Source organism: Rousettus aegyptiacus, unplaced genomic scaffold (genome assembly GCF_014176215.1).
Source record: "Rousettus aegyptiacus isolate mRouAeg1 unplaced genomic scaffold, mRouAeg1.p scaffold_m13_p_18, whole genome shotgun sequence".
NCBI lineage: Eukaryota > Metazoa > Chordata > Mammalia > Chiroptera > Pteropodidae > Rousettus > Rousettus aegyptiacus.
Genome location: NW_023416293.1, coordinates 20,726,571 through 20,798,659, shown reverse-complemented (window position 1 = coordinate 20,798,659; position 72,089 = coordinate 20,726,571). Strand labels below are relative to the sequence as shown.

General features: G+C 39.1%; 1 protein-coding gene and 1 pseudogene across 3 annotated transcripts; both read left to right on the top strand.

Moving 5' to 3' along the window:
- Positions 1-9,577: 9,577 nt before the first annotated feature.
- LOC118613401 lies at positions 9,578-9,696 on the top strand (annotated as a pseudogene).
- A 17,315-nt stretch (positions 9,697-27,011) lies between these two features.
- EXO1 (exonuclease 1) lies at positions 27,012-63,518 on the top strand. Of its 3 annotated transcripts, XM_016166733.2 has the most exons (15): positions 27,012-27,198; positions 27,597-28,054; positions 28,794-28,967; positions 31,267-31,386; positions 34,487-34,610; positions 35,588-35,725; positions 36,623-36,835; positions 38,850-39,037; positions 39,734-39,830; positions 41,720-41,945; positions 45,138-45,381; positions 49,245-49,803; positions 52,342-52,443; positions 56,221-56,414; positions 58,232-63,518. In XM_016166733.2, the coding sequence occupies exons 3-15, from the start codon at positions 28,807-28,809 to the stop codon at positions 58,371-58,373; spliced, it is 2,508 nt and encodes an 835-aa protein (XP_016022219.2). In that variant the 5' UTR covers positions 27,012-27,198; positions 27,597-28,054; positions 28,794-28,806; the 3' UTR covers positions 58,374-63,518. The 3 variants fall into 3 exon arrangements, with proteins under 3 accessions (XP_016022219.2, XP_016022220.2, XP_036091521.1); XM_016166734.2 differs by lacking the exon at positions 52,342-52,443; XM_036235628.1 differs by lacking the exons at positions 27,012-27,198; positions 27,597-28,054 and adding an exon at positions 28,076-28,276.
- The last annotated feature ends 8,571 nt before the right edge of the window (positions 63,519-72,089 follow it).

Here is a 72,089-nt window from a genome sequence, read left to right as displayed (position 1 = left end):
TGTGCTTTGTTTACTTTGTTCTTTATGTTTAGCCAAACTAAATTATAAACATTTTTGAGAGTGGGGAAATTTTATACTTTAAAAAAATCTGATTGAAATGAATTCTTGGATTCATTTATTGTGGAAGATACAATGTTTGCCATAAAATTTTGGCTATATTTATTCCATAATACTCGAAATCCCATCTGCTATTTAATTCATCCCAGTTTTGAGACCAAGCCCACCAGCTTTATGTGTGTGGCCAGGATATTTTGGGCAATATCGTACCAGAGTTTAGAATAATATCATTAGATTTATTCCGGTCTAGCAGATTTTACTCCTGCCAAGCTGGGAGCACGTCATAATAATCACCAACGTGATAATAATCACGAATGACGACTTTTACATGAGACAAGAAAAAATCTAAAATATATAGGGCAAAGCACATCCTATCAATACCAGGAAATTATCAAAAAAAGAGAGTTACACACCTTAGCCAGAGTATCTGATACAAAGGGAGAATACTGTTCCCCAGGGCACTTCTCTACTTCCTTCAGCTCTCTGCTCTAAGCATCCCCAGTTGAAACGGCACCTTCCCCCCGCCTTACCACCTCCACCCCTTGGCTCCCTAGTCTCCTTTCCTGCCCTTGATAGTACTTAGCACCAGGTGACAATATTCATTTGCCTGTTTTTTATTATTATCTGTTACTCCTCCAGAGGAGGTAAGCTCTCTACAGGTAGAAACTCTGGTTACATTACTTGCTATGTCCCCGAATTCTAGAACAGTTCCCGACCCAGGGTGAGTGCTCTATAAGAATTTGTTGAATGGCAGCCGTATGTATATACGCGATGTAGTGGGAAAAGCATTGAAGTTGGAATTAAAAGTTCACTGTTAAAAGCCCAGCCTTTGCCAACTCACAGGATGTGTGACATCAGATAAAATGCTTAATCTTTCTGACCCTCGATTTTCTTATCTAGAAAGATAAGAGTGTTATTTGTCCTACTTCCTTTCAGTGTCTTAAAAACTATTGAGTGATGTGCTGATATGATGTGGAGTTTTATTGTGCACAGCATAGAGTAGCTGCCCGGCACGAGATGACCTGTCTCCTGACTTTTGTCTTATAACCATCACATTCCAGTTGAAGAAACTGAAAAAGAAATCATTCATTCCTCACTAACTGGCCCATTTACACTCCATTGTGAGTCAGTAAAGGCACTGGAAACTATAACTTGCTGAATGTGTGCAACATGAGAAGATCTTTGAAGTCCAGTTGGAAGAATATTAAAAATATAAAATGGATAACATCAACTTCAATGGCATTAACTCTAATGCTACAGAATTTAATTCAGTTTGACCTGATCGACTTAGAGGGATTATGATGAAAATCCCCCTGATGTTATGCTGCTACTTACAAATCATGGCTACTGTTTTTCCATAGTCTGTCTGCTTAGTAGCTCATTTCCTCAATTTTTATATTTTGGTTATTTGCACACTATACCTAGTACCTAGCAAGAACTTGATAATATTTTTTTTTTGATTACTATAACTAATTCTATTCCAACACGCCAGATGCTCTTCTTAGGAGTACTCATTAGCAAAGCTGAATCGGGAATCATTTCCAGCATTACAAGTAAATTTTATATAAGTCATATTAAAAAATGCAGACATTTTATTTTGGATAACATTAATGCACTTACATTCTTCTTGTCTCTGAGCTTTCACTTTACAAAATTATAAAACTGAAAATTTTCCTGAATTTCTGTAAATCATGTCATTAAAAATAAAAAGATAAACTAACATGAGTCTTTTAAAAATTATTTTCATACGGTAGACATCTCAATTGGTTTTTACTTAGGTGAGATATAGACTAGTGATTTCCAAAAGCTGCACTAGAATCAGCTGAGAAGTTTGTTTTGTGTTGTGTTGTGGTGTGTGTGTGTGTGTGTGTGTGTGTGTGTGTGTGTGTGTTTAATACAATATAGATTTCTGGGCTCAATCCCCTAAAAATGCTGACTCACTGTGTCTGGTATGCATCAAAGCATCTTTATAATTTTAAAGATACCAAAGTGATTGTTATGTACAGACACATTTAGGTTGCTAAGACTAACTCAGGTCCCTAAATAAGACTTGTGATCAATTTCTAAATAAGTCACGACATACAGATATCTTTAAAAACAAGAACCACATTATTTATTTATTACCCACTCTGTTTAATACAGCACCTTGCTCACTCTAAGAGCTTAATCAATGTTTATTGACTGACTACAGTCAGAAATACCTGTTCCGCCATATCTTGTCCAATTCAGTTTTATTCTGTGTAAGACTAAGAAAAATATCTCTATAATAGTTTTATACTTTTGTTTGAGAAATAAGGTTGTAAAGAAATATTCATTCTATACAACTTTTTAGGGTTACCCCTAAAGCCTTAAGAGCTTATTAGCTTACTAGAGTGATGCCATAGAGACCAGGTCAGATCTGCGGGAGGTAATTACAAGCCTACACTGAGGGATGAGAAGGAGGGTGGCATGGATGGCAAGGCAGGGCCAATGCTTCTGCAATGCAGCCTTGTGGCTAGTACATTTGGTTACTGGGCCTAACTAACGGACCTGAACTAGAATGTTCTACTGAACTCTGGGGGATTTGAGTGTGAAGTCATCACAGGCAAGCAAAGCTAAGATTATATAACTCTTTACCTTGGGATGAGATACTAACTCTCGCTCAGAACTGGGAGTGTTCTTCAGTGACATGTTTGAAAGAGTCAACAAAAATGGCCCATGTTTTCATCTTAGGAATTCAAGTTATCCATATGGATCACAGAAAATTGAGGTGCAAAGGTGAGTTTCATTATTGTGCTTCCAGATTTCTTGCAGAATGATTCAACTGAGTCTGTAAAGGTATATCTGAAGTCTTAGTCATTTATTGACAAAGCCTCTACTTTCAACCAGAAACTATGCTAAATGTGGAAGAAATGATTATAAACATTAAAGATAAGCTCTTTCATAGCTAATTAACCACAGAAGAAACAGATGCATAAATAATTATAATACATCAAGTGATAAGGAGAATCAAAAGGTATTACATTATCACCAAGCACAGTGCACTCAACTGTACGGCAGCTAGGGGCTGGGGAGGATACTGAGCAAGGCAAAGGGAAGAAAGGGTAGAGAAGAGTACCCTCTTCAGATTGTTATGTCTTGAGACCACATTGGGAGACGCCCAGGACTGTATGTATTTTAAAATAAAGGTCAGGAGCTGAGGACGTATACTTAGGGAGTTGAGGCTATGTGAATCAATAATACTTCGTAGGAAAAAAATAATTGAATGTAATGAGAAAAGAGGGAAAAGTGCAGGGGGAAGCAGTGACCGTTAAGGGGTCTCCCCCACTCAAAGAGCAGGTGACACAAGAAGAGGCCATGAAAGAGCCTGGGGACGAGGGGGGCTGGGAGGGGCGTGTGCATCAGGAAAAGGACCTGGAGAGACAACAGCCAACGGAGGTGAGGAAGAAGAGTTTTAAGAAGACTTGTCAAAACTGTACCTTTTCAAAGGTCAAACCATGTAAGAGTAATAAAGTATGCTGTTAAGTTCTGAGAACTAGGAAGGATTCAGTGACCCTAAAAAGTGGAATAATGCGTGAGAAGCAAGCTGCGGTGATTAAGTGATGAGCAGGGTGGCGAGGAAGCAGAGACAGCAGCCGTCATTCACCTCACTGAAGGAATCGTCGAACAGCGATTCCCAGAAACTCGGGGCACGGTGGGGAGGCTAACCATAGATAAAGCACCGGGAGAGGAAGCGCCAGACGGTACAGAGAACACGAAGGCAGACGGACCTGGTTTCAAACCCTCACTGGCTCTTTTTCTAGCTGTGCGACTGAGCAAATTACTCAACTTTGGCCAGGCGAGGTTTTCTCATGTATATGAGAACAGATTCTTTCTTACACGCTTGTAAGACTGAATGAGCTGAAAAGCACAGCGTGCCTGGCACAGCACTAACCAGCTGCGGATGTTTCTTTCTTCTTCTGCCCTAAGCAAAAATCAAAACGAATTAAATAAGAGCATATATTTACTAACCTTGAAATATATATGAAATAAATGTGTACGTGACAATGGGAATTTACATAAGTACCCGCCCCGAACTAATAAATTGCCTGAAATCAATAATTTTAGATTTGAAAATGTAATAATGAAAAACATAAATAAGTTTTAAACAGGCATACCTCTTTTTATTATGCTTTGCTCGATTGTGATTCACAGATGTTGCATTTTTTTACAAATTGAAGGCATGAACCTCCACCAGCAAAAAGATTACGACTCACCTGATTGCAGTACTCGCTGTATGGTGGTGGTTGGGAACAGAACCCACAATATTTCCGAGGTATGCCTGTATCCAGAAGACTACACGAAATAATAGAAACATGTATTTGTAAATTTGATGAGCAAATAAAATAACAGTTGTAACTTCTATATGGCATGTTAGTACCCAGACAAAGCCTGTGAAAGATAACTTGTTAGTGCTTATTATCCTGGCAAGGAAGCAGATTGGATGTGATATGACGGCCACAATCATATCCAATAGAACAGGTCATTCATCAGGCTCCACTTTAACTGGGATGGAGCATTCCTTGCTGCTATATCCCAGTCTCTGCTCAACAAATAACTAATGTCCAAGGAGAGGTGGTGTGGAAGTACTCCTGCGTGGACTGTGGATTCAATCACAGGATCTGTCAGATGAGTTTCAAGCCTAAGGCTCCACAGCATGGGAGACTTTTGTATCTCAGTCAGTCTCCATGCCCAAAAAGGAAGGATGTTGACAGACACCTCATGGACAATTGAGATTGTTGTTCTCATCAGCAAAATCACTTGTTGAAATGATTATTCAGATTCCCTGTTAAAATGCGACCAAGACAAGAGGTCCTCATTCCAGTCACATGTGAATGGTGTCTGCGGTGAGCACAATTTGCATCAATCACATCAGTTCTATTTATGAAGCTGTGCAGTATTATTCCAGACTATTAGTCTTCTAGTATCTAACCAATCACATCATTTTGGAATCCAGATGTGCAACCCTACTTACAGGTTGAGAAATCAATCTTCTATTTAGTGGCTTGATGGCTACTCTCCTAGATCGCTCAGTGAAAACATCATTTTGAATTCCTAAATGTTGAAATTGAGATGTGCCCTTGACTAGGGCTTTCGTCCCCCACACTTTCATGAAGATTAGTTTGTCAGATTACCTGATACTTCAAAAGGCTGAAAAGAAAGGATAAGGCACAATAAAGTTCAATAAGAGAGGACAGTGAGAGATGAGTGTGGGGTGTGTGTGTGTGTGTGTGTGTGTGTGTGTGTGTTAAGAACTGGACAAAATAGAAGGAGCCAAGTAAAAAATAACAAGCTCTCAGGAGTGAGGGTAAGGAAGAACAAGTCTAGATGCTCAGGTTACTTGCAATTAGCCAGCCTATTGTAGTATTTTCAGAGAGAACATGAAAATCTATGGATGATTTTGATTTGGCTTTGAAATACATATTATGATATTTTTGCAGCAGATATATCATCTGAAACATGTTATAGGTTAAAACTGAAGAGATTTGTCATCCAACAAATATTTAATAGCTGGATAGCTGGGGGGAAATGGCTAGCAGCATGCTGGATAGCAGTGGAAATTTTAATTAGGATTCAAAATATCTCTGGGACGATGCATGACAAATATTGCATCCTCGAGCACTAACTAATTCATCCGTGTTAATGTGGCTCGTCTCTGTCTACGTACAGCCGACGTGCTCGTTTTCGGTATTAGATGCTGCACGTTTTATGCGTGTGTTCTTGTGCCTTCTCCTTCTGTTAGTCCAGAGGTTCTTTAAAGAAAGAAATTGTGTCTGGTGTTTCCTCTCATCCTTCTTTAGATGTTTAGTTTACATATTATTATATTGTAAATGCTCCCAAATGTTAATTTATCTATTTAAGGGGCGCCTATTTTTATGTTTTTTCTTAGAAACACCACTTTTTAGTGAATGTATAACTAGCTAAGGGATGGAAGTAGACATCAATTTGCTCAAAAAATACTGTGTAAAAAACTGAAGATACTGAGGAAAAATGAGAAATGATCTCTGCCCCTGAGATACTCGTTGCCTAAGAAATTAAACACAGACGGAATCAGATACAGGCACCAAAGTGCTAAGATGGCGGTCAGCGCAGGCACCACATGGACGCAGGAAACCTTCCAGTTCTGATAAATGAGCACCATTTCTTACCAGTTTCAGGCATCATCTTTGTACAGCCCAGCAAGGGAGAAATATTTTCAGTATGTTTAAGCTAACAGAAAACTGTTCTTCAATTTTTACAGGAAAGGCAGAACATATGAGAAGCAAGAAGACAAAAAATACATACAAGATTTAGAAATACAGGTGGATAGAGATGAAAGGAACTAAGAGAAAAGATCTGTATTTATACAATCAGTTCCCACTTTTTGATTGCTAACTGATAAATAACTGCATGTGGCGTGTAAGTCAAAGTAAGCTTTAAAATCTATAGCTATATACCATGTGTGCTATTTCTATTATGGCAACAAGTTTGAAGCAGTATCTAATTTTAAAAGTAGTGTCATATCTACTTTTACCCTTTTTTTTCCCTATAAAAAAGTTCATAGACTGGAAGAAAGCACAAGTAGCTAAATAAAATTTTTTAATGAATAGAAATAAGCTAAAAGTCTCTAACATTTCCTTAAAATATCTTATGCTGCAAGAACAAACTAAATGAGTTAATGTGTTGCTCATGCATACACATATAAATAAATTTATTTGTGGTGTAGTGACTCAGAGGTGGTATTTGGCAAGCAAATTCAACTTCTGCATTTCTGTTCACTAACTGGAAATGTTATTTTTTCTGCCATTCTGACGATAATTCATGGATAAAACGTGATTAACATATTAAACAAAATTAAACAAAACAAAACATTAAACAAAAGATTTTTTTATTAGAACAGTCTTATAGTTTGCCATGCATAGGGAAAATTATGTGCTAAAACAATAAAGAGACTTCATTATTTTACTATTTATGTATTTCTAAAGATAATAGCAAATGGTAAGAAATATTGCATGCAGTTGTTTGAAAAACTGGATTAGAAGTCAGGCCAATAGAAAAAAATATGCTTCAAATTCACCTGTTCCATGTGACAATCATGCGATGACCATAAAATAGTCCAATAAATAGAATCCCTCTTCTTCTCATTAAATTGCTAGGCAAATTCAGTCCAGACTCAGAATATATTTTAGATATGGGGTTCCAGGACTGACTTTGGTTCTTCTACAGGTTCTTTTAGAGGAGACTGACCATCTGAAGCTACTCTAGTCTGAAGATCACACTAGCCTCCCACATTTGTCCTGAGTGGCACTAAATCCTCAAAGAACCTTCCTGAACTCTCACTATTCACAATTCACAGAGCCAAGTCAGACTTATCTTTGTGGCGAAGACAGATTCTGGAATTAGCCTCCCTGGGTTCAAATACTGGCACCATACAACATGGTTGGGGCAAGTTCTCTGTGTACAAGTCCATTCATCTACGAAATAAAAATTATAACAGTTCCTACTTTATAAAGTGATTGTAAAGATTAAATTAAATAGGGCATGTAAAATTACTTGGCAAAATATATACTATACACATATATTCGTTTAATGAATACTGTGTGGCTATATATAGATATATATATAAATACATATATATTTATGTGTGCATTTATATTTTTCAGCTTCTTTTCATCTAGGCATACGCTCCACTTTGTTTTTATCTTGTAAATATCATATACGAAATCTTTTCTGACATTTCCCCCACCCTTGTTCTCCGTTCTATGCTGCCCTTGCCAATGAACAAAAGTAACCTAGCCAGAAGGAGAGAGAGAACAAAACAAACCCCACATCCTAGAAATTGTCAATATTTTATCCATGTCAATTTGTCTGACATTTTCTCCATTGCTTTCAATAACAACAACAAAAAAATTTAAAGCTTGGGCCACTGGTAACATGCTTTTTCCATGACCATTTAGAATTCTGAGACTTCTGCTCATCTGGTAGTAGCGGCCTCGGACGTGTTTTTAGAAAATGGAAACAAGCTGACATAGCTTTCCACTTGGAGAGAAAATCCTCTCTCCCATGAATACTGATTTAGTTCAAAGATAAATCTAACTCTAACCTAAAATGGTATAAGATGGAAAGTTCCTCAGAAGAGTGTGTAAACGCAGGATTGGGAGAAGGAAGGGGAATAGTCATACCGGAAAGTTTTTGTTGTATACATTCCAACACCTACGAAGGAAATAATCCCCACTTCTGTGTCAGAGATGAAAAAAATGAGAACAATCATGACTAAGCCGTATGGGAAAGGTAGAGAAGGCCTCCTGATGTTGTGTTCAGTTTACCTTATCTTCGCTGTAGCCATTTCATGGATCATCAAAGGCCACAGGAGGACCGAAAGATCCCTAGAAGGGCAGGACCTGCAATGCGGTGTTTTGAGTAGGATGTTGGCCTGCTGGCCACTTTTCCTACAGGCCTCAAGAATGAGATGGATAGAACTGTTAGCTCCAAAGCTAAGATAGCCCCTTCGGGGCAGTTGGGGGATAAAAGCCCTTCATCCTGCCAGTATCATGTACTGCATCGGGAAGCCACTCTCATAGATGGAAGAGGATCTAGCACACTTCAAAAACAGAGAGGCTGGGGTTTTCCATGAGGGATGGTTTTGGATGCTGCACACACAGTGTTTCTCAAATTGTCTTCCTGCTGATCCCCAAGGAGTTTCGTTCCCTGGTTTCTCCTTAGGGTTGCTGGGTAACAGAGGCTGCACAGATTCCAAAAATACATGTTTTGTCTTCATCACTGTTCCTGGTGCAGAACTCCTAAAAACCTTGAAATTTTCTAATTGATGAGTACTATAAAGGAGTCTTTTGTCATGTCAGTGAGATGACTTTGGGAAAGCCCCTAGGTCATATAAAGATAGGGCTAGTCACCAGAGAAATCAACCATGTAATTAGAGGGCAAGAATTTTCAGTCCCATCTCTGACCTCTGGGGAGAAAATAGGGGCTACAGATTTAGATTGACCACTAGTGGCCAGTGATTTAATCAATATGTCTATGTAATGGAACCTCCATGAACACCCTAAAGGCTGGTTTCAGAGAGCATCAGCTGGTGAACACATGGAAATTTAAGGAGAGTGACACACACTTTGCCCTGTGCATCTCTTCCATGTGGCTGTTTCTAAATTATATCTTTTTATCATAAACTGGTCATTAATAAATGCAATGTTTCTGAGTCCTATGAGCCACTCTAGCAAATTAATGGAACCCAAAGAGGGCATCACAGGAACCTCTGATTTATAGTCAGTTGGTCAGAAGCACAGAGAACAACCTGGACTTGTGATTGACATCTTCAGGGGGGCAGTCTTGTGGGACCGTGCCCTAAAACTATGGGATATGACGGTATCTCCAGGTAGACAGTGTCAAAATTGAGTAGAAAACTCACATGTTGGTGTGGGAATCAGAATCAGAATCATGCAAGTCAAGGGAAAGAGCTGCTGACCTAAAAATGACATAGAAAACTAGAATCATAAGACCAAAAAATAACTATAGCCATGCCATCCTGAACATGCCCGATCTTGTCTGATCTCGGAAGCAAAGTAGGGTCGGGCCTGGTTTGTACTTGGATGGGAGACCACCTAGGAAGACCGGGTGCTGTAGGTGTTAAAAATAAATAAATAATTAAATAAGTAAACAAGGCTTTATATATATATATAAAAAATAGTGGCCAAATGACTAGATTCTAACGAGATACTCTCTCTAACAAGAACCTGACCCTTTCAGAGTCAACAGACCAAAACTACAAATTACACGGCCAAAGAGAGCTCAGAGGAGAGAACTTGGATCTCCAGCTGCACCCAGAACCAAAGTCCTCCCTCCCCCACCTCACCACCGACTCACAGAAGCAAAGGACCAGACATGACCAGAACTTGATTTTAAGCAATCACGTTTAGGTTCTTCTTGCTTGACACCCTGCAAAATAAACAGCTTTAATTTCTCCATCGCAAACCTCGATGTTTAGTGTTTGGCTTTGCTGCACATTGACTTGGTAACAAACACTTACCACCTTTTTCCCTGCAATTATTTATGACTTCAATATGAAAATTTGGATTGGCTAATTCTGCTTTAAAAAATGCCATCAGAAGGAACCAGATAATGGAGAAGCAATGTCACAACATGAGAGAAAGCAGCCACACATTTGCATGTCCCTTTCTCCTCCTTCCTGAGGCTGGCAGAGAATCAGTGCTGCCAGGGATGGGACGTGAGGGGCTGGAACTAGGGTGCAATCTGCCCGAGGAAACAGAAGTCAGAAAAGCTTAGAAGGGCAATTCCAAGCCACTGTCCCTTAAAGAAAGTGAGAACTCAACTCAAGGGCGACAAATACCAGAGAAGGACTTGAAGCTCAAGTGGACCTAGAACTCAAAGGTAAGGCGAGCGAGTAGGAACAAGGTAGGATCAAATGAGGCGGGTACCGGACAATTGCCAGGATGTAGCCAAGCTCCCTTTCCAAGCGAACGAACCACCTGAGACTTCCATGCCCAAGGAAGCTTCAAGAATAGCTCAGCCACTGAGCATAAAGCCAACAGACTCCCAGGAATCAAAGGCAGTTCAAATTAAATATCGAATACAAAAGACCTGTTACTATGATATCCAGGGTTTGCTTCAAAATAATGGTAGGAGGATCCACAGTGTATAGATGAAACAAAACTGGCTCTTTAAGTCCAAATCGTACAATATAAAAAGCTCTTTATTCATCTAGGATACTTTATTCCAAATGAAGACAACAGTGGCTAAAAGTTAAACATGATATTCATGGGACTTACTTGCTAACGTTGCTGATGAGGAAGGAAACTTCTCATCCTGTAATTCAAAATTTCCTCTCAATTTACATCTAAATAAGACAGGGGAGCATTGAAGAAAGAGAGGTCCAGTAGAGGAGTCGCCTTTATACAGAGTTTGAGAGTAAGATCAAATGATGTTGTTTCTTTCTCAACATCAAAATTCGTAAATAAAGGATGATTCTATCCTTAGAGCCTAAGATCTTATTTTTACAGCTATTGTTACCAACGTTTATTCCTATCATCTTATAGCGGCCCTGTGGAAGAGGCACAGAGTGCTTCTGTGCTCATTGGATTGATAATGACTCAATGAGGTAGAAGAACTTGTCCAAACATTGACAGCCTTAATAAGTAAATTACTTATTAGTATTCAGAAGCCTTAAACATATAAACAAACAAACAAACAAAACAGTCAGGTCTTCTAACTTCAAACGTGGGTCCTTTTCATTAAGCCAGGTTTGTAACCCCACATCACGGTTTCTTCTCATTGTCAGCTTGGTGCCCACCCTGGTGCTTTGCCCTGTTCAGTATTTCCAGCCTTGACCTAATACATGATTGAAATATAGTTTTGCAATATTCTGGTATGTCAAAATATCATATTATTTGTAGAGAAGCAAATATTTTCTGGTATTTTTCTTGATGATTATTATAGTTCTATTTTCATAATTATTAGTTCAGTATTTCAAAAATCTAAACTCTGACATATATATATTGTGAAATACATTCAGAACATTATATACTAAATTGATGTTTTATATTAAATAGAGGCAACTTGACTAGAAAGCATTGTGAGATCACCCTCCTTCTAAAATCTCTTCAGTTTCTTTTGGTTGTATTAATTCCAATTTTTTAAATTACTAGTAAGGCTGAGCATTTTTCTTCTTATAGCTTTTTATTTCCCCCAGAACCAGTTTAGGTCCAATCAATTTCCAGAAGTCTCTTAAGAATTTGAATGGGGCTAAGGATAGGGCAAGGAAGAAAAGATGAAGCTTCTAGATTAGTGGTTCTTTCTCTTTTTTCCCCAAGACGACCAATTCATTTTCTTAAAAACAGACCATTCTCCCATAGGATAGCTTATTTTAATCTCTTCTCCACTTTACCCTTTCTGAGAGATTTCGCCTGGGAGAGCACAGAAACAGTCCTTGGCTCAGCTCTCTCTCAGGTTTGTTATTTTCTCAGGATAAAATGTAGGAAATGATGGCACTACACAATGCATCTTTATAAACATTGCTAGTAACACCAGCATACGTGCCAGTATTTCAGGATCATGAAAAATAAATATGGCCATATCGCCATTTGTTCCAACGTTGACGTTACTACCCCAGAGTACTTGAACTTACCAATCCAGCATGTATGGCTGCTCTCACGGCCTTCCCTCGCGCCAGGCCACTCAGCAATGCTAGCAAATCCAAACATCAGTTGCCTGAATCACAGCTCCCAGTCTTTGGCAGCCCTCAGCTGATTCCAACTGCCACCAAGTGGACGTGGCTTTACTTTGTCCTGCTCTGGGTGAAACTGAGATTCTGGTATAATTATCCTCTTTCTCAATTCTAGCTACCATAGGTTAAAGGGAGGTAAATAAAATGCATTTTTTTTCCCAGAACAATCCAAATTTCCATCGATAAGGGACTGAATAATTAAATTATAGTACATTCATAGAATGTAACTGTAAGTCATTAAAAGAGTGAGTTACATTTACACATACCGACATCAAGGTCATGATGGATTATTAAAGTGAGAAAGGTGAGTCTGAACATCTAAGCCTCTTCATGTATCTAAAACTCCATTACCAGCATCTGTCTGTCTTTCTTCAGTCTATCTAGTTTGTTGTCTCTATGTCTACATAAAAAGAGGTCTGGAGAACATTTTGGACTGCCTAGAAGAAATGATTAAATGCACATAGAATTTACTTAGCACACAAATGGACAGATTTAGTATCCAATTTTTTTAAGTGTAAAAATAAATTTGAGACAAAATGTGAATCGAATCCAAAATAATTTTTTTTGGCAGGGAGGGCGTAGGCTGCCTGCCAATGCAGCAATGCCAAACCTAAAGGAGCCAGCTCAGCCAGGAAATGCATCTAAACGAACGAAGCAAACTACACGCTCTGGCCTGTAAGGTGACTCTTCTCAGAGTGACGAAAAACTCTGAGAAGTGATGAAAAACGCTCCCCATCCTGACACTAGCAAAGGGCTGTCATCTTCTTCTCACACTCGGTCTACTACTGCGTCATCTTCAGTTAAATCCAGGGGCACCCTAATGCCCCCCTTCTCTCCCTGCCTTCTATTAAGTGTCAGTGGATTCTTTCCTCCTAGGATTTGGAAAAATAAAAAGCAGATCAGGATGACCATTGTCCATTAGTCACAGCTTTTGCTGGCAGAAAAGGAGACAAAAGTCTCTTTTCATTAGCTGCTACTACAGCAGGTTTAAAGGACATGCGACGTAATTTGACCATGTCGGTCACAATTTTAGGGAGAATTTAGCCTAAAGTTTAATGTAGGTGCGTAATCTAAAAGATTTTTTAAATGTTACTGTTACTGTTTTTTATATGTATTTGGTTATTAACTAGGGGTTCTAGCTATCTTAATGACTGCCAAGAGCTCACATTCTCTCTCTCTCTCTCTGTCTCTCTCTCTGTCTCTGTCTCTCTGTCTCTGTCTCCGTCTCTGTCTGTCTGTCTGTCTGTCTGTCTGTCTCTCTTTCTCTCTCTCTCTTTCTCTCTCTCTCTCTCTATCTCTGTCTCTTTCTCTCTCTCTCTCACTTATTCTCCCTGATTAGTTTAAAATATATCATCTTTACTCTCTGTTAAAGATGTTCATTATAAATTAGGTGACTTTAATTTTTTTACTATATTCTTACTTTGTTCCTTAAAAATGAAAACAAGCAAAGTTTTAAATAGTGTTCTTCTTACATGATATGTCTTTATACCTGGAAAACCTAAGAGAATTAACTCAAAAGCCATTATAAACAAGAAGAAAATTCAGTAAGTTAGCTAAGTAAAAATAAATGCCAAAAAAAAAGAATAGCTTTCCTATATACAAACAATAATTAAATACTAGACATAATGAAAGAAAAGACAGAAGATAGACAGATGATAGATAAGAAATTAAAATATTTCCTGCTTAGGAATAGATTTAACAACAAACATGCAAGGCCTGTATTAAACAATTTTAACCTTATATTATAATTTTTAATTTAAAGTTAAACTGAGAGATATATAACACTTAAATAGAACAGCATTGGTTACAGTTCAGAAGTCTAAGTATTACAATGAAGAAAATCCCCCCTGAACTAATATATAAAATTTAAATGATGAATAAAAATAATAAAATTTTAAAACAAACTGCTAACATTCATAGGGGAAAATAAAGACCTTTAAGTTTCAGGGAAAAAAAATTCTGGAAAAGAGGAGACTAGTCCTTCCAGATTTTCCAGCTTTATTGGAGTGTAATTGATGTGTTAAAGGTTATGCACATTTGATTTATACATCTTGGTGAGTCTGGACATGTGTATGCACCTGAGATATCGTCACCGCAACCAAGTTACTAGACCTGTTCATCACCTCAAAAAATTTCCTTGTGTTCTTCTGTGGGTTTTGGCTTTTCGAGATTTTTATTTTTTAATATAAGAACAGTTAACATGAAATCAATGTTCTTAACGTATTTTTAAAGTGCACAATGTCATCTTGCTAACCACAGGTATTATGTTGTAGGCAGATCCCTAGCCCTTGTTCATCTTGTATAACAGAAACTCTGTATCCGCTGACAAATCGTTCTCCATTCCTCCCCCTTCCCCTGCCAGGCCCTGGCAATCACAATTCTACTTTCTGTCTTTATAAATTTGACTGCTCTGGGCACCTCATATGTAAGTGGAATCATGCAGCATTTGTCCTTCTGTGACTGGTTTATTACACTTAGCGTAATGTCCCCCCAATTCATCCGTGTCATTGCAAATGACAGGATTTCCTTCCTTTTTAAGGCTTAACAGTATTTCGCTGTCTGTATATACCACATTTTCATTATCCATTATCTGTTGATGGACATTTGGATTGTTTCCCTGTCTTGGCTATAGCGAATAATGCTACAATAGACACAGGAATGCAGGTATCGCTTTTAGATCCTTCAATTCTTTTGGGTAAATAGCCAGAAGTGGAATTGCTGGATCATAGATATTTCTATTTTTAATTTTTTGAGGACCCTCCATGCTGTTTCCACAGCAGCTGCACCAATTTACATTCCCACCAGCAGTGGATAAAGGTTCCAATTTTTCCACATTCTTAACAACATAAGTCCCAAACTGGCATATACACCTTTGTAATAATAATAGTGCCTTGCTTTTTATAGTGTTTTTCATAGGTTATCATTTGATCTTGATTTTTCTTTCTGGGTGTAAATATAAGCAGTTATTTGTATGTCATGAACTGTTTTTAGCTGCCCTTTTGTGTTTTTGTGAACTAGAATTTCAGTCTTGCAAGTTCGCCCTTTCCCCCTTTCTTCCTCCTTCGCTTCCTCCCTCCCTCCCTTTGTGGATTTGTCTGCTTTTGTGTGACAAACATGATTTTAAGAACACTAATGGGATTCAGAGAGGAAGCACAGTTTAATGACTATTTTTAGGCCAACGTGGTCCTGTCTTACAGATCACCTCATTTGGACCAAAACAACTGTTCTTGTTTTTTGGGTTGTTTGTTTAAGAACTGTTTTCCATTCAATTATCTCTATAGGCCTACAGAATATAAGAGCCCTTTCAGAGCAAAAAAAGGGAAACAGAAAAAAAAAGCCATTATTCCTCTTATACCCACCTCTTACTGACTGATGCTTAATGTAGATTTTGAGTAGAAGCAGGACCATTTCAATTTTATTTTAAAACTAAAACTTTATCCTAAGTCAGTTAAAAAAAACATTTTAACTGCTTTACTTGTATCCATTTCTTTCTCTTTTTTTTCCCACTAAAAACAGCTCTGAATCCTTATTATATAACTTGTTATCTTTAAAAATAGCTTTTTCATTTTGTCTGGACTCTTCTATATAATTTTCAGTCATTTAATTTCATGGAAATTCCTTATTTTCTGTAAGGCTTAGCCAGTTTCCTCCCTTTCAGAGAGAAATGAATGAGTTTTAGAAAGGGACTTCAGTTTCTTTCAAGCAAGTGTTGGCCTCTAGCGGGTCAAGAGTGACAACACACTTTTTGAACAACTGGCTGACTTTCTGGGAAGAACGTATTTTGGAAAAGTAGTATATAGATTGCTAATACGGAATAAAACCAAGAAAAACGCAATTTATTTTGTAATATATCCAAATGCATTGGATGAAATTACATAATATTATAGTGGAATTGACTACCCAATAAATTTAAAACTTAGAAATGTATAAAACATCATAAACAAAATTAGAAGTAAATAAACTGGAGAAAACACTTCTAACAAACATACCATACAAATAGAGCAAAATTTACAAGAAACTTGGAAATCTACAAGGGAAAAAACAGGAAACACAAAGAAAAAATAGGTAAATGCTATGAGTAGGCATATACACAATAAAACCTTTAAAAACGATACTCAAAGTCATTACCAATTAGAGAAATGCAAATTAAAACTATAATAACTTATCAAACTCACATGTTAGTGTGACAAAGAAACGTAGAAAATGTAAGGATTTAGAAACTCTTATACACTGCTGTGGGAATTTATGTTGGAACAGCTCTCCGAAGAGCAATTGTAGGTTAGTCAAATTAGGTACTACCCAGAAATTCCACGTGTGTGTGTGTGTGTGTCTGTGTTCCAAAAACATCCTCACAAGCTTGAAAGGCTGTGCAGGAGGATACTTACTGTAACACTGTTTACAATGGGACAGGAGAGAGGGTGCATCCGGGTGACACTCGAGGAGCGCCTGGGGAAAATGGGAAAGCACCCATGGGTGTGTGTGGGGGGGGGGGCACTTCCTAGCAGTTAGAAGTAAAGGACCAGATACATACATAGCAGCATAGGAGGATTTTTTAAGTTGTGTTAAGTAAAACTAAGAGGCAGAATTAAATGTAATACACACTACCATTTGGTTTGTGTAAATGTAAAGTACATGCTTGCAATAATACGTGTATTACAGCAGCTTGCATAAATGAAAGGACATTTGTCGAACACTCGAGGAATCTTGCCTGTGTGTGTGTGTGGGGGGGGGAGTCAGTACAACGGGAATCAGGAATCAGGGAGCGATGTTGAGAGCATCCCTGAGAAGAGGAGTATCATTACCTCAACCCTCTACAGCTGAGGCCCATCGTCAAACAGAGACAAAACGGAGAAAGGAAAACTTTAACGACCTAGTTAAAAAAAAAGAAATGAACAAAGAGCATGATGAGTGAACATGCAAAACAAATGCAAGTATGGAAAAAATATATGAGAAACTGTGTTCATTTCTTAGTATCCAAAGAAATAAAATGTAAAAAAAGAGTGTGATAACATCTTTCACTACCATCCAGCCAAAAAAGTTTTAATAAGAGAGCCTATGTTACTGAGGGAATAAATACTAAAAGAGGCACTTGTAAGGAGCTGGTAGTTTAAACTGCTAATCGTTTCCTGAAGGGCAATCTAGCAGTATATATGAAGAACATTCAAAATAAGAATAATCAAGTCCCTTAATTCTGCCATTTCTCTTCAAGGAATTTATCCTAAGTAGATCATTGGATGAGATAATAAAGATATAAATATAGCCACCATTTACAATAAAAAACAAAAAGCAAATTAAATCTCCTACAATAGATGAAGAGTTAAATCATTATGATACATTCATAATTAAGGAATATCAAATATGATGTGTTCACTTCTCCCCAGAGGACATACAAATGGCCAATGAATATATGAAAAGATGCTCAACATTGCTAGCTATTAGGGAAATGCAAATTAAAACCACAATAAGATACCATCTCACACCTGTTAGAATAGCTATCATCAACAGGACAAGTAATAAATATTGGAGAGGATGTGGAGAAATAGGAACCCTCATACACTGCTGGTGGGACTGCAAATTGGTACAGCCATTATGAAAAACAGTATGAAGGTTCCTCAAAAAACTGAGAATTGATCTACCATATGATCCAGCAATCCCTCTACTGGGTATTTACCCCAAAGACTTGAAAACTCATATCTGAAAAGATATTTTCATACCAATGTTCATAGCAGCACTATTCACAGTGGCCAGGACATGGAAGCAACTGAAGTACCCTATGCAAGATGATTGGCTAAAGAAGCTGTGGTACATATATACAATGGAATACTACTCAGTCAGACAGAAAAAGTTGAAAGTCACATGATATCACTTATATGTGAGATATAAACCTAAAAGCAACAGATGAGCAGGACAAAACAGAGACTCATGGATATGGACTACAGACTAGTGGGTACCAGAGGACTATGGAGTAGTGGTTACTAGTGGAGTGGAGGAGGAGAGGGGAGGTGGACGGGGTAAAAGGGATCAAATATGGGGGGTAGGGGGAGGGTGAAATGGGTAAAGGGGATGAAATATATGGTGGCTGAAGGAAACTGGACTTCGGGTCGTGAACACACAATAGAATATACAGATGTCAAATGATAATGCGCACCTGAAAATTATATGATTGTATTAAGCAATGTTACCCCAATAAACTTAATTTAAAAAAAACCGATGTGTTCAAAAACTATTATTGCCCAGGAAAATGCTCATGAAATAATGATACCTGAGAAAAATACAGTGCTGGAAAATACATAAAATGTTAAGAGTAGTTATCTTTGAATTGTAGTATTACAGTATTACTGGGGATTTTTGTTTTCTTCTCCATACACTTCTGTATTTTCCTAAAGTCTATAAAAATATATCTTTCTACTGCAGTGAGAAAACATGCATTGAGTTAGGAAGCACGGGGCAGCTGGACTTGCGATGAACAGGTAATTTGAGGACAAAAGATGTGGCATTTGCTCTAAGCAGAAATACGACCTAAGGATACCAAAGTAATTGCCAGGAGCGTTTTTTGTAAGTTCTGTTCTTTAGAAGCCTGACCTTTACGGAATACATAGTGAAAAAAAGTGGGCAGGACTTATGGTCCACCAGGGCTCCCACTGCTACATCAGGCTGTCTACAGGAGCTGTGGTTTCAGAGTGAAACGGAAGCAGGAGATGGTCGTGGTCCACTCAGTCAATGTCCACAGGTCACTGTGGCCTGGGAAATTTTGATGGAAAAAGCCAGTGCCCTTTCAAACATGAAGGGTTTTATCACCACCATTTCCAGGCAAAAGGGATTTCTAGGTAGTTGTCATCATTTCTAAGAAGCTGTATAGTAGCATTTCACCAATGTCAGTTAGAGACATACCTATAAATCCAAAATTTCAGAAAAGGTAATTATCACTTAAAAAGCTATTGAAGACAGGTTTATAAAGAGAAAATGATGTGGAGACGAAGGTAATTATCTGGGTTATGTAAATCCAGAAATGCTTTTGCCAAAAATTATTTACAGATTTATACACTGTCTGTCTTACAGAAATTTTGATACAGAAAACCTAAGTCTAGGCCTAATGGAGACAGATTCGCAGTGGAATGTGACAGATTCACTAATTACTAAGATACTTCTTGAGTCTCAATAGCTGATTGTGTTGAAATACCTCAGCCTAGAGACAAGTTGTAGGTAGGAATCCTAAACAACCCTGCGAGTCGATGAACTTAAATTTTAATTCTGGAAAGGTAATTGGGATTCTCAGCAGCGGTGCTGGGCATGGGTCCTGTCCAGAAGGACACTAGACATCAGGAAGGTACAGTTAGGTAATGAGCACTTCACACATGAAGAGAGTGATTACAGAAAACGGGCAGGAGAGAGGAAGTGTGGAGGCACCAGTGTAGGAACAAGTCAGCTACTTTGTTGTTATAAAAAAAAAATCACCAAAAATCGATAGAATAGAAATGAAAAATATATGTCACTTATTACAAACAGACCTGAAGGTTTACGGAAGGCTGCATGTTTTCTAAAGTCATCACGTTTTGTTATTTCTGAAAACAAATCAAGCACAGCCGTGGTGAGCTAATCATGAACTGGTGAGGACTTTTTGAAAGCTAAGTGAAACGAGTATTTGGAAAACAAGTTTCTATGAATATGAGGAGATAATTCGTAATGAAATAGAGAAAAAGAACAAAAGAAAGTTGTTCAAAATTTAGAGGAGAAGACAGTGCCACTTCAGAGCTGCAAGGCCCTGTTCGAAATTGCACGGAAATGAGCAACGTGGGAGCCTTGGATGGATGGCTGACCCTGGACATGCACGCGGAGCTCCAGGCTCAGAACCAAGACCAGGTCCTAATGGTGTGTAGCTTCTCCAGACAGGACCCCCACTTCACTCATTCATTCATTCATTCGTTCCACACATATCTAGTAAATACTTTCCATATACCAGGTTCTTTGAGAGATTTAATATCATAGCTTCTCAGTGCTCTGATGTTGTAATTTGCCACAGTGTAAGAAAGGTTTTTTTTAAAGAATGTGAAAATAGTTTTTTAACCCCCTTTCTATACTGAACGCCCCACCTTCCTGCCAAGGAGATTTAATTAGTTTGTAGCACTACGCCCCCTTTTTTTGGTAACTTTTTATTTCATAGCAAGCTGCTTAGTGTTTTGGTTTATCTCCCCACTGATATCTAGGGACTATAGGGACACAGACAATATTCATCCCGGGTTTGCTTCCCTTAGGAGAATCTCTTACATACGGTCAGCACTCTGTAACTATTTGGTAATATGCAGCTATCTACAAGTCTATGACTCATTGAGCCTCAGTTTACTGATTAGAGAAAGGGGTAGGGCAGTTAAGCAAGAGTAATGCATGAGTGATTGACACATCAGGTACTCGCGGCGACACGGGCCTCCTGAGCCGTCAGTCCTCCCTCTTCTGGTAACAGGACTTCAATTCCCTTGTGCTGGAGGATGAAATCAAGAGGACATGACTGCCAGTTGCACTGGAAACTGGGCCATGGCAATCGAAGGCTCCTCACCCCCTCGCCTGTCCTTGGAATACATGCTCCACCTACGATTCCTGTCTAACGGGACTTGAGGGAGTAATAAGTCGGTGAGACTATCTGGACTGCATACACGACTGAACCCAGTTAAGACATCCGCATAAACTTTCAAGATCCTGGCGGACAGGTGCAGGGATCTACTCAACTTTGGCCCCAAGGCAAGCCGCATGTATCAGCTCCCTTGCTTATTAAACCCGCCACCCACCAATCTGAGGTGGCCAGCCTCTTTCTTCAGCCTCTTCTCGCCTTCCATGCTCGGACGGGGGCCAGTTTTGAGTTGTACCAGGGGAACTCCCGAGGTCGTGAACCAGCGCCTTTGGGAAAGCACCCTTTCGCCACCCTCAGGTATGTGATATCGGAGATGCTGCATCTACCAGTCCCCTCCCCCAACCCTGCTTTCTAGGCTTGGGCATAACCAAAGCCAGATCAAATAGAGCCAATGAACTGTCTCATGCGGCGACTGTGAAGGCCAAATGAGAAATGCGCGTGAAAGCTCTTGATCTCTATACACAAACCATGGACCACTATGCACAATTAAATATTGTGGGCTTTTTCCACTTGACTGATATTGAGACACTATATACACTTTATATACATTATTTCATTTTAATCTTCACATTCTTATGGAGTAGTTAGACTTATTATTCATCCCAGTTTTCAGATAAGGAAACTAAAAAATAAAGAGACTAAAAAAGTTTTCCAGAGTCAGCTAATTGACATCTACTAAACTGTGTAGTCCAGATCTGAATGCAAGTAATACATATGCAGAGCTTGAGCTATCCATCAAGTGGAGCAGTATGCCGGGGATAATGTGAGACATATACAGAGATACAGATACGCGCATAGATATACAAAATAACGATGCAAAATCGGTCACAGATGTTTGAGAAGAATATTTATTAGATTTTAAATGGTGAGATTAAAGCATGCATTTACCCTCTGCTTCTGAAAATAGAACTGCTGGCTGAGTAAGTTCCCTGGAGGCTGAAAGACCAATAAGTGGACAGGAATTCATTACTCTTTCATTCTGAGAGCAGCTGCTCCATGCAGAATCTGGGTCTCACCACATAAGGGCCCCTCTTCTAATCGATGTGATTCCTTTGCTCAAGCTGAGCCTCTCCATCTTGTATTTCTCCTCACTAAGCAGTCTGCTGCTGGATTTTCTCACGCCGTTGATGCATTGATGTCTGTTTCATCATTTCAGGTTATATTTCACTGAGTTTGTCAATAGAAGTGTCCGTTCTGGCTATCTTGGTGAATGAATGTCCTCCATCAGCTAATATCCTATTGCAAGTCACATTTTCCCACTAAAGTCAAAAAGGCGATATCCATTTTGCACCTATGGTGTGACTGATCCCAAGTTCACTAGAAAAGTGGATAGTGTTCTCTGAATTTTTTGTATTTTTAATTTTTTTCAAAGCAAAACAAAAACAAAAAGTCGAGGCATTGACATGAGGGAATAACATTGGGCCACTAAAGAAATTCTAGTAACAAAGAATTGCTGGAAGGGCGATCGCTGCTCCAAAAGGAGGAGGGGCTTCCTGGGTCTGAGCTGCTGGGCCTAGGAAGTGTGGTTTATGAAAGGTCCCATGCAAGAATGAAGAGAGCCTGGCTGTGGTCGGAGAGGCCCCTGTCCCAGCCATTCACCTAGCACTCACCTGGGAATGGAGCTTTGAGGTTCAGGGTCAGAAAAAGACATCTGAAGACCTAGAAATTCTTGTCGAAATTGTGCCCACTGTCTTCTTGTTTCCACAGACCCTCGCTGCCTGCTCCCAGCTGGAGCTGTGTGCAGCCCCTCTTCCCCTGGACCTCCACTGTTCGCCAGGTCACACCAGTTCTCCTGTGTCATCATAAAGAATACAGGACTCTCGAGTGAGGCAGACCTAGTTTTGAATCACGTTTGATTCACATCACATAGTATCTTTAGGATATGATACTTCTCTGTGCTTCAGTCTTCTGTAAATGGAATAATAATAGTTACCTGCCATTATCTGCTATTAAATGAGAATACTTAAAAACACAGTAGATTCTAAACGAAAGATGTTCCTTTCCTTTCTTCCTCCCAAATCATGTCAAAAAAGAAACAAATAATTCTGAAGGGGATCAGTAAATTGATAACTTTGAAAACATTAATGTGATTTCTCTCTATGAATAAGTGCACATAGTGGCCATTGAAAGTGATGGTCAAAAGCATAGACCCTAGAGCCAAGCGACCTTTGGTTAAGATTCCTTTGTAGTGAAGTTGTCTTATTTGTAAAATGAGGATAATAAATTTACGAACCTCTTAGTACTGCCATGGGTGTTAAACAAGTTAAGCAAGTAAAACAAACCTGAAACATACTGACTGCTTCTTAAGTGCTGTAATTCAGGACTCATAGTAAAATGTTTTACATAGACAGAGAATGAATGTTAGTCAATCTCCTAAAAGAGTTTTGTCAAATATCTACACCAATTTCTCTAAAATGTATATTTCGGAGCCAGCTATATGATTTTTTAGAACTATCATTTTGTGTAAATGAATTAGTTTTTTTCCGAAGGAAAAAAGAGAGGCTTGTTTAAAATAATATTTCCTCTATAATAAGAAATTAGAATAAACATTTATTCTTTCTGCAACTTATTTTCTAACTTGTTCAAATAATACACATATTGATAACTTTTTTGTTTGATTTGATTGTGAAACAGATTTGCAAATAGCTATATTATTCGAAGCTCACTGAGAGATAACCTATCAGCAAAGGCCTGAGAGAAATAAAGAAGTGAGTTGTGGATAGCTAGTGGAAACATATTTAGGAAGAAGGAACAGCATATGCAAAGTCCTCAGGGTAGGAATGTACCTGGAATACTCGAGATACGGCCAGGAATATAGTGTGGCTAACGTGGAGTGAAGAAGAGCAAGAGAAGGAGCATTTTGAAGTAACGTGCACAAGGAGTCACAAGGATGTTCACGGAAGCATTATTAGCAATAGTCAAAACCTGGAAACAACAGGGTATCTAGCAATAGCAGAATGCATAACTGTAATGCAATTTTACATAGACACAAAAAAGAAGAAAGACTACAGTTTCTCCCAATAACATGGGTGAATCTTACAAACACAACATTAGGGAAAAAAGGTCAAGTGCTAAATAATAAAAATTGCATGATTCTATTTATATAAACTTTACAAACAAGCCAAAACTAATAAAGTTTTGCAGTTGGAAGACAGATTATAGTATCTTTGATAAAGAAAGAGAGATTTTTTTATTCAAAAGGCAGTACAAAGGGTTTTCTGGGAGAGCTGAGAGGGGATAGTATGGTGTGTTCATTTTGTGATAATTCACTTAGCATTTGTGCACCTTTCTATACACATAGGTTATACATCAATTTTTGAAAAGAAAATATATACAATAGTGAATGGAAGAATTTGAGCTAGCAAGTATAGACAATTCTTTCGAAAAATTTTACCGTAAGGGGAACTGAGAAATAGGACAATATCCAAGGGTTATTTTAAAGATGGGAGAAATGACTGTTTTGGAAACTTCATTTATTCATATTTGCCATGAATTAAAAACACCTGTCCTATTATTTACTTAATAGGTTTTCTTTAAATTGACTAATTTTTAACTTATTTAAAAAGCAAATTTCATATTAACACTACAGGTATTACTTGCCATAATAGAAGTAACTGTAAAAATATTTTGAAAACAAGTTATTCGATTAAAATAATTAAAAAATGTAAAAACAATTAGATGTCAATAAAAATCAATCTAAATGAACTTCAAAAGTGAACATCTAAAAATAAGTTCCTCTATTAGAAAACTGGAGTCATGAATGATCAGCCGGGGAAAAGGAGCATTCTGCTCTATGTCTATATAACGATCACCACCACTGCTCACTTTTCCAGTATCGTCTCCACTTTTATGCTTTAAGCATCTGTTTTTAACATTATTCATATTGAGTACAAGAGAGGAACAAAGTGAGAACACAGCCCTCACAACGCTATGACAAAAGGATACTAACTGGCCCAGCATTTGAGTTCATTTCCAGTTGTGTGTCTTCCTGGCTTGGGGGGAAATTGGTCTCTGAGAAAAGGCTTTCCCATTGTGCCAACTGAAAAGAACCACCCAACCCACCCCTCATCTCTTCTTGAAAAGCGCTGGTGTGCGTACAGGTATGAGGGAAGGGGCTGCTCACCTGTGGCTATAGCAATGCTTCTGGAAATCAGGCAAAGGTAGGAGGGCATCCCAGAGGCACCCCCTAAGGATCACTGAGTCTAGGATCCCACATCATCTCCCTGTTCCACATTGTAGAAAACACTGCTCCATAACAATGGAGGCAGCATATTACAAATTAAAAATCAGAGTGTGTGGTCTTTCAATAAGACAGAATATTTAAAAATCAGAGCTGCCCAAAAAATCCAGAATGCATGTTGCTAGATCCAGGACATTCATAAGTCCACAAAATCAGACATTTTTGAATACTAGTAGTAGACGCCAGGAATATAAAAATTAGTAGACATAATCCTTGTCCTCAGGATAAAATTTCCAGATTAAAAAAAAAATTCAGATAAACAGATTTTCTTTAGTCCCAAATATCACATTAGACATACTTACACACAAAAATCTATCTGTTTATCTGAAATTCAAATTTAACTGGGCCTGTATTATTTGCTAAATTTAGGGGACAAAGTCAATTTAAATAGTATGATAAGTGTCAGAGCAAAGGTCATCAAAGGGTGTTTGGGAGTATGTCAGGGAAGGCTTCTGGGACCTATTAACACTGGAATTGAGTCTTAAGCTGAGGTTGTATGGGTCGTACCACTCGTTTCAGATTTTAACGATACGATCATGATTTGTGATTTAACTTTCGATGAATACTTGTTTTGTCTGCAGAGCTAGATCAAAACTTGCTTGGAGACAAGAACCGTTTCTTTGTGTTCCCCACACCACCCAGTACCTACAGGTACTACAGTAAAGGTATATAGTAAATTACCGCATGAACTGATTCAAATGGCTTTATCCTCCCAAAGAGTAAAACCTTTTTGTTCCGTGAAATTCCTTTTAACTGTTTTCTTTTTAGGTTCAATCTTCAAACACTGTAGTGGAGAATCCAGTTTGGAATCTTGACAGTCAGATGGTAGTGCAGCCCTCTTATGTTAGTTTAATGACGACTCAAGTATGGCTGGAATGGGCACCTTCTTAATGTCTGAGTTTCTTCCTAAGACCCCAAAGCTGGACACTAGGTAAAGTGGCGAGGACAGATTTTAATCAGTAATTCTATTACAAAAGAACGAGTCCAGCACAAGCCGAACTCAACTCGATTTGCACAGATGACTGTGATTTACAGAGAAAATGAAGGAATGGAAGCGGGTGTGAATGGAGCTCAGTAGAGTCAGCGTAGTGAAAAGTTACCGAAACTGGGAAGTAAGACTTAGTGAAATTCTCCTGCTACTGCTAAGCGGTGCTTATGGGACTTAGGCTCCTACCCTCCAAAAGAAGCTGGGAGACGGGCGCTAACTTCAGGTGTTGGCTGGGAATTCTTTTGATAACCTTTTCTCAGGTAGGCACTTAAAGGGGGGCTAGACTGGCCCCATGGGGGTGTGGCCTGGAACTGTGTTAGCGTCCATTCAAGTCTTTATAGGCCAAGGTTCAAGCTCAGTTGAGAAGAGGGCTCGGAGGAGCCTGGCTAGAGATCGGTCAAGGAGAGAATCTTTGTCACTTCCCAGATTATTTACTAATCGCCCCCCCTTTCCTTTCCTAAAGTCTACCGGAAGGGTCCAAAGATTACTGTAACTCAAGCTGCATCTCTCGTTTTCCTGCAGTCCTTTTTAAGGTTTTAAAAACTTCAACACATTAATCCGGCGGCTTCCTTTGAACTTCAGCAGCTCGGGACTGAGGCTGCAGTCAGGAGGGAACTACAACTCCCAGCAGCCCCGGCGAGAGCGAAACCGCTCAACTTCCCGGCTGCCGTTCCCAGTGGGCCATCAGCTCCAGCTCCCCGCGCCCCTCCCAAAGGCCACAGGAGGTTGCGGCGGGCAGCCGCGCTCGGACTCGCAAGGCGGCTGGCCGCAGTCGCATGCACCGAGGACGGTGCTCGGAGAGGCCGCCGGAAGCGGAACCGGCGTCGCGGAGCGGCGCTCTGACGTCACTTCCGGTGGGCGGCCCGCGGGCCGTCCCGCGCAAATTGAAAGGTCTGTACTTTCGAGCGCTCTGAGTTCCGCTGCTCCCGCCTCCCACGTTGTGGCCGAAGTGAGCCGGGGGCGTTGGAGACGGGTTTCGGAGCCCCCACCAGGCCGCCATCCCGAAAAGTGAGCGGAGCGGGCTGCGCGAAGACCGGGTGAGTCCCTGCCGTCCCCGCAGGTCGGTCTGCGCGTCCCCCGGTTCCGGGCGCGGGACTCCGGGTCTCTCAGGAAGGGACGGAGAGGGTCTGACGTGGTCCTCCACACCCTGCAGCAGAGCCCGGAGGAGCGCGGCGGGGGCGCCGCCCGAGTGGAGTCCATGATGTGGGAGTGTGTTCGGTCCCGAGGAAACGTGCTCGGCCAGGCTAGGGCTGCGGTTCGCGCACCGCGAGAGCGTCCGTGCTCCTTGCGGACGTTTCCTGGCCGGACCTGGCACCTGGTCGTCGGACCCCTGTTATCTCTCTGCAGAAGCTATCAGTACAGTTTCTGCATTCACCCTCCAAGCTTTTAAATGTTGACAAGTAAATTTCTCTTCTTTTCTTTTTTTTAAACGCAGGCCAAAGGAAACGTGTCTTCTGGAATGGGCTTGCGGACCGCTCCTCGCTCCCGCGCATCCGCGTGAGATGGAGGAATAGGGAGGGTGGCGAAGCTGTCGCCTCAGGCGGTCCCCTTGAGCTGCTGCGTGCCACGTGGCACTCGGGCATTCTTACTATGCTCACGAGGAAATATTTATTCGAGGATATTTACCTAGCTTAGATGAAACATGTTTCATGAAATGTGTGCTATGTCACTTTTCCTCAGTGCGTAAAAAAAACTCTTTAAGAGACTAATTGTTCTTCCCATACCGTGGCTCGGGGACCACCTCCATCCCAAAGTACCTGCCGTGTTTAAAATTGAGAATCCGTCGCCAAGCTCTACAACTAGTACATCGCAGTAAGTGGAGGTGGCATTGAACCAGCGAACTGCTCATATTCGACGGCTGCTGGACTGGAGCGTCAGAGCTCGCTCAGCGAGGTGAGGCTGACCTCTGCTCCTGGCTTCCTTTCTTCCCTTCCTCCCAAACTTAATGTTTGGTGGGAGAGATTTGTTATGAAATGCCAGGCAACTAGTGCCCACTGCTGTCTTTCATTTTTCCTTGTGAGTAGTTGCAGGGCGTGGTTGCTCGGGGAAGGACTGTGGCAGCTCCACGATTTCCGTGTAGAAAGGACTTGGGGGTCGCAACCTGGACGGAAGTGGGTGAGAGGTTAAAACATTCGTTCTGAAGCATTTATTCTCTTTTTCAGTTGAAATGCCTACCTTCCTGCAAAGTTTTGAAGTTTCCGCTCCTATGCCGATGTGCATGTTGGTTCTCATGATGCCTGTGTAGAGGGAATGCGATGCCATAGCATGCACAATTTGTAGGGAAGAGAGACTCATAATTTTTTTAGCACCTCTGTGTTCCTAGTACTATATTGAGGTTTTGAAGCACACGTAATTCCAAGTGGGAGAGTACTTGGGAAAGAATAAACATTAAAGAAAATAAGTGACATTAGAGATAGTGTTAGGGATTATTATAAAAATTCTAGACTATGGAATTATTTGACAGAGAGGGGCCCAGTTAAAATATTGAAGAGCGTTGATTCTAAAATATCTCAGCAGTACCAGGTGCTATATCAGTTTCCAAGCTTTTTTAAAAATTATTTTTCTAAAACTTTTGGGTAAATATATTTTGCTTCAAATACTGTGATTTTTCCTTTCTCCTCGTATCATGTAGTTAACGTGGCACGATGGGGATACAAGGGTTACTGCAGTTCATCAGAGAAGCTTCCGAACCCGTCCACGTGAGGAAGTATAAGGGGCAGGTAGTAGCCGTGGACACGTACTGCTGGCTTCACAAAGGAGCTGTTGCTTGTGCCGAAAAATTAGCCAAAGGTGAACCTACCGATAAGTAAGTTTGGACCTTGTATTCTTTGCCAGTTAAGAGTGAGACTTGTAATACCTTATTTTCAGAAAAGGGTCATTTTCATTCAATACAAGGTTTGTCAAGAAGTGAGAATGTGTTTTAGAACATCGCCAGACCAGGAATGACTTTTTAGTGTGATATAGGCCTAGATTTTATTTGGAATAAGCCAAATATCAGCATACTGGTGGACAAAGACTTATAGGTCTGTGACCAGCAGGTATATCTGCCCCTCCTTTATTCTATGTCTAAGATAAACTTTTTAATGGTATTGTGGAAATCCATGATTTTAGACTCCCACTTTCTGGGCTACAGACAACACACTGCTAAGCCCTGTTAGCAAAGCAAAGGGACAAAGTATTCTGACTCCCTTTTACTTCAATGTGGGCCAAAAACGGTGGTCCATGTTGACATCCAGTCATAACCCTGTGCCCTCATTTGAGGCAGGACTGATGTCCTCTTTATTTTTCAAGTAGAAACATTAGAGAAATTAGTACAGTCTATAGACAGATCTGCCACAGGGATTTGGACACTACGTATTTTATTTTTTTGCTATATATTACTTAAACACAATAGACAAATGGTAAAATGTGTAAATCCTGTTTATTTCCTAGAAGAAAGGGGGGAAAGTCCTTATCGGATGATGAATGTTTGGGGCTTTCAGGCCTATCAAATTAATCTGACCAGAGTGGCCTGTGACAGTACATGTGGGATCTGAAGGATCCTGGGCATTTCTGCCACTCCAACTGCTGTGATCATTTTTTGAAAGCATTTTCTTTTCTAAATTTGAGCAGTTGCAGTAGACTTGAAAACTACGTTTTTCATTGCTATCTTCAGTGTTTCTTTGAATATTTTTTCATTGGAGGGGAACTTTATCTCTAGTTTCTTGTAGTTCTTGAGGATTCTAAGATTTTTTGACTTTGGAAGAGTTATCCAAAATACAAGGAGTATCCTTCATCATTAGAGATGTCAGAGGCTCTGTAGGACCTGCCCTGTAGCTGGCATTCAGCAACTTTATTGAACTAAAAAGATTCAGTACTTTCAACAAAGTATTGTGTATTTTATTATTTTTTTTTCCATGGCAGCTAATAGGTCACGTTTGATAGAGTTTATTTTCCTTTTCTTATCTACCTTTGTATGGGAATATTGACCAGAAAAGATAAAAAAAATTGGAAGCCTTTGACAAACCTTTTTGGCCATTATAAAGAATAAGGTAGCTGAGCTGGAAAGGTGTCTGAAATATATGGAATGAAGGCAGCGGGTATCTGATGTTTTTATTTTGTCTAGTTTATTAAAAAAACATTTTCTTTAAAATCCAGTACAATTTTATATTTGCTTTCTCCTGTTTTTACACTATATTTAATCATTGGTCACAATGACTGTTCTATAAACCAGTAGGCCCATTGTCACTGGTTTACAATAAAAAAATAAGGGCAGTGTAGTGAATCTTTCATTAAGATGAATATACTTGATTTTAAGGATTACCTTTTAAGATCATGCCTATCTGTTCCTATTTTGAGTTAAAATACCTTTTTTAAATGAAATGGTGGGAGTTGTAGCTCTGTTTGTTATTTGATTTGCCAAAATAAACTAAATGCAGTATGCGATCCTCGTTTGGCTCCTGCATGGGGACGAGGGGGATAGTCGCGGCGGTGCTATGCTGGAGCCGATACATACGTGTTTACTATGCACTGTCTCCTAGTTCAGCGTTCAGGGAGCCCACGTCGGTGGTGTATCCATCACTGCAGAATATTCACGTCAGGGAAGTTGACAGCTGCTAAGGTCAGGTCCCCTCCCCCCAGAAGTGGTTGTTGAACATTTACCAGGACACCACTGATCATAAGAAACGTTAGGACAATTGAGCAAATTTTAATGTAGGCTATATATTAGATGACATTTTATTGCTGTAAAATGTCTTAAGTGTGATAATGGTATTATTGGAAGAATCAGGTATGTGTTATACTATTCTTCATCTATGCAATAGATTTGAAATTTTTCCAAGCAAAAAAATGGGGGGAAAAGGCAAGGTTTGGAACCATAAAGCCTTTTAATTTACAGATGAAGAAAGCAAGGCTTGGAGGGTCATATAACTCACTGAATGTCATATAGTCCATTAGGGTCCAAGGCAGAGTTTGAACCCAAGTCCCAATTAGTTTCCATTTCCTATAATAACATTTACTTAAAAAACAACCTCTTTTCATAATCGGTCTCACCTGTTTTTAAAAAGAGCAAAAGTATTATCTTACAAGATGCAAAATAGTTAAATATGTTTTCTTTATTGTCATAGGTATGTAGGATTTTGTATGAAATTTGTAAATATGTTACTGTCTCACGGGATCAAGCCTATTCTTGTATTTGATGGATGCACTTTACCTTCTAAAAAGGAAGTGGAGAAGTCTAGAAGAGAGTAAGTTACCTCTATTTAATCTCTGACTTAATTGTTTTAATCTCTGACTTAATTGATTTTGTGGTCTGTATAATACCAAATATTTTCATTTTAGTTTCTTGAGGTTGTTTATATCCTCGTACGTGAATAAATTTCCTTACATGTTCCATGCATGCAAGAAAGGAATATACGTTGTCCAGTTATTGAGTGGAAGATTTCGCCTGTCAAGCTTATTGATTGTTGTGTTCAAATTTCCCACATCTGGCCAAGGCTCCATAGTGTAGCGATTAGCACATCTGCTTTACATGCAGAAGGTCCCAGGTTTGCGCCCCAGTGGAGCCACGGTCCATGGTCTATGGCCATGCCACGCTGCTGATCTCAGAAGCTGAGCAGGGTCGGGCCTAGTTAGTACTTGGGTAACCACCTGGGAAGACCAGGTGCTGTAGACGTAAATAATAAAAATTAAAAAAAATTCCATATCTTTACTGGTTTTTTATTTTCATTTTTTTATGTGTGTCTTCTTAATCTATCCATTACCGAGGAAAGTATGTTAAAATTTCACTGATAGTGGTTTTATTAATTACCTTACAGTTATGTTCATTTTTTTGCTTCATTTTGAAGCTATTTTATTGGTCGCATTCAGGTTTAGAATCTTAGATTTTTGTAGTGAAATGAAACAATATGTAGTGACTCTGTTTATGCCTTTTTGTTCTGAAAACGTCCATCTGATATTAGTATATTCATAACTCTCTTGTGTTTATTCCTAACATCTTTCTTTTTACCTTCAGCGTTACTCTCATTGGTTTTTATGTTTGTCTCTTATAAAGAACACATCACTGTATTTGTTTTTATCCATTCTGTCAATCTTAGCTATTTTAATAATCTTTTTAATAAAAAACGTTATTCATTTTACAATGATAATTATTAATATATTTTGACTTATTATGTCTCTTGATATTTTATATTTATTTCACCTTTTTTGAGGAGGGTAACTCCTACCTTGCTTCACTTCTCGATTTATTGTTTTTTTCCACCCTTATTATATTGTTTCTTGTATCTAGTTGAAAAGTGATGCATTCTGTTTCTGTTCTTTCAATAGTTACATTAGAAATTTCATCATTCATGTTTAACTTAATAGAATCTAGTCATTTTACAGCAATGGACTTTAGAAAGACGTTCTGTATTTAATGAAACCACTATTGCACCACACTGAACCCTTCTTTTTTCCTTCTATATTAGCATTTAGGTTCAGGAGTCATGTTATTGCATAGGAAAGACCACTGCGAAAGGCAGTGTGAATTACACCCGAAGAGAAGTAAGCCTCGCTGTGGGAGCATGTTGTCAGGTGCTGCTGGCCAGCCTCAGTTAGAGAGGGTTCTTCAGGCCTAGGTTTTTCGGTCTAGCTGTACTTACAGGGTCTGATTCTTCAAGTCAAAGCTTCAGAAAGTTTATTAAAAGATTAACAGAGGGTGGTGAACACACAGTACAATGTACATATTTCTCATTATTAAATCGTATACTTGAAACCTATATAATTTTATTAACCAGTTCACCACAATAAATTTAACTTAAAAAAAAAAGGATTAACTGGGTCCGAGCCCAGTATGAATAAAATAGTTTACTAATTATACTTTTGGTGAAATGTTTTTTAGTTCCGGTTTAGTTCTGAAAGGATTGGTGGCAACCCTAAACTGGTGTGGCTAAGGGACTGATTCCAACCACATCCCACCTGGGCATCCCTCATCATGTTCTTAATTCTAGTCACAGACAGTTACAGATTTTCTCTTGCTGATCTCAAGAATGGCTCAAAAGGGTTTGCACCGTCTGAATCCAGCCTGCGTGCTCTTTTTGTCTTCCCTGGGGGGCGCCTTTACAATCCTTTTCTATGAAGTCTCTGTGGAGCCCCGTCTAAAAGTGGAACTAGGGAATTTGTGTGCATATATACATGCATTTACTTAAAAAACCTCATGAGTTTAGACCGATAACTTCCAATTTAAATTCAGGTACAGGATCTTTACTTAATTTCTATATTTCTTCTGTATCTCCCTCCTTCCTTCCAGAGATTCCTTGTTTTTAAGTGTACAGGGCATGATAAAGTTAGAGTATCTTTTAGTTACAGTAGTTCCCCTGTTACCCATGAGGGATACATTCCAGGATCCCCAGTGGATGCCTGAAACCCCAGATAGAACCGAGTCCTATTATACTGTTTGTTCCTGTACACACGCACCTACGATAAAGTTTAATTTATAAATTAGGCACAGTAAGAGATTAACAGCAATGACTGACTATTAATGAAACATAACAATCATAATAACATACTATAATAAAAGTTATGTGAATGTGGTCTGTCTCTCTCAGAATAAGCTCATTGTCCTCCACTCATCCTTCTTGTGATGTGAGATGACACAGTGCCCAAGTGATGAGGCGAAGCCAAGTAGAGGCTCTAGACAAAGGGACGAGCCACGCCCTGGGCAGGGAGGAGCAGGACGGCACCGAGCTTTCATTAAGCTGCTCGGAAAGGCGCACAGTTTAAAACCTACTAATTTCTGGAATTTTCTATTTAATGTTTTGGGTCCACATTTGAATGTGGGTGACTGAAACTGCGAAAAATGACACTGAGGATAAGGGGGGACTACTGTACTCGTTTATTTCCTCCCACATTATACTCAGCAATGGATTCAAAATGAAATTCTAATACTACCACTACCAATATGATTATTGCAAATAGTTAAAATTTTATTCTTTTTCTTTAGCATATGCTCTCTCTGTCCCCACTTAAAAAATAGTGCCAAACCGTAAGAGTGCATAGCTATTGCTCTCTCCCTGTTCAACCATTATTTAATCTTCATTCTATAAATTACCATGTTTCGCGATTACTAACAGTCTTTATACCAGTGCCTCTCATGTAATTTTGGTTTTTCTGAAGTTTAATGTCTATTAGATTTCACAGAAGCTCATAGAAAGGAGATCAGAGTCCTCTGTAATCGTAGCTTGTACAATACCAGCTTTATTATCTTGCACTTTCAAATGAGTCAAACTTTTCTTTATTCTAGGAAAATTTCTTGAGTTATAGTTTTATTACAATTTCTTGAGTCAGCCTCTTAATTTTTTCCCTTTGCAGAAGACGACAGACCAATCTTCTTAAAGGCAAGCAGCTGCTCCGTGAGGGGAAAGTCTCAGAGGCCAGAGAGTGTTTCACTCGTTCCATCAACATCACCCACGCTATGGCCCACAGAGTCATTAAGGTGAGGCGAGCGAGACGAGACATGCAGCCACAGCAACAAATGGCTACGGGCATTTAGGCTGGTTCTAACTTTGTTTATTAACGAGAGAGAATGAAGGGAGGAAAATGACCATAGTCCAAACCTCCAGGAGAGGGCAGACGACAGAGGAAGAGGGAACGTTATCTTTAGTAGAGGAGTTCAAGGATTTCCAAGGGAGAAAGCCTGAAGAGTAAGCAAAGCTCCCCCTTTTCAGATAAGTCATTTAGATAAACTCCGTCAGCGTGCTGTCCGGGTAGCTGGAAGGGATGCGTTCTGGGGTTCAGTCCCACCCCACTCTCATGTAGTCTCACCCAACCTGCCCCCTCGGGTGTGAGGAAGCAGCCTGGGACTCAGGAGCTCTGTAGGTGCCTCGGCTGCTTGATCTACTTCGCTCAGAGTTGCTTTTTTGTCACTGTGGATGTTAGCGTCCACGTGCCCACAGTCGCCGCCCTCACTTCCCCAATTTCAGTAAACAAATGGGAGGGTAAATATCGTGAGTAGAGTCTGGAGTTTATCAGTTCACTGTCAGATAGACTTTTGTAGTTTGACAAGAGAACCTGTTATTTTTATGGGGAAAGTATATTAAAAAATATATTCAAAGCTTTAAACACACGTCTTGTGTACTTTTAGAATATAGCCGTTCTTAAAGTAGAAGCTTTCTATAACTTGAAATAAATTAAGTTTTGTAGTTTGTAGTTTTTTGCCTCTCTCCCCCAAATGTATTTCTTTTCTCCACATTTATAAATTGATTTTTTAAAAAGAAACCTCTTGGTGCCTATATTGATTCATTCAATATGTGCTAAGACTAAAAGCAGAAAACATACTTCAAAGGAAATGATTTTTGAAAATAATATTAGCGTGTGCATGATGAGACTGTTAATAAAGTGGATTCGAAATGGAAGGTTGTTTAGTTCTTTCCGGACGCTGTTCTGCAGATTGACTGTGATGCTCTCTCACAGGCTGCTCGGTCTCAGGGAGTAGATTGTCTCGTGGCTCCTTACGAAGCAGATGCACAGTTGGCCTATCTTAATAAAGCTGGTATTGTACAAGCCATAATTACAGAGGACTCTGATCTGCTTGCTTTCGGCTGTAAAAAGGTACTTAAATCATGTAAATCAAGGGGCTAAACTGTTTCCTCTCCAGTAATATTTAATATCTGCATTTAACATCTACTTACAGTGCTAATAATTATTTAAAATGAGGTGTTTTGCTGCTTGACCTTTGTATGATCTGGGTGCTTTTTCAGAGTAAGCCCTTAAGGTTAGAGCATTTTGTTGTTTTGGTCAAATTCTTTGGTAGAATATAGACTTATGGGTCTTATTTTTTAATAATGGTAACTTATATGCTTTACATTTTTCAGTAAGGTTGGGTAAATTAACTTTACTAATGGGATACTTTGCAGTTATTCAGAATTATGTATAAAATTAATGGAAAATTTTATGATATATTAAGGGGAAAGTTAAGATAACAAAAGTATAGGGTGATCTCATTTTTGTTAATATCTATGTTATTTATATTACATATGTCATAGATGACTAGAAGGATCTAAGTCAAAGGTTAATGCTGGGTAACAGTGATAGATGAGAGATTTCGGAAATTTGTTTTATTTATTATTTCTGAATTTCTGCGTTTTCCAAAATTTCTACAATGAACATGTATTACTTTAGGAATGAGATAAAGGGTTACTTTTGAAAAAAAAGTCACAGTGGGAAGTAAGGGGAAGATGCTCTCTGTATGAATTGCTGTTGGATTACCATGACGACCATGCGGCTAAGCAGGAAGAGCTGTAGAAAGTGTATTCCTCATGTCTGAGTCATAGCCTATCCTCAGTTTCATTTTCTTCCAAATACAACATGAGCTAACTGGCCTGTCTCGCCTCTCTCTCATTGTCCTGATGAAGAGCAAGAAAGATTTCTTCAAAATATTACAGTGAATTAGATAATGAATAATAAAACAGCCCTCATCAGTATTAACAATTTCCCTTCTTTTCGAAGGTGATTTTAAAAATGGACCAGTTTGGAAATGGCCTGGAGATTGATCAGGCTCGGCTGGGAATGTGCAGGCAGCTTGGGGATGTGTTCACAGAGGAGAAGTTCCGTTACATGTGCATTCTTTCAGGCTGCGACTATCTCTCATCGCTGCGTGGGATCGGCTTAGCAAAGGCCTGCAAAGTGCTGAGACTAGCCAATAATCCAGATATCGTCAAGGTGGGAGTGCCTTACCAAGCGTCTCATTCAGTTTCCGAAACTCTTCTTAAATCACAGAAAAGACATTCAGAATATAGATTTTAAACATCCCATTGTGTCAATGGCCAATAATGTGACACTGAAAGGAGAAAATGACTAAAATACTAAAACTGCTTTCGGCAACTGATGAACCATGTTCTCAGCACTTGACAAAGAATAGTAATGATTTCTTAACTTTCTTTTTTTAATTATTATTTTTTAATAATGTTTTATTTTTCAGTTATAGTTGGCATACAGCTATATTAATTTCAAGTGTACAACATAATGATTAGACATCGATATAACTGACAACGCGATCACCCTAATAAATCTAGTACCCCTCTGACGCCATGTAGCTATTACAATATTAGTGACTGTATTTCTTACGCTATCCTTTGTATCTCCGTGACTGTTTTTGTAATTACCAATTTCCACTTCTTAGTCCCTTCTCCCTTTTTAATTATCCCCCAAGTTCTCTCATCTGATAACCCTCAATGTGTTCTCTGTATCTGTGATTGTCTGTTTGTTTTCTGTTTACTTTATTCTTTAGATTCCACATGTGCATGAAATCATAGTGTCATTTCCCTTATCTGACATACTCCACTCACACAATACCCTCTAGGTCCGTTATAAAATATCTTTTCCCATCCCTTTATTTTTAGTCTGTGTGTGTCTTTTAATCTGAAGCATGCCTCCTATAGGCAGCCTATGAAAGGGTCTTGTTTTCTTATCCATTCAGCCACCCTATCTTTTGATTGGAGCATTTAATTCTTTTTCATTTTAAGTACTTGTTGGTAGATATGTAGTTATTGTTACTTTATTCATATTTTTGATAAATACTTTTTTTTTCTTAAAGAAGTCCCTCTAACATTTTTTATAATACTAGCTTGGTGGCGATGAACTCCTTTATTTTTTTCTTATCTGGGAAGCTCTTTATCTGTCCTTTGATTCTAAATGATAATTTCGCTGGGTAGAGTAATCTTGGTTGTAGGTCCTGGCTTTTCATCACTTCGAATATTTTGTGCCAATTTCTTCTGGTCTGCAAGGTTTCTGCTGAGAAATCATCTACCAATCTCATTTATGAGAGCTCCATTGTAGGTAGGTAACTACTTTTCTCTTGCTGCATTTAAGATTCTGCCTTTGTATTTAACCTTTGGCATTTTAATTACGACGTGTCTTGATGTGGGCCTGTTCATCTTTTTTGTGAATCTCTGGGCTTCCTGGGGTTGTATGTCTATTCCCTTCATCAAGTTAGGAAAGTTTTCAGTCATCATTTCTTCAGATAAGTTCAATTCTTTGCTGACGTGCTCTCTCTCTCTTCCCCCACCTCTTTCCCTCCCTCCTTCTGCTACTACTGTGATGCAAACATTGGTACACTTGATGTTGTCCCAAAGGCCCCTTAAACCACCCTCATTTTTTTGGATTCTGTTTTCTTTTTACCATCCTGATTGGGTGTCTTCTTCTACCCCATCCTCTAAATTGCTGATCCTCTGAAAGGCAGCATGGGTGGGCCCACACGTTGGTTGGAGTTTGGTATAAAATATTTAAAACCATTTCTAGCTCTAATCATCCATGACTAACAGGAGTTAGAATGTCCTATTTTTAAAAAATACAGTATAAGAATACTTGGGTTTTTTTAATTCTCATGTCTTGTATGTTGTTTGTTTTTTGCTTTCTGAACGAATAGAACTTTGATGGTAAAGAATATATCTTAAAGTTACACCAAGGAATATCAACTTGATGTGTAACCGAATTTTCATTCTTTGGATTAGTAATAGAAAGACCAAAGAAAATACTGTTATAGAGGCCTAGAATTTTAAGTGATATGATATGGCTGTGTTTGCTTGCTGGTATAGATTTTTCATGTAGATAAAAGTAATTGCTTTTTTTGTTTTTCTCCATCCTCCTCCAATGTAAACCAGCTGGTGTTGGGGATAATACACCCCCTATTCTTTATTTATAGGTAACTTGTAAATATTTTCATGTCCATCATTAGGTTATCAAGAAAATCGGACATTATCTCAGGATGAATATAACAGTGCCAGAAGATTACATCAAGGGATTTATTCAGGCCAACAATACCTTCCTTTATCAGCTAGTTTTCGATCCCATCAAAAGGAAACTCATCCCTCTGAATGCCTATGAAGCCGATATTGATCCTGAAACACTAAGCTATGCTGGGCGGTATCCTTTCTGAACCAGAATGGTAGAATTTCACACTTCTTCATATATTTATGTTACTTTTTTTAGTGAGACATTCTGTAAAAAGCTTGCATATTGTTTTTTGCTTTATTTATAATGAAATCTGTATTTTTTTATTTTTAATTACCATGCTAGTGAAAATTTAGAGCACCTTTTTTTCGTTCATAAATCTGAGGCTCATTTGTTATAACTTGCTAATTACTTAGATTGACTTGACAGAAACATGTCCAGAGTCAGTCCCTAAAGGTACGTATTCTAGAGGTGGAACTCTAGAGACACTCATGGCAGGCAAGCTCGATTTATTAGGAGAAGCATCCTGGTCACAGTGCTCCAGCTGAGGATGCTCCTCCTGCAGCCACCACCACCGCCACACACGCTCAGGGCGATGCATGACCGGGAATCACTCAGCTGGTGGCCAGGATTTCCTCTCCATCTCCCTCGAAAGGGAGTAAGTGATGACTTGGGTATTTGCTTTAGTAAACAGCCAACTCCTGCAGTGACAAAGATGGGTAAATATGCTTGTGGTTTCAGTAACGCTGAATGTAGAAGTAAGCCGGGTCAATTGAAATCATAAACCTTAAAATTTTGGGGGGCAATAGAATACACTCTTTTGTCTTAAAATAGTATCATTTGCTTTTCTGTTAATAAAAGCCTTTTTCCTTAATCTTACCAACCTAGATATGTTGATGATTCTATAGCTCTTCAAATAGCACTTGGAAATAAAGATATAAATACTTTTGAACAGATTGATGACTATAATCCAGACACTGCTGTGGTAACATTTTATTGATTTCATTCTAAAAGAGCACATTTTGTTTATGTCTCAGGAATTATGACCAAAGGCAAATCTTTGTTTAATAAACGTCTTTTAAGCATTTCTATATCCAAGCATTATACAAATTTTTAATTGAAAACAACGATGCTAGAGAAATTATGTCTTTTAGAACATAGGTGTATTGGTTAAGTTTCTTAAATTAAAAGATAACCATATTGTGTATTATCAGACCTTGAGAACTGAACATTACCTTTTTTCTCATCTCACCCTGTTCAGCCTCTGGCTTTTGGCTTGTTGAAGACCCAAACCTAGAAACACTGCTTGTGGTGGGAGTACAGGCTGGTTGTGTACTCATTCACAACTTAGCAAATATTTAACGAGTACCCCTGCCAGGTGTCTGGGCCCTCTCCTTTTTTTCTTCTACTTTTTCCCAATTGTATACATCCCTCACGATAGACTTTCTCACCATTCTCTTTTCTGTTCATACTTTCATTCAGACTGTTCTTTTCTGTTTATATTTATTCTAACACAACCTCTAGTCTCTGTGCCAGCTCTGTAATTCTGAATGTTTCTTGAATCTACATAAACAACTTCCTATAACCTTAAATCTATCCCTAATCAAAGACACTCTTCCTTCTTTATCAGCTTTCCTCAATAGCATTTATTTTTTCTTTTTAGCACTTACTACCATATAATTTATGTCTCTAGTTTATTTTATGATTCTTCCCAAAAGAATGCAGTCTTCATAAAGCAGGGTTCTATGACCTTTTATTGCTAAGTCCTTACAGGCAAGGATTATTTTGTTTTTGTACTCCAGAACACTAGCTAACCTACTCTAGTGCTTAATAAATGCTTAGTAAAGGATTGAATTAGTGAGCAAGGGTAAAAAGGCCTGGAATGGACTGGAAGCTATGAAAAAGAAAAAAATTTCAGCCAGAAGACAACTAAAAGTAGCAAAAGGACTTAGCAATGAAAGCAAGTTTTCTAGCATGAGAATGAAAGAATGCAACTCAGCCATCCCCAACCTTTTTGGCACCAGCGACCCGTGCTCCCATGAGAATCTAATGCCTGGTGATCTGAGGCGGAGCTGAGGCGGTGATGTTGGCTCTGGGGAGCAGCCGCAAATACAGATGAAGTTTCTCTCATTCCCCCACCGCTCACCACCTGTGCAGCCCGGTTCCTAACAGGCCATGGACTGGTACCTAGGGGTCGGATACCCCTGATGTAAATGATATTCATTCAACAAATAAATGTGGCAAATATACCAATACTAGCTGGCAATAAGCCCTTTCTCAGAGAAAGTTTTATGTAAGACTCAGTAGAAGCTTTTGTTTCTCCATATTGTCCACTAAAGATAATACCAAGTTTGGGTCTCATAGAAACTAGTATTTTGTAAGTTAGATTGTTTTGATTGGAACTCAGTCAATGTCTAGAGGTGAGGTAGTTGACTACTTTAAATACATAATTTTGTGATTTTCACTTTCAGGTGCTTTGTAAAGGGTACGTAAATGATTTAGAGCTCATTGCCAGATGATTATTAAATACTGTGTATTGAAATAATGCTCAGATTTTAAAAGTGCTTTTTTTCCATCCATATATCTTCAGTTACAGTTTTATTTCTTGCATTATTCATCTTAGGAAGGTTTAATTTTTATTTCTTAGAAATGAGCTAACAAGGTCACTTGACCCTCGTTAGAAGAGAAGTAAACCTAGGAATTTAATTTAAAAGCGTAGGATCAGAAAAATAGAAACTCTTATTAGAGGACAGGTATTTTATCAATAAGTTTTTTTTTAATGGGTAATTTTTAATTATTCGCTTATGATATATGTTGATACAGAAGGAGATAAATTATTTTTCTTCAAGTAACCTTTTCCTTTTACTATTTTAGCCTGCCCAATCAAGAAGTCATAATTGGAATGACAAAACATGTCAAAAGTCATCTGATGTTAATAGCATTTGGCATAGGAATTACTGTCCTAGACCTGAGCTGGGTACTGTTCCAAATGCTACGAGATTGAAGGAAAATCCAAGTACTGTGGGCATCGAACAGGTGATTAGCACTAAGGGGTTAAATCTTCCAAGGAAGTCAGCCATTGCGAAAAGACCAAGAAGTGGTATGTACTTCATTTTTGTGAAATACTAGTGAGTACTTGTCACATTTGAGAAATCTTTGCTAAACTAAAATCACTAAGACTTTCTCTTATTCTAGAAGTTTTTTAGCTTTAACTCTTATTTACATTTAGGCCTTTGATCCATTTTCAGTTAATTTTTTATATGGTACGAGGTAAGGATCAAGGGTCATTTTTTTTTTTTTTTTTTTTGTAGATGACAATCCTGTTTTCCCAGCACCATTTGTTTAAAAGGTTACCCTTTCTTTATTAAATTGCCATGGCACATTTGTTGACGATCGACCCTATATGAGTGGGTGTTTCTGAAGTCTGTCGTTCTATACCTTGGTCTCTTTTCCTGTCTTTATGCCAGACATACTGTTTTGATTACTGTAGCTTTATAGTCAATCTTGAAATCAAGTAATATAAGTTCCCTAAGTTCTTCTGAAAAGTTGTTTTGGTTATTCTGTGTTCTTTACATTTCATATAAATCTTAGAATCAACTGTCAGTTTATATATTTTTTAAAAAGCTTACTGTAATTTTGATTGGGATTTAGATGAATATATATATATATAGATAGATAATTCAGGAAGAACTGACTTCCGAACAATATTGAGTTTTCTGGTCCATTTAATTCTTCAGCCGTGCTTTGTAGTTTTCACTGCACGGGGCTTACACATCTGATTTAGTTTTTTCAGATTTTTGATGCTATTATAAATGATACTTTTATTTTGATTTCTAGTTGGTCATTGCCGATATATAGAAATATAATTTACTTTTGTATTTTAACCTTGTATTTTGCAACCTTGCTAAATTTATGGATTAATTTTGATATCTCATTAGTAGACTCCATAGGATTGTCCATATAAACAATCATATCACCTGCGAGTAAAGATATTCTTCTCCTTTTTCAGCCTAGATGCCTTGTATTTATTTTTCTTGCCTGCTGGAACCTCCAGTGTAATGAACAAAAGTGATGATAATGGAACACTAAGTATTGGGAAAAGTTTTGTTTTGATTTAGTTTTTTCATCATAGAACATGTTTAGAAATAGAACAATTGAAATCTGCTCTCTCTTCTTTCTTTACCTCAGACACCTGCATGAATGAACCAAAGACTAACAACACAAACAACAAAATCCTTTGCAAACTTAGTTCATGCTTTTATTCTTATAAGTTTAGATACAGATTATACATGTTTGGCCAAAATATCCTGATTCCTATGAACCTAAATATTTTTTATGATATCTCTGAACCTTTGTTTTCTCTCCTGAAATGGGATCAATATTACCTGTTTCACAAATTTTTGTGTATGTCGTATAAGATAATAAATAAAAGCACCCGGCACATGGCACGTGCACTGCACGCGTCAGTTCCCTCCTTCCCTCCCGCCACCAGGAAGACGGACTGTTCTTTTTAGGCAGAGGGGTCATTATTAGTAAATTCTTTATGCCAGACGAAGTCTGCCTTATTAAACTTCAGCTTACCAATGGATTTTATCCTCTGGGCAAACAAACAAATCAAACAAGATAAAGATAAATCCCACTTTTACCTGACAGCCCTTCCTGTATTTAGAGACAGCCATTGTGACCTTCCTAAAATTTCATTTCCAAGCTAAAAGTTCTTATCTATTCCAAGTTGTGCTTTGGCTACAAATACAGGTTTTTAATAATTGTGTAACTATTACACTGAGTGAGCTGAGATGTGGTCCGCTTACACAGTGCGTTTTTAGAATGTTGGCATGATTTCAGTTCATCATTCAAAGGCTACACTTTTATTATTGCAAACTAAGATAGTGTTAGCTTTTGTTAACACTATTGTCATTTCGCTGGCATTTACTGAGTCAAAATCCACCAGTTGCCATTACAGCTACAATTATACTTTTAAATGTGAGTTAAATTATTCCTATTGAGGTAATCTGAATTCATTTTAATCCACTGTTCTTCCCACTAATATTTTTTTCTGTTTTGAATCTTTGTATTATCTTCTAATATATAGGTATTATCTATGTCAGCTAGAAATTTGAAAAGTATGACATTTTGGTTAAAATGTCTTTGCTTAATGTAATGTTTAACTGAATCAGAGTGAGTGTGGAACCTAAAGCTCTGTGTAGAGACCGACTTCCTTTCATAGCCTTTCAGGGCTGTTCCGTGTGCTGCAGAGCCACGTAACTAATGTGCAGTAGAGTCTGTGCTGTATTGTCCGCTGGGGTAACATGAGAGACAATGAGTGTCTCGCTCAGTTCCAGGTGCACTAGGTCTGCAGAGTCCCCTGAATGGCTAGTCTAACGCTGATCACGAAAGACGGTGGGGTTAGTGCGGCGTGGCTTTTCCTGGGAGAAGCCTTGCTGCGTCTCATACGTTTGTCTCTTCCTTTCCTGTCAGGGCGCACAGTGCCCTGCTTAATAAACAGGTGTAGGCTTTTGCCATCAGTCAAAATCAAGTCTGCTCATCTATGTATAGCTTTTTAAAAATCTGTACATTTTTAAATTTGGGGTACCATCTTTCCGTCTCCAGTATTTTGGTGCCCCCAGCCGTTTTTACTGACCTCGTAGCGTAATGAGCATTTACTGCTATGTAAGTGGAAACTGTTGAACTAATTCCAAACTCTAGTGCCCTGTGTCCGTGCCATCTCTGGCTGTAGCCTTTCGTATTATTCGTCTTATTTATTCTAATACCATAGAATATGGTTGCCGCACAGAGGTCTTCTAGGGCCCCACGAGTAGGTAATAAGGGTCAGAGCCGCAGCACAAGTTACTTCGGACTACATGACAGTCACATATACCTCATATGCACGTCACATAGATGGCGTGTATAAATAGCTGCTGGTTCCACTGGAACATTTTTTAAATCAAACATTAAATTAATTATATGTTTACATGTTCGTTGCCTTAAAATTGTTTGTGGTTTGTTTGTTTTACAGCCCCTTAGTGTGAAGAGTATATAGCCGTACAGAATTGATAGTGTCCTGAAACTTTGGTTTGGGTAATTTTACATAAAATCATACAGCTAATTGACAGAAAACCTTAACTAATTTGTGAAATTGTAAAGCACAGCTAAGGAAATATTTTTTTTAGGTTATCCTTGGATTTTCTTTTCTGATGCATAGTTAAAAAAACAAAAACACAAGACTTCATCCTTAGAACAATGGGGCATGAACTGTACTGAAACAAAGGTTTATTAATAATTTTGTTTTTAGAACTCTCAGAAGATGATCTGTTGAGTCAGTATTCTTTTTCATTTACAAAGAAGACCAAGAAAAATGGCTGTGAAGGTACTGAATCACTGAACTCTTCCAAAATGTTCATTGCTGACCCAGTAGATGGAACTACTATTAAAAAAAGCTTAAGCACACCACCTACAACAAGAAATAAATTTGCAACATTTTTACGGAGAAAAAATGAAGAAAGTGGAGCAGTTGTGGTGCCAGGGACCAGAAGCAGGTACGTTGTACTGACAGAATGTTGTTTGTTGTGTTATAAATGCTATTGACATGTATTTTAATTGACTTAACTAAACATTTAATCTCGTGGGGGCAGGTGTAGGGCCCGGCTTAATGCAATTACAGGTTTTATCATGCATTGCCTTAGTTCAGACCTAAATGCACAACTTTTCCCTCGAGTTTGTCAGTTGTATAATCTCCGTAGAACCAAAATAACAATTATAGACCTTATTACATTTCAAATTAGAAAAATTCTGTTATTTTTGGGAGGCCTTACTTTTTGTTTTCACATTTTTCAGCTTTTTAAGAGCTAAATACCATTTGGCAAAGTATTGCTGGAAATATATTTAAATACAGATGCCTGTAAGAGTTCTAATATTGAGAACTTGACACAATACTAGGTGTCAGGTTACAAACAAATGAGAGTAGTTTTCATTCTTGAGGAGCTTGTAGTGTAATTGGAAAAACAGGCCCATAAGCAAAAGCTTTTCATGCAGTGTGTTAAGCACAATGATAAAACCTGCATGAAGCGTTTTGAGGACCTTAACGGGGCGTCTAATGCTGAGTCAGTGGTTGGAAAGGTGAGAGGGAAGGGCCGAGTGTAGGTGTTACCTGGGCTCAGATGACGCGTGGAGCGAAACAGACCGAGAATGAGCCTTGCGCCTTCCTGCAGTCAAACAGCATGGGCCACGGAGCTGCCGCTTGCCGTGATCGCAGCTGTTGTCACGACTGCTGAAAGGAGTCTGGAAATGGTCAATGAGGGAGCAGAAATAAACAGGCCAGTTCGTGGAAAGCTAGTGAACCTAGCTGAGGAACTGTTAGCCTTTAGAGGTGACGTTCCGGAAATGTTTAGAGGGCTTTAATCACAGGAGGGGTACGACTCAATTCCTGGTTTAAATAGACTACTCTGAGCACACTGAAGAATGGGTTTACAGGGCCAGAGTGGAGCAGGAAGATCGGTTAGACCTTTGCCATGGCCCCTGCGGGTGGTGATGAGTTCAAAGAGCCAGTGTAACATCAGGGTTAGGAATTTGGACCCTGGGGTTAGACCACCTGAATCTGAATCCTCTCTGGTTTACTCATGAGATGTTCGATTTGGGCAAGTACCTTCTGGGTGCTTTGGTTTTCTCTTTTTAAAAAATGGGCTAACAATTTAAACAACCACAGGGTCTTTGCAGGGGTTAAATTATTGCTATAAACAAACTGCCTGAAACTGTGCCTGTCGACAAACATCAACGAAAGGCTCTTGTTTTATTGTCTGGATGGTGGTACCATGACCAGAAACAGGAATTTCAAGTGTCAGAAGTTATTTTGGCATGATACAGTACTAAAAAGGAGACAATTTATCAGCCCTGTATTCTACCAAAAGACTTAGGGCGAATGTTTTTTTACGTTTCGACTTTAGTAAACCAGGCTGCATCCACTTCTGTCTAACCACGATGGTGGTGGTTGGCGATGACAGAGTGAACCTCTGGTGATCCCTAGACACCGCCGTAGATGATACTAACGCCCTTCTCCCATCAAGTCTTCTCAAGGAGGCATTCACAGTGCAATTAAATGATCGTTTTGGGGCTTCCTTTGCTAGTCTCCCTCATTAAAGGTGCTTATTAAGTAGTGGAATGATGAAAAGTAGATTGGAGAAGATGGAAAAGATGGTTCTGGATGATATATACTGATGAATAAGTTTTAGAAAGTTGCATTTTCACTTGGAGAAATTTTTGGAACTTGTATTTAATTTTACATTTGGGTGAAACTAGAATTTTCCTTTTCTGCCTCTGAGCGTTTAACTGTTTGGAGACAACTAACGAGAATCGTGTTTGTGTGTCTCTGCAGGACTTGCCTTTTAGCCATTGTAGAAGCTTACGGGTCTCCATGCGGAGCTGTACGTAGTTTCTTTATATAGTTCAGTTAGGTGTTTCACTAATACGTAGTCCAGAGAGTGCGTTAACTACTTAGAGAAATAATCTTTTTCTCTATCTGCTGCTCCCTATGGAATAATGGGTGTAACTTTTCTGATCCGAATTATATAGCAACATTTATTAATAACTAGATAATATTAAATTAGTTTTCTTAGCCGGTTTTCAAAATTCTTTTATATATTCTCTTATTCCTTACAACAGTATTAGGAGGTGTTCAGGGTTGGTATAATGTTCTTATTTGGGGGAGAGAGATCAAGGCTCAGAGAGATCAAGAAACTGTCCCAGGGCTGTATGGTTTGCGTTGGTGACAGGAGCAGTCACCGCCGACGTGCTGGAGGGGAAGGAGCAGCCCGCTTGGTAGGCCCGGACTTGAGTTCTCACTGTCATCTCATTAGCTGTGTGATCGTTCACCTACCATTTGACTTCCTGACCCTGTTTCTTTGTAAACCATGGGTGATCAGATACACAAGGCTATTCCTAAACTGGTAGCAGCTACGTACATCAAGCGCCCGGCACAGTGCCCGGCTCGAATGTACACGCAGGGCTCCTTACTGGCCCGTTCTTTATAACACAGCAGGAGGTATTAAATGTGCACAGGGTCCTGTCCAGCCTGTCTGCTTTTGGACGTCTGTTTTAAATCTTTATCTTTATTATGGAGATAGTTTAGAAACATGCCATTTTATCTTTTGACATCTAGAAATATCAGTATCAGTTAAGTAATACCATAGGCTAATTGGGAAGAGAAACAGCCATGAACTGGGAGGGGTTCTGGTTTTAATTCTGTTCTTTAGCTTATTGATTTTATAGTCTCGGGCTCTGTCACTTCTCTTTACCCGTGAAATAATACATGAAGCACTATGTGGATATCACAAGGACTGTCGTTTACTTAAAAATGAATCACAATTAAACTAGGAGCCGATGTTGTCTGCTCCGTGAGCAAACCCCCTCAGACCTCCCTGCCACGTGCTGCTTCCTCCTGACCCTGTACCCACACACCCCCGCAGGGAATTTGATGAAAGGATCGAGAGGCTTTTTACTCTCCAGCATTTAGTAAATGTTTTGGACTTGAACTTTAGTCAATCTTGGACTTGAATTCAATAATGCTTATTGGAGCGGTAAATTCTCTTTAAGTTTCATATGTATCTGATCATGTACTCTAGAATTTCCTTTTTAAACCTAAATTCTTCTTGAATGTATCCTCTCCAATAATGATACTGATCTTTTTCTCTTTGTATTACAATATTTTAAGTGATTTTTAAAAGCTGCTATGCTGGTTAAATAATACCTCTTTAGTAATATAGAATTTAATGCTTTATTTGAAAGTCTTAACCTCATTATTTAAAATAGTGTGGATGCTTATAAGGTATAGAAAAAACTGTTAGAATACTATTACAAGTCCCCAGGTGGTTTGCTGCTAGGAATTAAGCTAGGATAAGGGTCAAATGGCCTTTTTTTTTTTTTTTTTTTCATTTTGCTTTCTACGAAGTATAAGACGATCCTTTCTGCCACTTATTTCCATATCTTTTCACGTATTTATTTGGTTATCAGCCATGTGTTAGCTATTATTTTAGGTACTTTGGAGGATACAGAGGTGTGGGACAGAGTACCTGTCCTCAAGGAACTTAGAGCCTGTTTGGGAGTTAAAAAGCTTGGGAGGGAGACTATGTGATAATCAGGTATAGACAAAATGCGCAAGCTCCAAATACATGTATGTTAGATGACTGCTTTTAGAGAACCTTAAAATTTCATTGTATAAATTTCTAAATTTGTGAATGTTGGCATAATCAAAATTGAACTTTCAAGATCTACCTTGCCTTTATGAAATTATGTATTTATGAGACTTTTTAAAGAAACTGGGCCATATTCTGAATCTTATCACCTTGTGAGAAAACTCTAAAATACTTGTGCATTCTTTCCGTTTTATTTTGTTTTTTTTTCCTGTTAGGTTTTTTTGCAATTCTCTGGATTCTATGGACTGTGTATCAAAGAAAGCAGAAAACCAACCTTTAGATGAAACTGCTGTCACAGATAAGGAGTCCAGTCCAAATGAATCCGACCGTCTAGATGGCAAGGAGCTGGTTGATGAGAATGTAGCACATAATTCAAGTGATCCGATTCCAGAGACTGTACCTGTGGTTGCTGATGAAGACTCTCAGGCTTTTAAGACCAGCAAATCCAGCAAATTCACAAGGACCATTTCACCACCTACCTTGGGAACCCTAAGAAGTTGTTTCAGTTGGCCTGGAAGTCTCGGAGAATTTTCAAGAACTCCGAGCCCCTCCCCAAGCACTGCACTGCAGCAGTTCCATTGGAAGGGTGATTCCTCCAGCTCTCAGGCGGTATCTGATGTGTCTCAGGTAAAGAGTGATGCGTCAGGTGATGAAGCTCATCCCTTGCACAAAGTGGATTTGTCTTCGCAGTCTCAGGAAAACATAGAATTATCACCATGCAACTTAAATGCATCAAAACTTTCTCAGCTTTGTAATAAGGATTCTGATTCGGAGGTAAGTCATACTATGAAGCCTTTGTTTTCAAATTCACATGTAAAGGGAAATAAGGTGTTTATCATATAATTGAGAAAAGTTTGCTTACTTTAAATAATTGGCTATCTTAATTTTTCATTCTAGATCTTAGAAAGTTCACATTTTATTCATCTGAAGGACCTCTCTGTATCTTTTATCTTGCACATTTAACCTAACTTTATTTCTTGAATCACTGCATGTTCTATTGATAGGTGTCTCAAGTTGCGGAACAGGTAAGACCTAAGCAGAATGATAAGTTGTGAAAGGAAAAGTTGTTATAAATTTCATATTTAAATCTTTAGTAGCCTCTTGCACTGAGATGGCATTTGCAACCTTGTAAGGAAATGGCTGTTAATGTAATACTGTCCATCTTACAGTTTAGTACTTCAGAAATGTATTTTCATGTACTCTTATTGCTAAACTTTCCCTTTATAACAAAACAAAATAATAATACAAATGATTTTATGTTATTTTGTTTTAAATTAATAAAAGCATCCTAATCATTTTTTATTTATAAAATATTCTTATTCTGACTTAAACTCCCAAATAAGTACTGTTCGTAAGACCCAATGACATAATATTTTTTGATGACGTGGTGGCATAGTAGCTTTTTTAAAATCTGAGTTCTCTCAGATTCACCAGTATAACATACTTCATTTTATATCTACCAACTACAGTTACCGAGTTGTAAGAACAACTCTGTGATATTTAACAGACTTTTGATGTCTGGTAATCCTGAATATTGAGCAGCATCTAATAAATCAGTATAACTTATATTTATCAAAAGGAAGATATTTTATTCAAGTGCCCAAAGGAAAAGAGTTGCACTCGAACTGAAAAGCTAAGTCGGACACATGTAAACATCACTTGGACTTGGAAAAAGCTGAGGTCACTTAATACATTCCGATCCGAAGTCTGTTCCATGAGGTGTTTTCAAGTCGTGGGCCACGCCCTGCCACGCCCGTGGGCCCCTTGGAGGCTTCGCTTTGCTTTTCGCTTTCACTCGCTTCGCCCTCGGCTCCCCCGCCGGGTCTGTGGGGCCCCTGCGCCTCCGTTTCCGTGTCGTCTTTCTTATTTTTCATTTTGTGTTGCATTTTCTCGGCTCTGTCTGGGTGTCACCACAGCTGCTGCTGCTTGGATACCTTTCCTAAAAACGTCGTCTACTGGTGAGGGTACTGTTAAGTCTGCTGAGCTCCTTTGGGGCGTTCTTTTTCCTTTTCCAGCAGACATCTTCCTGCTTAACTTTTTAAGCACTTAGCCATGCTTTACTAAGAAGCCTTCCCAGCTCACAGGCCGTGGGCCTGTCGTGCTGACAGAATTCCGCGCTTCTCTCTTCTGGGCTAACCATTTTTTGTACTAATCCGTTATAGAAGCATGAATCTCCTCCCCTCGCCAAAAATGCAAACTAAAAAGCACTCATTAAATCATCCCTTGCTTCCCGGTGTAGTATATTCCTATTAGGATAAATAAATTATTCTTAAAGAACTGCGACACTAACAGTTAACATAAAAACTATGTAATCTGTCTCTGATTCAGAAAATGTTTCAGAAGCCACAGTGCATTGGGGCTTCATTTTGAATATCAGTTTTTACTGTATGGTTCTGAAGAAAATATTTTTTTATTGGACAATTCCATTGGTGGTTCACTGTGAAATGCACAAACCATATATTCTGTGTGTTTAGGATCTTACTCATGGTCTTTATTTTAATAAATGGTTTAGTCCAGGGTTACCACTACCGTTAGCTATGAGTGAAGAATATTAGAGTTTCTATAAGTTACAATCCAAGTTAATGGAGTATTTTTCTTTTTAAAAAATATATAATACCGTGTAGAATCCCAAGATAAATATTTAAAAATATATACTGAAAAATACAGAAATGTAAAATTTTCTAAATGTCTATTCATTGTCCTTTTAACCTTGGTGGGAATCCAGATTATTCCCTCTGTAGACAGATCTGACATGATGGGATTGGGGTGTAGAGGGAAGGTCTTAAAGTCATAGCTAAAGGTAACTGCATCCGATACTCTACTGCTCTACTTCTTGAAAGTAGTTGCCTTTTTTCTCTTTATGTTGAACACTATTACACGATTAAGAGATGTAGGACTATCCTGGCTCAACTTTTTGTTGCTTAGTAATTTATAAAAACTTAGCCATGCTTGCAGTGATAATTATAGCAGGCTTGTCTTATCTGAGCTAGCCTTTTGGCAGGTCCTGAAACGATTCAGAAAAGCCTTCCGTTTTAATATATGTTTTATGTAATTCTCCAGCTGAAATATCTTACTAGTTTCTTCAGTTTAACTTTAAGTGAAACTGGCAAACTTCATTCTTTTTACGTGAGATTTATTTTCTTTTATTCTATTCCAAGTGTTGTATACTTTCTTTTCTGAGAAATTAACATTTTTTTACATTGATCTTCTCATTTTACTTGTTTTACATTTTGTTGAATACTGGTTAATTGTCATTAAAATTTCATAGTATAAAGTCTAATTTTATTTTATTTTTTGATCTGGTGGAACTAGGAATCTGATTGTAATTTTAAGTCACTTGATAATCAAGGTTATCAGAAATCCAAGCTACATTTATCTCATTCTTTGAAAAAAGATACACTCCTAAGGAACAAGGTAAAACATTTATTTATTTTTTTTTCATTTCGGAAGCCATTCATTCTTATTACTAGAAAATGAGAAGTATGAGCAAAATTAAAATGCTTATATTTTTATTTACACAAAAATGTCTACTTTCAGTCCTTCTAGGACCACGTTTGTGTGTGATTGTAGGTGTTTAAGTTGTGAAACCTGCTATTTCTCTTTCAGTATAAAGATCTTTCCCATATATTTACTTAGTATTACTTAGAATGACTAGACAGACATGTGCTGCCTCACAGTGGGGATGCGTAGCCTGACACGCATCATCGGGTGGTTTTGTCGTGCAGACATCACAGCGGCACTCACACAGATCTAGGTGGTACAGCCTGCCGCACACCTAGGCTACGTGGTCTGGCCTGTGGCTTGTAGGCTACAAACCTGTACAGCACGTTACTGCACAAAACACGAGATTAAATCAAGCTCAAGAGAAGTGATGCGATCCAGAGACGCAGTAAACAGATATGAGGCTGCTGCCAGCGTGACACAGCATACCATTTAAAGAGAACACTTTAAAAGAACAAAAATTATAGTGCGATGAATACATAAACCAGTAACATAAGTGTTCATTATCATCATCAAGTGTTATGTACTGTATGTGCTATACTTTTACACGACTGCCAGCGTCTGTTCACACCAGCATCATCACAAGCACATGAGTAACGCCTCGTGCTGTGATGTTACGACAGCCATGATGTCACTATGCAATAGGAATTTTTAGCTTTGTTATAATCCTAGGGAACAGTGTCATAAGCGCAATCTATATAACTATATTATAGTTATATGACATGTAACTATAATATGCCATTGCATGGGTTTAGCTATTCCTCTAATGTTCGCCTTTTACCCTAAAAATATTTTGCTTTAGCAGACCAGTACTGCAGCCAGTATCTTGTGGGTAAATTTTTGAATACATATTCTTGATTATTTCACAGGGATGAATTTCATGGGTTGGTTTTACCAGTCTGAAGGAATGTACGATTTAAAGCTTTAATGTATGTCCCCAAAAGGCCTTTTAGCCTTTTTCTTTTACATCAAAATTTATAAATATTCATGTGACTGCATAGTGAAAGTTCATAAGTTAAAGTATATTTTATATATTAAGTGTTCTCGCCCATCAATATGAAAACACTAATTCCTAACTTAATGGGCAAGGGTTATGAACAGAGATCACAAAAGAAAAAGTGTAAATGTTCGATTAATGTAGAAAACCATGTTCAACATCATTAGTAATCAAATAATGCAAATTGAAATAAAGTTAATTTATTACCTCAGATTTCTAAAATACATTTTTAATTGTGCTCATTTTTATAAAAGTACAGTGAGATGAATAATCACATAATGGTACAATGTATGAATTGCTCTACCATTTCTGAAAAGCAATTTGAAAGAGTTCAAATAATTCAATCCAGTAAATGTATTCTAGAACTTGAGCCTAAGGAAATAGTGAGAGTTTTAAGTATGAGAACATTTACTCCTACATTGGTTACAATAATGAAACATTGGAAATAATTTTAATAAAAATAAAAGTGAATTCTTAAATACATTTTTGTTTTTGGATCTCAGTTGGTAGGAATAAAGGTGATTTTTTTTTTCTTTGTTTTCTCATGTTTTTCTACAGTGAACATAAATTATTTTTCTTATGTTTATTTTTAAAAGCATAAAAACCTTTTTAAAATATAAATAGTCTGCATATCCATTTCAAAGAAGATCCCCATCTCATACTATATAAATATAAATTCCAAATATATTAAAGATACAAATGTAAAATAGTAAACATGAGACTATTTTTAAATCTTTGAGTTAGAAAAGGCTTTTCAAACGTATCCTGTCTTGGAAAAGTGTCCATATTATTTTAAATGAAAAGGAAAAACATGTTAGTAAACAGTATATATAACATGGTGTTTTTGTTTGCCTTAACACTTAAAAATGCTCATGCACACAGGTCTGTGTTTTAGTAATCATAGCAACAAGTCTGGAAAGATAATAAAATTATTTCTAGTGATGGATAGAACTAGAGATGTAGAAAGTACTTTCCCAAAAGGTTATTTCTAGACAGCTGAACCATCACCTTTTTAGTACTGTTATTATTGCTGTCAGAGATTTGCATTGTTACGGTTTTAACTGTCACTTCTGTTTTAATGAAAAGTCTCCAGATGAATCTTCCTCTTTGCTCCCCAATATTTATCCTCTTTTTTACCTCTAACCAGTTCATCTCAGAACGTTTTTACGTTATATAAAATTATATTATTCTCTTATTTAGTTTCAAAATCTTAGGATTGTCCTTATTCTTCATAACTGCAAACCACCTCAGTCCTCCTTCCGGAGAGGTAAAGTGAAACAACCAAGCAGCTGTGCCCGTACAGTTCCAGGGTTTCTTTCTTTGTCTTGTTTTTTACTCTCTCCCTTTTTCTTGTCACCAACACCCTAATTCAGGATTTCATCTTGCATGTGTGAACCTCTTCATTTTTTATGCACCATCTGCCAGATTCATCAGTTTTAAAGCCTTGTTTTAATATACCTCATCGTTACTGTTCTAAAAAAAAAAACACACTTTAGTGACCCAATATTTTATACAAGAATCAACCCTTCAGTAGTAACCTAAATGTCAATAGAAATCTGTTTAAGTAAATTATGGCACATTAACACAGTGAAGAACGGGCAACCTATACAAAACAATTCAGTTCTATGTGAAATGGAAAAATCTCCAAGATACATTGTTAAGTAGAATTAAGATAAGTGAGAAAAGCGAAGTACACAACAGTGTATTATGGTGCTAGGTGTGTGTGTGTGTGTGTGTGTGTGTGTGTGTGTGTGTGTGTGTGTCTGTGCGTCTGTGCGTGCGTGCAGCAATCCTTATCCACGGTTTCACTTTTTGTAGTTTCAATTACCCTTTGTCATCTATGGTCTGAGAATATTACATGGAAAATTACAGAAATAAACAATTCACAAGTTTTAAATTGCGTCCTGTGTTCTGAGTAGCATGGTGAAATCTCATGCCTGGGACGTGAATCCTCCCTTTGCCCAGTATATTCACACTATATATACTACCCACCCGTTAGTCACTTAGTAGCCATCTCACATAGCAGATCCACTGTCATGGTATAGCTGGTGTTCAAGTGACCCTTATTTTACTTAATAATGACCCCAAAGCACAAGAGTAGCGATTCTTTTACAATTCAGATATGCCAAAGAGAAGCGGTAAAGTGCTTCAAGTGAAAAGGTGAAAGTTCTTGGCTTATGAGGAAAGACAAAAAAATCGTATACAGAGATCGCTAAGATCTGTGGTAGGAACAAATCTTCTATCCATGAAAATGGGAAGAAGGAAAAGGAAGGCTAGTTTTGCTGTCACACCTACTGCGAAAGTTACAGTCGAGGGCACATTCAGTGCTTAGTTCAGGTGGAAAAGCATTAGACTTCGTCGTTGGTATGTGTGTGAGAGCAGGTTCAGTCTGCCCAGGGTTTCCGGCATCCAGCAGGGAGGAGGTACCAGCTGTGAATGGATCCAGACGGGGATATCCCAGAGGGAGTAAGAGGAAACCACTTTCCTCTCTGGGTTATAACTCCTGAATTTAGTGCCACGTACATACATTACCTATTAAAATTATAACGTTTGTAGTAGATGTTTATAAGTAGCACATTTTTACACATTGCTTGCAGGTTATTTTTCTGTTCCAGAGTATAAAGAATTGTTTGAAATTAACTAAAAGAAATTGCTTTAACAGAATGGTATTAAAACGGGTGTTTAAACTTCAGGTACCTGGGCTGTATAAATCTAGTTCTATGGACAGTCTTTCTACAACCAAGATCAAACCTCTAGCACCTGCCAGAGTCAGTGGACTAAGCAAGAAGCCAGCAAGTGTGCCGAAGAGAAAGCATCATAACGCTGAGAACGAGCCAGGATTACAGATAAAAATCAATGAGCTCTGGAAAAATTTTGGATTTAAAAAGTGAGTTCCCTTGTTACTTATTCTAAAGTAAGATACATTATTTCTGTAATTTCAGTTTTTCTCCCAGCTATTTCTATTTCCATACGAATTATTTTCTTTTTGAGAACTATATTCCTCTTTCTCCATTAGCCGACTCGTAAGTATATTTAACTCCAGTTTCTATACCCTCTGTTAGCGAAAAGATGGCAAACCGAAAAAGCTTGGGTCTGTCTGGCTCTCGGGGTCTGTGTTGTTTAGCAAATTAATTTTTCTGGACTTAAATGTCTCAGCTTTTTTATCTCAGGGTTATAATGAGAATAAAGTCATTTTAGATATGGGGGTTTGGAAGTAATGCTGTCTCGTACTGCTGGATTTAAAGCAGTTTGTTTCCCTGAATTATCATATCCAAAATAGCGAAAAGTATTAAGATGATGAATTTGCAAGATTTCTAATCTTTGTGGCAAACATTGTTTTAAATGGATTGATCAACCCTCTATGTCTACATTTTTTTGAACTACAATACTTCCTTCTGTTAAACTGTAAAATTAACTACAGAGTAGCATCAATTTATGATTAAATTATTTTCCTATTCTTAATAAAGCGAATATGCTAAGAATAAAAGTAAAAAACAGAAAAATTATCTTTAGAAATGTCACAATCAAATGAAATGATGAGTGGGAACCCTTTGTAAATAAGTAAGTGCTGGGCAATTATTTTTTTATTTTACATTGTGTAAAGTATAGAATTAAACCATATAGCAGCAGTTCTCAAACTTTTTGCCTTCAGGAACTCTTTATACTCTTAAAAATTATTGAGGGCCCAAAATATTTTGGTTTCTGTGTGTTGGACAACCTTTAACCTTGTAACATTGTGATTGGTCATTTGGAAAACGGGCCTATCTTTCAAATAGTGACGCATTTCATTATACAGTATTTAAAAAAGCACCAAAGTCTGAGCAGTAGGAAGCTGTCCAGTGACAGATATGTTTTCCGAAATTCTCATTTTCACTTGAAAGTTTGAATTTTATCATTGGCAACAAATACTGTTAATTGTTTTCTTTATTTATTTTTGTTTTTTTTTTAATTAAATTTAATTAATTAACTTTTTTTAATTGAAGAAAGGATTAAAATTTTTTTCTTTGTTCATTTTAGAGAAGCCCTTTGCCAAACCCCTAAATTGAATAGCCATAGTGTTACATGTGCTCTTACTCTAGATAATTATGCTTCAGCGTGCGACCAAAGTCAGTGTCCAACAGAAGTGCATTGTGTGTGGCTCTTTTTTGTCACAGAATATTAAGAAATTGAGAGAGTTAAGATTTAGCAAAATTAATGATTTTTACTACTTCATCAAGAATGTTCTTAAGTGAGACTAGCTTTTTATTTTTAAGTCTAAGTATGTGGAAGTGGAGAATACAAGTACCCCCTTCCAACAAAACAAAGAAACAAACAAAACCCACAGGAGGAGTAAAAGGGCTTCAAACATTTGTTCGTGCTTCACTTAGGTTGGTTCTTAGCCAGACTGGAGAAGGACGCTGAGGAGAAAAGGACCAAAATTTCTTCATTAGCATGTTCTACCTTAGCCAGTATATATGCAGTAGTAACCTGGCACCTACTCTGAAAGATAATTTAGAAAGCAGGAAGAGACACTTCAAAGCAAAACTCAAATTTTACTGGGCATCTTCAGAGGAGAACCTGAATGTGCATTTAATGAATCGAGGCAAATTATACAATAAAGGGCCTTATCTTCTTTATATACCTCTATTTTACCCAGGTAGCTTGTTCTCTAACAATCACTACCCTAAAAGCGCCAAGTTCATATTATTCTATTCTGTTTCGCAGAGATTCTGAAAAGCTTTCTTCCTGTAAGAAGCCAGATCCCCTGTCTCCAGTCAAAGATAATATCCAGCTCACTCCAGAAACAGAAGAAGACATATTTAACAAACCTGGATGCATGCATGTTCAGAGAGCAGTATTCCAGTAAACATGGTCAGCTGTGGGGTGCTCACCTGCGGGAGACTTCTGTCCGCTTGAAGTCTGGTTTGGCCGTGAGACAGTTACCAGTCTGAAAGATTTGTTCTTGGATTTATGCTGTTTTTTAAACAGTACATTTTGTATATTACAACTGTGTAATCATTTCTTATGTTTAGCTTTTTATATTTTCATAAGGAGCTAACTAGAGAAATTTTATTTTTAACAATTTGAGAAATTTTAATGTTAATTGGGCAAGTTTCCCGGAATTTATAAAACTTTACTCAAAAGATTTCTGTAACATTGTCAAATATAAGGATGGTAAATGGAAAACCACAATCTGTAATCCTTTTATCCTAGGGGAAATCATTGTATTTCTTTACATTTTTCCACCTGCCTTTCCTGTCTTTCAGGCTTGAATTGAAAAGAAAGTTGCTGGGACAGGTGGGGGAGTTGGGAGCCTCAGAGACTGTCGCACAACCGGGACAGAGCTCTGCTACCTCTAAAGATGGGGTGCAGACCGACAGTGAAAGGAAGTTGCTTTTAGCCTTGTGTGAAAGGAAGTACTTCTTATATCATTAACATCCGTAAACTTCAAAAGAGCCTTTTGGAAATAAGTCTTTATTGACGCATGGGCGAAAAGGTCCTTAACATATGTTTAAAACGAGTGACCTGGGTGTGATGTAAGATGCTAAAGTGGCAACGTCTGTAATATGTACACGGTACAGAGAACTAGGCAGACGCCTGGGGGGAACCCGCTGTGCACGTGACGCTCGGGAGGGAGGCCGCTCGGGAGGGAGGCCGCGAAGACCCCACCTGCAGTACAGAATGGTTACAGAAGACGAAGGGACCCAGAGTGCTTTAACTTTAAATGAGACTTAATAGAGGAGTCTTGGATAAAGACATCAGAATGGAACAAAAGAACATTGTAAGAAACAACATAGAAATTTAAAAAGGAAAAAAATAAAAAGCAATCTGGAAAAGACCAAATCCAAAGCAAACAAGAATTTTCTGTGAATGTTTCCTGCTAGGGAACAAATTAAGAATGAATCAAACATTGTCTACAAATGTTTATCTTCTTACCCATTTAAAATGACAGAAAAGGAATAAAACATACTGTAAATCCATAAAGGTTAACAGAAGAGGCATCAGGCAAGGAGACAGGTGTTAAGTGCCAAGTGATACCGCATAGGCCACTTCTGCAGTGGCAGGAGCCACAGGAGGTAGAAGTTCAAGCGGGTTCATTACCTGGAGATGTCATGCGTGTTCCTCCGGAAGCAAGGCTGAAACGGGGTTGGCCGAAAGTATTTAACATTAGTGTGGAAGAAGGAGACGATGGCAGCAGCACTGGCATTTTTGAATCGATTCCTCATAACTGGATAGCAAATCAATAACCTATGAACATTAATACAAGTGTAGGTTACAGGATGTCCTTAGATCCCAAAACATGCGGAGGCGAAGGCAAGCCACCAACAGCCGCAAGAGCACAGGATGGCACCGGCATCCCTTCAGGGGCAGAGCGAAGGAGCAGGACATCTGGTGGAGCCGAGAGGGAACTCGAGAACAGCCACCGAGGCACACGGCCGGCCACGTCGGAACCGGCGCTCGAAACAGGCTCTGCCCGCTCCGCTGGTGCGCGAGCGCCGCGGCCTGCGGGAACGTCCGGAGGGCTGAAGGGTCGAGAATGAACTGCTGAAACCGGTTACCGAGGCTCGCTCCTAGGACGGGTCCCCCACAAAAGAGAAACTGCTGGGAGTTAACCAAAATCAAGCCCGAGAGAGACAATAGAGCCGAAGGAACAGCGTTAAAACAGAAGCGGGGGGAGGAACAGCCGCCGAGTAAGCTCAGCGAATACCGTTTTGAACACTCAAAAAACTTAAATTCCAGAATCTCCCATAGACCCTGCTTCCTTCTTTAAGAAAATTAATTTTACTTCAAAGGAAACCACAGAAAAAAATTTAGGTTAATCTCTTACACAATTACAGAATATTAAAAAAAAAAAAACAGAATAACATCTTTTTGGATCACAAAAATCTACCAGAAATTTCCAAATTTCTGTTGGGTCAAAACTAGTTTGTTTGAAAATGTGCTAAAAGTGCTACATTTCCTTTACCTGTATTATTAAAATGATACAGGTAAAGGAAATGTAGAATTGGAAAACCTCAGAAAAAAGGTAAACTCAAGGAAGCATTAAAAATAAGTATTTCAGAAATGAAGGCTGAACTACAAATAATTCCTTAAACGAAATAGGTAAAAATAAAAAAAATGGGACAAAAAGATTAGGAGGTGACAAATATTGAAGATCAGAATGGAATGTCCAATATACAGATAATCAGAGTCTGAGGAAAAAGACAACTATAATTTTAGAAATAGAAGATTTAAGGCTAAGATGTAAGACTATCTCTAAAGTGTACTCTCATACCTAAGATTATTGATCCAAGCAAGACAGCCAACAGCAAGACAAAATAGCCAGAGGACTAGACCGATGGTAGGCATTAAACTTATAGTTGCTTCTACAATTAAAAATTCGAGTTAAGAGAGAGGGAGTATGGTATGCACTGGCTATATGTCCATGTGACAGGTAGTACAACAAAAAAAGCGTATCAGGAACTTTCTGTTAGCTGGTGGTAGTCTGATAGTTTCGTTATTTTAGGACTTGTGTGTATAAGGTGGATTAGAATAAATGAATACAGAATATCTTAACATCCCCAGTTGAGGACCAGGATTCTTGATGTGGGAAAAAGGAGATACAGAATACAAAACAGGTTAATTATAAGTTCCTGTAGTTGCGAATTTGAATCGGAAATGCTAATAGAAACAATATGTAGACTATGTGAATGCGTGCACTGTATGTGTGTACATGTGTGCACTACATGTATATATGCACAGTAGAGACCTAGAAAAAAAGTGACTAATCCAGTACTAAGGAGCATTCCTACTCAGTTTATAATCTTAAAACACCATTTTTTTTTTTTTTTTTTACTAAATAAAACTAGAGCTTCTTGAAAAAATAGCCTGGCAGGAAGTGTAAAAGATAAGCCTGCAATATCTTTTAAAACAGTACGTGTCACAGGCTAGTATATGATTTCAAAGTGATTTAGGGGCTTACTTGAAGAGCCTCCTGCAAACTGGAAAATTCGATCTTGAAAAAGGATAATTGCAATTTAAGGAAACCCATTATAAAGGTATTAGAGATAATCAGCTGCCTTCAGGGTGATATGAGTACCAACTCATTCAGAAAACAAAGGAGAAATACCAAGCATCTTCCTGTCTTTCCTCTGAACTGTACCACTGGGTAACCAAACAACAGATGAAGAAGAAAAACATCTTTTTAGTGTTCTAATAATGAAAAAGAAAACTGATAATCTCGTTGTTTTACAACTCCAGTGGATTAATGGATTTCAACTTTCAGGATCAGCCGCTGCTAATACCACAACAGTAGACAGACGCCCAGACTTGCTACGCCTGGAGGAAGAAGCCAGCGCCCTCTACCGTCCGGCCGGTGGGCGAGCTGCGTGTGATCCTGGGCGTCTGCTGGCAAAGTGCAGGAGACAGGGCAGGAGCTCGTGGGCAGGTAGCACCAGGCTGTGCGCTGCTCAGTCCACACTGAGAAGCTACACGCTAAATGCCCGAGGATTTTCAACGGGTCATTTGTAAGGACGGGCGGAGGGAAAGTCCATGTTAAAAAATGACAAAACTAAACTGGATCACGTAGGAACGCACGCTTGGTGATAAAATAATAGAGATATACAAAAAAGTGATAAGTAAAATTTAGGATAGTGATTACTCTAGAGGAGGGGAGAGCACCGATTAGGACAAAGCACATGTCCTTCGGGGTATTCCGGAGTGGCTGGCGAAGGCTTGTTTGGTGACCTGGGTAGTGTGTGCTATGACAGGGTTTGTCTTAATAGCGCATCAAGCTACCCATGGCATGAGGTAAGCTATTAGCCTTATAATAATTTAAGCCATTTAGCTGTTTTGTGTGTTTTTTTCTATTTTCTGTTATACAATAATTTTTTTATAATTTATCAAATTGAAGATGTAATTGATTGTGAGAAGCTCTGTTATTTTATGTACCATTGAAAGGAAAAAATCCATTATATCAACACTCCATCAACTTTAAGACACATTTTTTCAGAATGTCACAATGTGTACCTTAGGATGAAATGCAGCAGTTAGACACCACAAACCCTGCACCTCATGCTCAAAATCAAGTATCCTCGCTTCCCAAAGCCTGGGAGTTTACTCTCTGGGCAGCCGGCACCGACAGCCTCTGATCTCAAAGGACACGAAGCTCAGCTGCGGAGAAGAAGGGGCAACGCGAAGATGCTGGGGGGGGTGGTGCCCAGGCCCGTTTTCTCCCGTAGCTCCCGACTGCCTCTCCCCGGGGAGTCCAGTGCACCGCGCCGGGAGCTCAAACTGCCCACAGCTCTAAGTGCTGTTCGCTTTCCGTTCCGTTTTTCAGTTCGGGTAATTTCTCTTGACCCGTTTTCACGTTTACCAGTCTGTCATTGGTTCTTCCTCTCTGCTATTATTGTTTTTTTTTTTCATTTCTAGTATTTCTATTTTGCTCTTACAGTTTCCATTCCTCTACTGACATTCTCCCATCTGCTCACGCGTGTTATCCGCCTCTTCCACTAGAACATGTTAACCATGACTGCTTTAAATTCCTTTTCTGGTATTTCCAGCACCTGAGTTCGGTTCTGTATCTTCTGTCTTCGGCAGTGCTTTTCCCTGTTTTCGCCTCATAGTTTCTGATTCAGTGCCATCTCCATTGACACAGCACAGGAGCCACAAGTGGCCGGTCTTCAGGCCTGGAAGCGGGCCTGCCGCTCCTGCTCGCTGGTCAGCGGCGGGCGCAGCAGAGCCCGCTCCGGAGTCTAACTGCATTGGGTTTGTTGCTGCGGTCCCTTCAGACTCCTCTGGCGTCGCCCTGTGGTTGGGGGGGGGCTGTTGTTTTCCTCAGGGTCGCTGCTCTAACCCCGCTTCCAGCCCTCCTCCGTCCTGTGGTTGGGAGTGCTCTCCCCCCTGCCCGTGCCCCGCTCCAGCAGCTGGCCCTGTTGCTGATAACTTGGTGTTAGTTTAATGACTAGATGTGGCCTGAGGGCAATGCTGTTACTAAACGTGTCAATTATAATAAATTTTACAATCCACTACACAACGGAAGTGTTTTTCACCTTTGTTCCTCAGCCCCCAGCAAGGTCCAGCCGCACGCTCGGCGTTCCTCATTCTCATTAAATGACTTGCAGCTGTCGGGCACTGTAGGTCGTGTAGCACCCGAAGTCTTTCTAAACACGGTTTGGTGTTTAACACCTGCTGACCCGTGGTTTAGGGGAGGCAGAAGGATAATTGGAAGAATTCCCTTAGGATTCGGAAGACTCGATCTGTAATTCTGACTCACCTTAAACTTTAGGCGACTTTGGGTAACCCACTGAACCTTTGTGGTCTTTTTTTCTCACAGGACACATGAGGAGTTGACCTGTATGTAACTCAGAAACTGCAACTCCAAAATTCTGTGAACCAAACAATAAATTCTTTGATTTATGAATAACCATTTAAAGACTATTCCAAAAGCTCCACAAGAGGGCAGCTTTTCCACATTGCTTAATGTCTGAAGAGCCATTCCAAGCACCTTTAAGTCTACAATAAAAAACAAAAATAAAAAACCTCTTAGGCATTATATTTTTTATTTTAATTACAGAAGTAGGGCACAAATACATTCCCACTTAAAAAATTCTAAAGTTATGGACCAACTTCAGAATTCTTTGGATTATTACTGTCCCCTTATTCCCTTCCTATATCAGGTTGGTAGGTATTTTATTTTTTATGAAGTTTTGTTTTCTGCATTTTTTAAAAATAGGACTTCCGCAACTAAATTTTTTAATCCACCTGATTTGAACATCTTTTTCTGGTAAAAGTTAACTTTACTCTCTGTAATTAAAGTTAAAATTTATGAATGTATGTCATGATTTACTAAATTATTTCCTGCATGTCATGATTTATTAATTCCTTAATGACTTTTAGAATATTTTTTCAGTGTTCAAACAATGTTTCATTGAACATTGTGTTTTGAAAAAAGTGAAGAACCTCACATTTCATGGTAAGATTTTGAAGCTAATATGTTAAACCATAGTAGGAATTTTAATAATTTGCTAGCCACAAAAATATATAAAAAGTCAATTCACAGAAAAGGGGCTAAAAGAGGGGAAAACAACTTGACAACCTTCTTTGGAAGCTTTAAGGTTTACTCCATTCTGTGATGTAAATCATTTGGGATACCATTCCTTATAGGGCATTTGACAGGTACGTTTTTGTCTTAGACTGGATTAGATCTAACACCAAATGTCCCGACTAATGCAGAAAACAGGAACGAAAAAAACGATCAAGTGTGGCCACTACAGTGAGGGTGGGTGCTGTCTTAGTGACCTCTGTGCCCTCTACAATGTCAAGGAATGTGACAGCCATTCGTATTTATGCACATACACAAAAAAATATAAACGTGTGATGATATTGCTATAAAATGAGTTGTACCTGTAGCAAATATTCCTGGAGAAAAGGAATGACCCCTCTTTGAGACATTTTTAGGATTTGGAACCCGACTGAGTTTGAATGGGAAGTGTGACATGGGATAAGAGGTGGGGACTTTATGTGATCGAAGCTTAGAGAAGGGGTGCACAGAATACGTTTGCAGAAAAGTGAGACTCACTGAGCCAGATCAAAGGGCTGCTTTGGGGGAGTGACACAAAGGCTGGAATTTCAGGCCGTGAAAGGTCTTAAATGGAGAGTCGTGAATGTTTTTCGAATGGCCCGTTTCTCTTTCTATATCCATTCCTAGTTCTGAAGTCCAGTGGGCAGTCATTATGTGTGATTGGATAGGGAGAGGGGTTTAGGCCAAGAATTAGTAGCTAGAATATAGTTCCAGTGAGGATACCAACTTCCAAGCCCTAATTCACTATCTTCATTACATATCACACTTGTGATCTTACTTTTTACTTGCATATTTATCATCGTCCGTCTTGTCAGTTCCATGAAGACAAACAACTATGTAACTACAACAACTGGTATTTGCTCTTCATTGCATCCTCAGCACCTACCACAGTGGCTGTTATAGGGTAGGTATCTAATAAAAAAATTTTGAGTGGGCGAATGAATCAATGAGTATATTGCTGTGAAGTCAAAATAATTATCTCCGTTTTTACAGAAGAGGAAACAGAAGCTCAAGAAAATAACTCTTGTGGTAGCCAGTTTTCAGGATGGCCTTGATGCCCCCTGCCTCCTGGATTCTTGCCCTGAATTCTTTCCCAAATGGAATAGGGATCACTTGTATAAACAATACGATTGTGTGGAAATGGCAGTGTGACTTCTGAGGCTGGGTCATAAAATACTGTATGATCTCGCTTACATGTGGAATCTCAAACAAGCAAACTCATAGAAACAGAGACTGGTGGCTGCCGAGAGTGGCAGAGTGGAGGATGTGGGTAGAGGCGATTAAAGGGTTCAAAGTTCCAGTTGTGGGTGAATAAGTTCTGGGTATCTCATGTATAGCATGGCGACTGTAGTTATCAGCATGACACTGTGTACTTGGAAGGTGCCAAGAGAATAGATCTTAAAAGTCCTCACCACACACACCAAAACATGGTAACTGTGTGATGGCTGTTAACTCATTGTAGTAATCATTTTGCAATATACATGTATATCAAATCATCACATTGTATACCTTAAACTTACACAATGTTATATGTCAATTATATCTCAATAAAACTGGGGGTGTGGGCAATAGAGAATGAGACTCTTACCTTACTCTCTTTCTAGATCAGTTGTTTGTAGGGGAGCCAGCTGCCATGTTGTGAGGACATTCAAATAGCATTTACGAAGAGGTCCATATGGCAAAGAACTGAGGGCACCTGTCAACAGCCAGTACCGACTTTCCAGCCATGTGAGCGAGCCATCTTGACTGCAGCCTTATGAAAGACCCCAAGCTAGAACCACCCAGCTCTTGAATTCTTGACCTACATAAAGTATGTGATATAACAAATGTTTTAAGATAATAAATATTTTAATGAATATTGTTGTTTTAAGCCACTAAGTTTTGGGATAATTTGGCTGGGGCTGGGCTGGGAAAATCCCCAAGGTACCAGATTATTAGGTCATGGTGATTGACTGGTGCTGTATTCTCCTTTCAGCCTCAAGGACTCTAAAAATGGAGATGTCTTAGAAGGCCCCCAGGCCTATGGTCAGGTATCTTCAGGAGTACATCACAATTCATACAAGAGGTGCAGAAAGCAAGAATTTGCTCAGGATCCGAGTAAAATGGGCTTGGAACTCCCTCTTTGGCTGAGCTCATCAAGACCTACTGCTTCCTCCAACCCAGTTTCCATATTGTTCTCCAGGCCTATATTAGGCTTATTTTTCCTTGCTACTTTCTGGTGTCTAAGGTATACTTAGTAGAAGAACATCCTTTTTCATACTTACGGTTAAGGCACAAACTCCTGCAATGTTGACGCATGAAAAGGGATTATGACAGCGTATCGTGGGAGCTGTGAGGCAGGACCTTAAATAATTTACCCCGACATCCCAAAGGACCTGGAGGCAGCCTGCTCACACTCACTCTGGGTTGCCATGGTTTATTTATAAAGAGGTCATCCATGATGGTGTTTGGGGAGTAGGGAAGAAATATTCTGCACATTCGGAGGAACAGAGGGTGTGTTCTCCATTTTGGTGTGAACTTTCCAGAGCTACACGGCGGTGGGGCAGGCGGGTGCAGAGTCTGGCCGTTTAAGAACCACAGCGAAGAGACTGCTAGAGGGATGTTTCAGAAAATGTTTGCCCTGAGACAAGATTTCCCACCTGACATTTTTTATTTAAAATTCAAGAATGGCACACATTCTGTTACAATGGAATGAGCATGGGATTTTTGTTGTTGTATAAACAGAGGTCCAAATCCCACCAGCTACGCAGTCCAGGGCATATTATTTGTTTCTCTGAACTTTCGTTCTCTTTTTCAGAAGAAATCATTGAGAAAGTATAAGTCGTGATTAGCACAGTGTCAAGTACACTTCCTAAGTGTGTCTCCTCCCTGTTCCAACGAAAGGTATGAGCAATGAGAAAGAGGTTTGCGACTGACGAGCCACGTCCATTGTCCAGCGTGACCTTGTTTTTTCACAGACTCTGTTTCCTTCCTGATCCTCATGCTCTTCATCTACGAAATGTGGAAACAGCGTCTTACACTCACTGAGCAGTGTGTGCGAGCCGCCGTCCTGTCTTTTTACACATGTTAACTAATTCATTTGATGCTCACAGTCCCATAAGATAGATATGTTTATTTTAACATGAGGTGACTGAGACAGGGAGAAAGATGTATTCATTGGCAAAAGGTCACACAGCTAGTAGGTGGCAGATCCAGAGTTCAGACCCAAGTGGTACATCGCCCAGAACCTACACTCCTTTTTTGTGTGTGGAATATTAAAATGAAAAACCAATAAAGAATATACTGATTGCTTGGAAAATTATAATCATTGTGGTCAAGAAAACTGGTGCTTACTAATGACAGGCGACTCTCTATAAGTCAGGTCATTTGATGGATGCTCATCAATGGAAGAAGAAGAGATGTTCAGCAGGTGTTGGTTTAAGTATTTTACGTCTAAGAACCTTAAGAGCAAGTGTGCCTTTTCCACCTGTTTTCTCATTTGAACTTGTGGAAACATGATTTTGAGATGGCAGTTCTAAGCGTAAAGTAACACGTGTCCTGGATTTCTTCTGGAGTAGAGCCAAACAGGGCCTCCCAACGTGCAATGGATGGTGATGTGGGTGAAAACCAAGCATTTTTTTTTTTTAATGTTTCATCATTGAATGTTAGGGTATATTTCTTACTACAGCAAAGCATGAGCTATTCTAACTACAGAATCAAGAAATGGTAGTAATGATTATTTTTTCTGGAATAAAATGTGGATAACCACCGAAGAAAAATATCACAAAATTGGTGTGAAGTATATATATAATTCTTTCTTCTTGAGCAATAAGAAAGACATTTTGAAAGCCCAGAGCTTGAGGGAGTGTTTAATATATGGGGAGTCGAGAAAGGAAAGGAAAAGAAAGGGGTCCCAAGGCAACTGTGTCTTCGTGGAAGCTCTTCCAGGCCCCTAACTGCACGCCAACACCTGAAGTCACTGCCCCACTGGTCCTAGGCAGAGTCAGGGAAGGACATTTCCATGGAGGAGTGACCCTAGGGTCTAAAAAGCTACTAAGAAATCCCTTTCTAACTACTGAAGCCAAGTTGCCTCACTTTCCTGTGGATTCGAAGCCTCAAAGTGAGCTCAGGAACCATTGTCCCTGCTTCCTAGGCAACAGGAAAGGCAAATTTTTTAAAAATGGAGAGGATTTTTAATAGGTATATAAAAAGCAAGACTAGACAACTATTTGTTTTTCTGTCCCTCAATAAACCTGGAGAACTTTGGTCACTTTCCTTTACATCATTACCATTTGACTAAAGATTCTTCAAATGTCAAATGTCTCTGCATGGAAGGGTACCAGGGATGACCCCTGAAAGTCATGGTACCTCCACTAACAATGAAGAGGATGCAAATTGTCCTACTTATTCTCAGGACAGGGATGGGTCTGAATAAGACGGAGGGACCACTGTGCTCCTGGAGGTGCGGTGAGGAGAAGGCCGACGTCGATAGCAGTGTTGTTTGCTATGTGGGGACGATGGTCGCTAAAACCATCACTGGTGCATGACAGAAACATGATGGGGCGAAGCACCTTTGGGAAGAAGAAAAACTGGGTCCCTCTCTGGTTGGTTTTGGGCCTGTTAAGTAATTTCTGGGGCCCTCAGTTTTATTACCTTTTAAATAAAGATCTTGAGCATGATAATTATTGCCCGACCCACATTTCTGGAACTATAGAAATATGACAAACTATATTGGAAAACTGCAGAGTAAAATACTCTTTGAGAACTGCCCGGATTTTAACACCAGTTCCATCTCTTTATTTGGACAAAGTATTCAATCTTTATCGAATACCTATTTGTTACTGAGAAAAACAGCAGCATGTTTCAGGGTAAGGTGAATCGATATTTAATTTACTTCATTCCCATGGTATTATAATATCCTCACATGAGGCTATTTCTGCCCAGAGCTCCACAGGACCACGCCGTTGCGAGCACCAACCAGCACACTGCATTGTAAATCTTAATTTAGCAAAGGCAAATTCTTAACTGTCACGAGCAAGGGACAGCGACTTTCTCTGACCAGCAAGCAGGTGGCCATCCCATTTCCATCCATATGGAAATGACCTCCTCCTGACTAGGGAGGGCTGTGGGGGAGGGGAGGGTTGGAGAGGCCTGGTATCACGTGGCCCTGCATAAGGGTCCTCTTCAAGCTCTTGCAGGCGGATTGAAAGCAGCTGGAGGCGGACTGGAAGCAGCTGGAGGAATGAGTTAGGTCCTGGCTATGGGATTTTTTTTTTTTTAAGTTGGACACAGACACAGCTGTTGAGCAAAATGCAGCCCGCATAGAAAAGCCCACGCTTCAGCACCTTCAACAGAGGAGGAGCTTAGGCGAAGTTCTCGGTGGCTGTCTGGGTCCTGGCCCTTGACCCAGGGAGAAAACTTCTATCACATGTTGATGTGTTTGTTTGACCTGAAATGTTCGCAGCGACCAGAACGGAGGAAGGTACTGGGATCTGGGCGAGGTTCTCCAGCAAGTTTCCGGTAAGATTCCTTAGGCGTACTGGATATTTAGTTTTTTGAAAAAACAAAACCCAAACAATGACTACCTCTTTGTTCCAAGTTTCTAAGACACAGAAAATGGAGAGGCGCGTTGTTAGGTGCCTGTCTCAGAAGAGCTTCACGCTGGAACTCTCGATAGGCGGTAGTGGAGTGCCACCCAAGGAGAAGTTCCTGCCCCCGCTGGACGCGACCAAGTTCCTGGTCCAGCAGGAGCTAGCTGGCCACGACCCAGTTCCTTGGCGTCATCTGGTAGGTGACGAGGTACACACTAGTGGGGACAGGGGGGACCGTGTGGACCTGAGATTTTAGGAACAATGGGATCTGGCAGAGTGAGAGGGAGAAGAATTTATGCTTCACTTTTTCCCCTCAATTATGCCTTAAAAAGAATTACCTCTTGAAGAGCCAGTTTTCAAAAGGTGGCAAGCACCTCGCTAGCCTAAAGAAAGAGAGAGTGCCCAACGTGGATATAACAGTTGCTTTCTCTTTAATTTCAACATCTTACTGGTACTGTGTTTTAATTTCTGGTTTCAAATTTCTCTAAAAATTTCCAAATGAACTTTTGGAAACTAGTCCAAAGGCCCCTCTGGTTGCAGGTTTTTCAAAAGCCCAAGGACGGCATCTTGCCTGTGAGTATTCGCCCTCTCATGGCAGGAGAGAATTTAACAGGAAATGTTCTCTGTCCACATGCTGGGGTCACTGGGCGGAGGAAGCAGGCCTTCCCCACGCCTGGCTTCCTCTCACTCAAACAAAGAAAGGTGAAGTAAAGCAAATGCTGCTGCCTTCAAATACCACACTTAAAGGATTAATTTGTCACATGCCAGATGGACTCAATAAAAAATGGTATGAATTAAAAGCAGCTGGCCGAGGGCTCAGAAAATGTGGCTAGTGTGCGAGTCTACTGGTCCTGGGAACAACCTCTCAAAGTTTTGGGTTGATGCAGACAGTTTCTTCAGAACATTTATTACGATTTTTAAAATAAGCTCTTTACAACTCTCTTCGTTCTCCTCTGAGCTGCTGACGGTTGGGTCAATCCAGTGAAAACTTAGGGCAACTAAAGGAAAACCAAAGTCAGGCTTAGATCCCAACTCCTGCCAGACCACAGGATGCCAGGGGCATCTGTGGCTTCACCAAGAGTTTTGACATCGTTTCCCCCTTTTGTCCATTGTACCTGCACCTGCAATTTTCATACGCTCCCCTTTCTCCTTCCCAGTAATTTTGAATCTCTGTATTAATGCATTCGAATGTATTGGCATTGAACACCTATCATGTATCAGGCACTGTGCTGGGCTCTGCACAAAGAACAATGAACAAAACAGATGAAAATTCCCGCCCTAAACACCTTTCAAACCACAGAGTTCTCACTCGTAGGGACTTCTCGGACTTGATGAAATGAGAGCCTGGTAGCGGAACAAAGGAACCGAAGACACGATTTCCGGACACGAGAGCCGATAGCGACGGCCCAGCTTTATCTCCACCGTCTCCCGTGCAGAACTGGCACTTGCTCACCGTGGGAGAGCGGGGCTCAGTCTCTGGATCCTCCAGTGTTAGCCGGGTTCTGAAACTGCTTCCTCCCCCCACCTCCTCGCACGAACCTAGCCCCTCGTAGCTGGGGATGTCTGTGCCCCTAAGGTTTGGAGAGGGTGGTAAGATGGGCTTAACCATTACCGTCAGACTCGATTTGCTGTGCTATCAAAAACAGCTCAAGAATGAGGACCAGGCAAAATGGTGGAGATGATTGAGGCTTTGTACATTCCCTCTCGCGACCACATCAAAGTCGAGATGGAAACACAGAGCAAACAGTAAGCAGAGTCGCCTGAGGTCTAGATTAACAGACGCCCTCTAACTAGGGTCAGAACTAAGAAATCACCCTGCAGAGGTAGAAGGTAGGAAGGGGCAGAGATGCGAGGCTGCCCCGTCCCTGTGACTGAGTGGGACAGAGGCTGCGGCAGCTGCAGGTATCTCTTAAAGGGGTCGTGCCCATGAACAGATTTTCTTGGTGACGGC

Bases quoted from the DNA above. Each gene is read 5' to 3' on its own strand.
- EXO1 (XM_016166733.2), top strand. From the start codon at position 28,807: ATGGGGATACAAGGGTTACTGCAGTTCATCAGAGAAGCTTCCGAACCC. The intron at 39,038-39,733 runs GTATCCTTTCTG...TTACCAACCTAG, and splicing joins ACACTAAGCTATGCTGGGCG to ATATGTTGATGATTCTATAG. The intron at 49,804-52,341 runs GTAAGTCATACT...TGGTGGAACTAG, and splicing joins ATAAGGATTCTGATTCGGAG to GAATCTGATTGTAATTTTAA.